Below are 71,197 nucleotides of genomic sequence, written 5' to 3'. Positions count from 1 at the left end.
AGCCCTCAACCACTTAACCGCCGGAAAAGTCTTTTTTGAAAAAATCCCTAAGGCCCGGGGTCACAATTTCAGCAAATATCTGACTTTTGGCAATTCACTCAAAAATGGTGCCAACCAGTTGGAAATGCTCTCCTGAAAGCTTTGGCGATGGAAACAGAAGTCTTTTTTCACAGGAAAATAAATCAGCCCTCGAAAACGTAACTGGCAGTAAAAAATTTTTTTTAAAAAAATCCCTAAGCCCCGGGGTCGCAATTTCAGCAAAAATCTGACTTTTGGCAATTCACTCAAAAATGATGCCAGAAGCTTGCTAATGCTCCCCTGAAAGCTTTGGCGATGGAAACAGAAGGCTTTTTATCACAGGACAAGAAATCAGCCCTCAACCACTTAACCAGCGGAATAGACTTTTTTGAAAAAATCCCTAAGCCCCGGAGTCACAATTTCAGCAAAAATCTGATGTTTGGCAATTCACTCAAAAATGATGCCAGAAGCTTGCTAATGATCCCCTGAAAGCTTTGGCGATGGAAACAGAAGGCTTTTTATCAAAGGAAAAGAAAGCAGCCCTCAACCACTTAACAGGCGGAAAAGACTTTTTTGAAAAAATACCTAAGCCCCGGAGTCACGATTTCAGCAAAAATCTGACTTTTGGCAATTTACTCAAAAATGGTTCCTTCCAGTTGGAAATACTCACCTGTAAGCTTTGGCGATGGAAACAGAAGGCTTTTTATCACAGGACAAGAAATCAGCCCTCAACCACTTAACTGGCGGGAAAGACTTTTTTGAAAAAATACCTAAGCCCCGGAGTCACAATTTCAGCAAAAATCTGACTTTTGGCAATTCATTCAAAAATGATGCCAGAAGCTTGCAAATGCTCCCCTGAAAGCTTTGGCGATAGAAACAGAAGGCTTTTTATCACAGGACAAGAAATCAGCCCTCAACCACTTAACTGGCGGGAAAGACTTTTTTGAAAAAATCCCTAAGCCCCGGAGTCACAATTTCAGCAAAAATCTGACATTTGGCAATTCACTCAAAGATGATGCCAGAAGATTGCAAATGATGCCCTGAAAGCTTTGGCGATGGAAACAGAAGGCTTTTTATCAAAGGAAAAGAAATAAGCCCTCAACCACTTAACCAGCGGAAAAGACTTTTTTGAAAAAATACCTAAGCCCCGGAGTCACAATTTCAGCAAAAATCTGACGTTTGGCAATTCACTCAAAAATGATACCAGAAGCTTGCAAATGATGCCCTGATAGCTTTGACAATGGAAACAGAAGAATTTTTATCACAGGAAAATAAATCAGCCCTCAAAAACTTAACTGGCAGAATATATTTTTTTGAAAAAATCCCTAAGCCCCGGGGTCACAATTTCAGCAAAAATCTGACTTTTGGCAATTCACTCAAAAATGATGCCAGAAGATTGCAAATGCTCCCCTGAAAGCTTTGGCGATGGAAACAGAAGGCTTTTTATCAAAGGAAAATAAATCAGCCCTCAACCACTTAACCGGCGGAAAAGACTTTTTTGAAAAAATCCCTAAGGCCCGGGGTCACAATTTCAGCAAATATCTGACTTTTGGCAATTCACTCAAAAATGGTGCCAACCAGTTGGAAATGCTCACCTGAAAGCTTTGGCGATGGAAACAGAAGTCTTTTTTCACAGGAAAATAAATCAGCCCTCGAAAACGTAACCGGCAGTAAATTTTTTTTTAAAAAAAAATCCCTAAGCCCCGGGGTCGCAATTTCAGCAAAAATCTGACTTTTGGCAATTCACTCAAAAATGATGCCAGAAGCTTGCTAATGCTCCCCTGAAAGCTTTGGCGATGGAAACAGAAGGCTTTTTATCACAGGACAAGAAATCAGCCCTCAACCACTTAACCGGCGGAAAATACTTTTTTGAAAAAATCCCTAAGCCCCGGAGTCACAATTTCAGCAAAAATCTGACTTTTGGCAATTCACTGAAAAATGCTGCCAACCGGTTGCAAATGCTCCCCTGAAAGCTTTGGTGATGGAAACAGAAGCCTTTTTATCACAGGAAAATAAATCAGCCCTCAACCACTTAACCGGCGGAAAAGACTTTTTTGAAAAAATCCCTAAGCCCCGGAGTCACAATTTCAGCAAAAATCTGACTTTTGGCAATTCACTCAAAAATGGTGCCAGAAGCTTGCTAATGCTCCCGAGAAAGCTTTGGCGATGGAAACAGAAGTCTTTTTATCACAGGACAAGAAATCAGCCCTCAACAACTTAACCTGTGGAAAAGACTTTTTTGAAAAAATCCCTAAGCCGGGGGGGGGGGTCACACTTTCTGCAAAAATCTGACTTTTGGCAATTCACTCAAAAATGGTGCCAGAAGTTTGCACATGATCCCCTGAAGGCTTTGACGATGGAAACAGAAGGCTTCTTATCACAGGACAAGAAATCAGCCCTCGAAAACTTAACCTGCGGAAAATATTTTTTTGAAAAAATCCCGAAGCCCCCGGGTCACAATTTCAGCAAAAATCTGACTTTTGGCAATTCACTCAAAAATGGTGCCAACCGGTTGCAAATGCTCACCTGAAAGCTTTGGCGATGGAAACAGAAGTCTTTTTATCACAGGAAAATAAATCAGCCCTCAAAAACTTAACCGGCGAAAAGACTTTTTTGAAAAAATCCCTAAGACAGGGGGCCACAATTTCAGCAAAAGTCTGACATTTGGCAATTCACTCAAAAATGATGCCAGATGATTGCAAATGACGTTCTCCGATTCACTCAGAAATGGTGCCAAACGGTTGCAAATGCACCCCTGGGAGGTTTGGCAGTCGAAACAGAAGGCTTTTTATCACAGGAAAAGAAATCAGCCCTCGACAGCTTAACCGGCAGAAAAATATTTTTTTGAAAAAATCCCTAAGCCCCGGGGTCACAATTTAATCAAAAATCTGGCATTCTGCAATTCACTCAAAAATGGTGCGAAACGGTTGCAAGTGCTAACCCTGAAAGATTTGGCGGTCGAAACAGAAGGTTTTTTATCACAGGAAAAGAAATCAGCCCTCGACAACTTAACTGGCACAAAAAAAAAATTTTCGAAAAAATCCCTAAGCCCCGGGGTCACAATTTCATCAAAAATCTGACGTTCTCCAATTCACTCAGAAATGGTTCCAAACAGTTGCAAATGCTGCCCTGGGAGGTTTGGCAGTTGAAACAGAAGGCTTTTTATCACAGGAAAAGAAATCAGCCCTCGACAGCTTAACCGGCAGAAAAATATTTTTTTGAAAAAATCCCTAAGCCCCGGGGTCACAATTTAATCAAAAATCTGGCATTCTGCAATTCACTCAAAAATGGTGCGAAACGGTTGCAAGTGCTAACCCTGAAAGGTTTGGCGGTCGAAACAGAAGGTTTTTTATCACAGGAAAAGAAATCAGCCCTCGACAACTTAACTGGCAGAAAAAGATTTTTTTGAAAAAATCCCCAAGCCCTGGGGTCACAATTTCATCAAAAATCTGACGTTCTCCAATTCACTCAGAAATGGTGCGAAACGGTTGCAAATGCTCCCCTGAGGGGTTTGGAAGTGGAAACAGAAGGCTTTTTATCACAGGAAAAGAAATCAGCCCTCGACAACTTAACCGGCAGAAAAAGATTTTTTCGTGGCGGTCAAAGCCTGCTTTTCATGGAGCACGTTCCTCCTGATCGGAGGAGCTCCGCCATTGCCGGAGGCGCCAACCCGGAAGTCTTGAACTTGTGAAAGCTGCTTTTAACCAGTTTCGGCTAGTTTGAACCGGTTTAGGCCAGTTTGTACTGGTACAAGCCGGTTGGATCTGGTTCAGACTGGTTGGAACCGATTTAGGCCAGTTTAAACCGGTCCAAGCTGGTTGGAACGGGTTTAGGCCAGTTTAAACCAGTCAAAGCCAGTTGGAACCGGTTGAAGCCAGTTGGAACCGGTTTAGGTTAGTCTGAACTGGTCAAAGCTGGTTAGGACCAGTCCAGATCAGTTGGAACTGCACCAGACCAGTTTGCACTGGTCTAAGCCGGTTGGACCTGGTCCAGAAAGTTGAAACCGGTTTACGTCATTTTGAACTGCTTTAGGCTAGTTTAAACCGGTAAAAGCCAGTTTGAACCGGATGAAGCCATTCTGAGCCGGTTTAGGCCAGTTTGAGCCAGTTTAGGCCAGTTTGAACCGGTTTAGGCTAGTTTGAAACGGTCAAAGCCGGTTGGAACCCGTTCAGAATGGTTGGAACAGGTTTAGGCCAGTTTGCACTGGTCCATACCGGTTGGACCCGGTCCAGACCAGTTGGAACTGGTTTAGGCCAGTTTGAACTGGTGCAAGCCAGTTGGAACCGGTTCAGATTGGTTGGAACCGGTTTAGGCCAGTTTGAACCGGTCAAAGCTGGTTGGAAACGGTTCAGACCGGTTTGAACCAGTTTAGGCTAGTTTGAACCGGTTTAGGCTAGTTTGAACCGGTCAAAGCCAGTTTGAACCGGTTTAGGCCAGTTTAAACCGGTCCAAGCCTGTTGGAACCGGTATAGGCTAGTTTAAACTGGTCAAAGCTGGTTGGAACCGGTTTAGGCCCGTTTGAACTGTTCCAAGCCGGTTGGAACTGGTGCATACCAGTTGAAACCAGTTTAAGCCAGTTTCAACTGGTCCAAGCCGGTTGGAACTGGTTCATACCAGTTGCAACCAGTTTAAGCCAGTTTGCACTGGTCCAAGGCAGGTGGGACCGGTCCAGATCAGTTGGAACTGGTCCAGACCAGTTTGCACTGGTCCAAGCCGGTTGGAACTGGTCAAAGCCAGTTTGAACCGGTTTAGGCCAGTTGGAAATGGTTGGAAACGGTTCAGACCGGTTTGAACCGGTTTAGGCCAGTTTGAACCTGTCCAAGCCTGTTGGAACCGGTTTATTCCAATTTGGTCCGCTTTAAGCCAGTTTGAACTGGTTTAGGCTAGTTTGAACCTGTTGAAGCTGGTTGGAACTGGTTTAGGGCAGTTTGAACCGGTCCAAGCTGGTTGGGACCAGTTCAGATCGGTTGGAACCGGTTTAGGCCAGTTCGAACTGATTCAAGCCGGTTGGAACCAGTTCAGACCGGTTGGAACTGGTTTAGTCCAGTTTGAACCGGTTCAAGCCAGTTGGAACCGGTTCAGACCGGTTTGAACCAGTTTAAGCCAGTTGGAACCGATTCAAGCCAGTTTGAACCGGTTAGGGCTATTTTGAACTGGTCTAGCTGGTTGGGACCGGTGCAGATCAGATGGAACTGGTCCAGACCAGTTTGCACTGGTCTATGCTGGTTGGAACCGGTCAAAGCCAGTTGGAACCAGTCTAGACCGGTTGGAACCAGTCTTGACCGGTTGGAACCAGTCTCGACCGGTTGGAACCAGTCCAAGCTGATTGGAACAAGTCTTGACTGGTAGGAACCGGTCCAAGTTGGTTGGAACTGGTCTAGATTGGTTTGAACTGGTTCAAGCTGGTTGGAACTGGTCCAGACTGGTTTGAACCAGTTGAAGCCAGTTTGAACCAGTTGAAGCTGGTTTGAACCACTCTGACTTGTGCTCTACCAGCTGAGCTATTTGTGCATGCAGTAGTAGTTGAGAAGAGATGCTTTATTAACAAGCAAACACCCTTAAAGGTGCAATGTACATCAACTGAACTTTACAGCATCTGACTGAATAAGCTAACTGAAAACCTTCCTCTGAAGGTGCTATTCGTCTTAAAGATGCAGAAACATATATTAGCAGGGTGTGTGTGATCAAAAGGGGCGCAGAATAAAAGAGAGGAGGATGTGGAAGAAGGAAGGGGTGCTTAGTAGCTGCAATATGTAGGAAGCGGAAGATGCAGGAGGTTACCATGGGAGATGTTTGTGTGGAGAAGTGTCTCCTGCCCATAGAAAAAAGGCAGATATCCAGAATTGTAGTCTAACTGTCATTGTGCTGGAATGCATCCCAAAACATGGAGTGTCAATGAAGACAGAAAATTTTTATTTCATTCCAGACTCTTTTTTTCAATTGGAAAAAAGGCTAGCTACCCCCCAGAACACATTTTCTTCTTTGGTGATCACTCATAGCTGAGTAAGATTGTCTTCCATAAACACGGTTTTAACAATGAGTCCGTAAGTGACTGTGGAGGCCAATTCTGGATCCACACGTCCTTCCACTGTGGGGACATACTGTATTTTTCGACCTATAGGACACACTTTTTCCCTTCCAAAAATGAAGGGGAAATGTGTGTGCGTCCTATGGGGCGAATGCAGGCTTTCACTGAAGCCTGGAGAGTGAGAGGGGTCGGTGCGCACCGACCCCTCTTGCTCTCCAGGCTTCAGGAAGCTATCCGCAAGCCTTGGGAGCCCGGCGGGAGTTCCTGCCGGGCTCGCAAGGCTTGCGGGCAGCAGGCCCCGTTCTGGGGGCTGGGGTCGGGGGAAGCTCGGGCTTCCCCCACCCCCAGCCCCACAAGCTCCAAGAACCCCCAGCCCCAAGGCTAAAAACGAAGCCAAGACAGCTAGTGGGATCCATCCCGCTCGCTGTCATGGCTTCTTTGCTCTTTGGGTCTCGGGGGGGGGATAATTTTTTTTCTTTATTCCCCCCCCCCCAAAAAAAGTGCGCCCTATGGGCCGGTGTGAAAAATACGGTAGGTTTCTGGGCAGGAGTTGATCATGGTGAGGGTTTGCTAAGCGTGCCTTCCTCTTGGCTCATCTCTCCCTTTAGTCCTGAGTTTGAGTGTCTTCAAAGCCCATGACACCTTTGGTGAAAGCCGTTCTCCAATTGGCACACTCGCTGGCCAGTGTTTCCCAGTTGTCGGTGTTTATCCTACATTTTTAAAGATTTGCCTTGAGAGAGTTTTTTAACCTCTTTGGTTGACCACCAGCATTATACTTTCCAGTTTTAAGTTTGGAATAGAGTAGTTGCTTTGGAAGATGATAACCAGGCATCCGCACAACATAACCAGTCCAACGAAGTTGATGTTGAAGAATCATTGCTTCAACACTGGTGATCCTTGCTTCTTCCAATACACTGGCATTAGTTTGCCTGTCTTCCCAAGTGGTGTGTAAAACTTTTCGGAGACACCATTGATGGAATCTTTCAAGGAGCTGGAGCTGGTGTTTATAAGCGGTCCATGTTTCACAAACATACAGTAAGGTTGGTAGTACAATAGCCTTGTAAACAAGCAAAGCATCTTAAAAATGACTGTACCAAGTCCAATTAAATCCTCATACTCATGTTGTAGCTCATTGAGGATGGAGGGTGCTGTGGTTGAGAAAGAATGAGTTAGCTCAGTCCTGCAAAAGAGCTCTGCATGGTTATACCTTGTGATTTAGACCTTATCTTGCAACCCCCCCAAGACCTGCAGGTATTGGGCAGTATACACAGTTAAATAGTAGTAGTTGAAGTCAAATGGGCCTTAGAAAGCACTGCTAATAACAAGGCCAGTGGAAGTGATGGTATTCCAGCTGAACTATTTAAAATTTTAAAAGATGATGCTGTTAAGGTGCTACACTCAAATATGCCAGCAAGTTTGGAAAACTCAGCAGTGGCCAGAGGATTGGAGAAGATCAGTCTACATCCCAATCCCAAAGAAGGGCAGTGCCAAATAATGCTCCAACTACCGCACAATTGCACTCATTTCACACGCTAGCAAGGTTATGCTTAAAATTCTACAAGGAAGGCTTAAGCAGTATGTGGACCGAGAACTCCCAGAAGTGCAAGCTGGATTTCGAAGGGGCAGAGGAACCAGAGACCAAATTGCAAACATGCGCTGGATTATGGAGAAAGCTAGAGAGTTCCAGAAAGACATCTACTTCTGCTTCATTGACTATGCAAAAGCCTTTGACTGTGTCGACCACAGCAAACTATGGCAAGTTCTTAAAGAAATGGGAGTGCCGCCTGGCGTGCTCTGGTCCATGGGGTCACGAAGAGTCGGACACAACTAAACGACTAAACAACAATAACAAAGTAGTAATAGTAGTAGTAGCCGTAGTAGTAATAATAATAATAATAATAATAATAATAATAATAATAATAATAATAATAATATCTATCATCGCAAGGAGGGGTGGCTGCAGTCCAGTGTTATAATTCTGCCTCCTGGCAAAGGCAGTTGGGAAATGCAGCTGGGAGCTGTGAAGTTTATTGCAGAAGCAGAGCACATGGAGTTGTGATTCATTGTTTCCACACTCATGGCGGTAGAGGGAGGAGAGAGCAGTGAGACTCTTGTGGGTGGGTGGATCTGATCACCAAAATAGCCTGAAGATAAGTTGTTGGTCAGACCTCCCCTGGTGCTGCTTCTGCAAACAAATGGGCTCTCTTCCCCTGTGTTTCCCTGGAAAACAAACACACCCTGTGCCACTTGAGCCACGGGGTTGTCAAACAGCATTTCAAAAGGTCGCAGTAAAAGTTGTTACTAGCTTGGATTTGGAAAAACAGCCATCTGACAAATTCCTGAAATGCTGGTTCGTCAGTGGCTATGAACCATGACAGACGGAGGTGATGCTTGCAGACCAGTTTATCCAAAACGCCAGTTGCTGTGGAGCGGGCAAAGGCAGTGGCGTGCAGTCAGTGGACTAGGGGGACTAGGCTAGTCCCCTCAATGTTCCCCATAAATTAGAGTATCACGGCATTAACACTGCAAGAGGATCTTGCTTCTCCCCTAGGCATAGGCTTGGGTTCAAACAGAAATCAACCATCGTGCTCTGATCCTCTCTCCAGCTTGCTGCCTTGACCAGCCCATAACGTTTTGTCCTCTAAGTCACATCACAGCCAACTCTCCCCTCTAAACTCTGTCTTTTGTCCTTCTAACTAACTCAGAGCTGGAGGAGGGGCCCCACCTATTTGTCATCCGGTACAGAACCCCTTTCCTTGGCTTTCTTAATGGTCCACTACCTGTCCTTTGTGCTGTTAATGGCCCATCTCCCAGACTATTTCCTGACCATGGGAAACTGGGTCCAGGACAGGGATTAGGAGTCTGGCATCCAGTTCAACGCCCCAAGCCTTGCTTAAATTCTAACACCTACTGGACCCAGGAATTTAGGGGAGTCTGGCACCCACAAACTCACAACAATATGTTATTAGATACAGTGGTACCTCGGGTTAAGAACTTAATTCGTTCTGGAGGTCCGTTCTTAACCTGAAACTGTTCTTAACCTGAGGTACCACTTTACCTAATGGGGCCTCCCACTGCCGCTGCACTGCCACAGAGTGATTTCTGTTCTCATCCTGAAGCAAAGTTCTTAACCCGAGGTACTATTTCTGGGTTAGTGGAGTCTGTAACCTGAAGCGTCTGTGACCCGAGGTACCACTGTACAATTCTAAAACCTAATTCACACCTAGCAGCAACAGCTTAAACAAGTGTGTGAATGCAGAAAATTGGCAGCAGGGCATCTAAAATACAAAAACAGGGCAACTGTACAACAGTCTTCCCTTTATGCAAAAGCAGCTCTTAACTCCAGCCTGATCAGAAAATGGAGCTTTCATTTCCTCTCTCAGTCTCCCACTCTGGGAGATTTTCACTTTCCTGCTTTTGGGGGGATGCCATGACTATTAACATGGTATAAGACTGCTTTAAATGTATGATATGCATGTGATCTAAGTTTTCTGGAAGCACTATTTATTTGGCGAGCATCTTTTGGCTGACGATGACCAGAATGAATGGTCTGCATTTTGTTTTGATTCAGAGTCGTGTGTTTTTTTCTACAACATTCTAGGCCCTTTACTAGCTAGACTGATCAATAGAGATACAGATATGTAAGTGTTGTGATTATCGGTTCCTATTTGTTGCCCACCCCAAGGACAGGATCAGCTAAATCGTGTAAACAGCTATGTTTTCTGTTTTATTTTGCCTGGCGCTTCCTTCATTTCTGTAGGAATTCCATGAGAATGAGTCAACATCCTTTCGCCTGAAGCGGCATGGAAATTCAGGACAGATGGAAATTCCTGACGGCTGGAAGGAAGTTGTTAGCTCTGCCTCCAACTTGGGTTTGTGGAATTGAAGTAGGCAAAAGAGTAAATCTAGACTGAAGGAAAAGGCTTGAGTGAAAGATGATCTTAATTTTAAATAAATAAAAAACTTCAACACATATTGGGGATGACAGTAGGCCAGGGAAGCCTGCTGCTGGTCTCCTACCACCCTGGTTCCTGAAGAAGATATTTATTCCCCCTTGTAGACGAGGTAGATCGTCATTCACTGCTTCTTCCCTGGTGGGGCATGGGGGGGCGCCATTTTTGTGATTTGCCTCAGGTGCCCAAATATATGGAGCTAGCCCTGTTTGGAAGGGCCCTGCAGACCAAGTGGATGAACTAGAAGGGGCAACCTGTCTCCTCCCTTCTCTACAGGCTCTGATGGTGATGCAGATTTCACCGCCATTGCTGACCAAGTAATTAAAATGAAGCAGTACAATGCTTGGGGAATGGGAAGAGGCAAGGAAAAGGGGTTGATTTTTCTGATCCTTAGAATGACTAAGAAAAGGGTCCAAGTTCCTGAGTAGGTTGGCTAAGATTTATAAAAGAATCAGATACGTGTTGGAAGTGTAAAGAAGCAGAGGGAACATTCATCCACACGCGGTGGACACGTAAAAAGGTAAAAGGGTATTGGGAAATGATTTGTAATGAATTGAAAAAGATGTTTATAACTACTTTCCCCAAAAAACCAGAGTCCTTTTTGTTGGGGATAACCCAAACTGAAATGCCTAGGTGTCAGAAAAGGTTATTTATGTATTCCATTCTGAAGGAAATCAGCCCTGTATGCTCACTGGAAGGACAGATCGTGAAGCTGAGGCTCCAATACTTTGGCCACCTCATGAGAAGAGAATACTCCCTGGAAAAGACCCTGATGTTGGGAAAGAGAGAACACAAGGAGAAGGGGATGACAGAGGACAAGATGGTTGGACAGTGTTCTCGAAGCTGCCAGCATGAGTTTGATCAAACTGCGGGAGGCAGTGGAAGACAGAAGTGCCTGGCGTGCTCTGGTCCATGGGGTCACGAAGAGTCAGACACGACTAAATGACTAAACAACAACAACAACAAATGTATGCAACAACTGCGGCCCGTGTTTTGTTAGCCCCAAAATGGTAGGTGAGTGAGGTCCCAACTAAAGAGGATTGGCAACTTAAATTGACAGAATATGCAGAACTTGCAGATTTAACATAAGAGAGCAAGAAGAGCCCACATTTAAAGAAGACTGAAAACATTTGTTGAATATATGGAAAATAATTGTTTAGAGCTGAAAATGTTAGCAGCATTAAGATAAATTCAACAAAGTAAATAATAGTTGATGGATGTAAAAGTGGAAAACAGATTTGAATGGTTATAGTAAAATATGCAGGGATGTATGATATGTAAAATGAACTATGGAAAGAGAAGCAGGGAAGTCACTGGATATTTTAAAATTTGTAAAATGTTTATTTGGAAATGTAAAATTGAATAAAAATATATATAAAAAAGAAAATGGTTCAAGTTCTTTCTGATTCATTTTGGAAACAACTCTGAGAATTTCTGAGTCAGTCTGGGGCAGGTGGCAGACACTCCCATCTCTAGTCCATAATGCGGCGTCCATAATATGGAGCGAGTTTGGCTCTTTCACAGACATTAGAGGAAAATCCAGCATGAAACAAGAGCAAGCCAGAGTGTATCCCCATGTCGGAGATTGCTATATAAATAGAAGTGGGGGCATGACTCTCTGCATCTAAATCAAACTCAGCATGCCACATTGGTGGCAGGTTGTTGTTTAGTCGTTTAGTCGTGTCCGACTCTTTGTGACCCCATGAACCAGAGCACGCCAGGCACTTCTGTCTTCCACTGCCTCCCGCAGTTTGGTCAAACTCATGCTGGTAGCTTCGAGAATACTGTCCAACCATCTTGTCCTCTGTCGTCCCCTTCTCCTTGTGGCCTCCATCTTTCCCAACATCAGGGTCTTTTCCAGGGAGTATTCTCTTCTCATGAGGTGGCCAAAGTATTGGAGCCTCAGCTTCAGGATCTGTCCTTCCAGTGAGCACTCAGGGCTGATTTCCTTAAGAATGGATAGGTTTGATCTTCTTGCAGTCCATGGGACTCTCAAGAGTCTCCTCCAGCACCATAATTCAAAAGCATCAATTCTTCGGCGATCAGCCTTCTTTATGGTCCAGCTCTCACTTCCATACATCACTACTGGGAAAACCATAGCTTTAACTATATGGACCTTTGTTGGCAAGGTGATGTCTCTGCTTTTTAAGATGCTGTCTAGGTTTGTCATCGCTTTTCTCCCAAGAAGTAGGCATCTTTTAATTTCGTGACTGCTATCACTCGGTGGCGGGTAGATTTGACTAAACATTTCTCAAGTCAAAATGACTGTGGCTCTTAATTTCAAATGACAGATTTCAAACAGCAACTTTGAGGTGCATTTGCTGGAAGGTTGAGACAAACACATAATAAGAAAATTCTTAATAGCCGGTGCCTGTCTGCTAGCAAAAAACACAATGGCCTGACATTTAAGGGTGAAAGGATTACCTTCCAGGAAAAAAAATATTAGTTTGTTTAGCATTCTGCATTTTTATACTCCAGCCCAGTGCTCCCCCCCCCAAAAAAAAATATGTTTAGGGGTACTCTCATTTTGACTCAAGAAAATCACCATTTTATAGTTCAGATTGGGAAAAATAAATACAATAAGTGGACAAAAGTACAAAGATTCACAAAATGTTTAGGGGTGTACAGACCGCCTGCGTCTCCCCAGAAAAAAAATCTCTGTTCCAGCCACATTTCTTAAAGGAAGAAAGAAACAAAACCGCAGCCCTTCACAATGTGCGACTGCAACAAACAGGTGTTTGCTAACTCTACAGGTAGAGTGATCAGGGAGCTGCAATAGCTGTAGCCCCTTTTGAGTGTATGCTTACTGGCGTCCCAGGCTGGCAGCACATCATAGGCTCTTGGCAGAGGCGAAAGAAGCTTCTCCGCTGTGAGTCAGCTAGGGGAGTTTTTCGACACACATTCGCAATTTGTCCTTGCCACGTGGGGGCAGTATTGTGAAGCTGCTCAGACTCAGAAAATAAAATATTAAAGTCGGATGTGAGAAATAAGGACGTGAATTTCACAGCGTGCTTGCATTTTACTATGGACAGGTCTTTCTGTAAGCGATTAATATCTTCATACCATTTTACAGTGCCCATTAACAGAAAAAAGAGAGAAACACTCATGCAATCTGGAACAGTTAAAACAGCATCAGCATAAAAAGCAGTCGCAGAAAACAACCACCGTTCAAACCACTTATAGGCACTGAAATGAAAAAGCTTGTGAGACAACAGAAATGTGTGTGTTTTTAAAAAAATATTTTTTTGGTTTTTCAAATTACAGTTTTACGATCACATATCCAACATACAATATGAAAACAAGATTCAAATGAATCTCCTAGACTTCCCTCCTCCCCTTTCTTCCTGCATCGTTTATACTAATTGAGATCTTTTACATCTCCATTATATCCAAAATTCACCATTAAACTACAAGTGTTATTCCAATCCTACTAAGAATTTTAACTGTTTACAATGGTTTTTAAGATAAATTTTAAATTTTCCTCATTTTTTATTAAGATTTTGGTCTTCCTGATTTCTGATTCTTCTGGTCATTTTTTGCCATTTTGGCATAATCCATCAACTTAATCTTCCACTCTTCTCTACTCGGGACTTTATCTTCTTTCCATCTCTGGGCCAATAACATCCGTGCAACTGTGGTCACCTACATAAATAGTCTTTTCTGCTCTGTTGGGATTTTGGCACCTAGAATTCCTAAAAGAAAGGCTTCAGGGGTGTGTGTGTTTTTGGAAAATGTTATTTTAGACATTTTTTTCAGTTCATTATATATCATTTCCCAAAATTCTTTTAATACCTTACATGTCCACCACATATGATAGAAGGTGCCATCGAGACAACAGAAATGTTTTCACCTGGTTTTAAAGAGGCCACAATGAAGGTGCCAGGTAAATCTTTGTATGAAAGGCATTGCACCAACTAGGGTGCCACCACAGGAAAGACCTTCTACCTAGACAATAAAGAGGAACCAAACTATATAACATGTTTTGTGCATGTTTGCTCTGAAGTAAGTCTTACTAGGTTTAATAGGTAAGTGGGTTGGGATTGCAGCTTTGAAAATACACCCCTCCCACTGATATATAAGTGGCAGGAAGTGATTATTTAGTCTTCCTTCATTTACAAGCGGTCCCTACAGCCCCTTTAAAGACAGAGATCCTTCTCCCTAGAAAGAGGCAATGACAAAAGTAGTTTCACCCCAGTGCTAAAGTCCACATCTTCTGCAAACAGAGTCTTGGATCGAGTCAGATTGCCTTGAAGGAAGCAAAACGCTGAGACGGTTTTCACTTATGGCTGAAGAACCGCCTTTCTCTGTGCTGCAGGGGGAAATGGTGGAAATGAAGAAAGAGGAAAAGGTTGAGAAGAAAGAGAAGAAAAAGAAAGGACATAAACGGTCGCATAAAGAGAAGCACAAATGTGAGTACAATCGTGGCCACATTAAGAAGAGAGCTCCATCCTCATGGTTCAGGCTTGACTCAGGGTGATGAGGCGGCAGCCAGGCGTTTATTTGGACCCTAAGACTGGGAGGGACTGGCCTCCCCACCGCTCTGTGGGGAGCAGAAAGCCAGGTGGAAATTCTTGTTTAGCACACTCTCTTGACTCTTCCAGTTTAAAGGAGAGTCTTCCTAGGAATCACCATGATCCTCAAAATGGTAGTGCTGCTATAAATCTCCTCGTATCTCTTATAGATCAGAAATGAACTAATTAGGGTTGTATGACGATTACCTGTAAACAATGTGCAAGTAGCCTGCAGGGGAAGGTGTACGGAGGTTAGTCTGTAATTAGGGTGCAATTTTGGCTATAAGATTCTAAGGCCTGCTCTTGGATATATTCAATATTCAATTGCAAACAATCCCCCCATGTAGTCTTAGAATACTGATTGTGATTTGTCTTCTTGTGTCTCTCATAATAACCAGAGGGAATAGCACCAGTGCTTCTTTTAAAGCAAAAGTATTTGGCATGTGTGCCTGTTACTAGGGCTGTTGTAACTGGCCGGCTGGATCTTACCTGGATTCTATCCATGTTACTTTTTATTTTTTTTGTCTGGATCTGGACCATTTTCAAACAATCTAGAACCAAAGATAGGAGACAAAAATGTCTTTCTGATCATGCCTGCTCCTACCTTTCATTGTTCTAGCTCCATGTTAGATGCTGTCCCTAAAGATAAAAAAAGTTTGAGTGACACACCCATTGACTGAAGAAAGGGCTTGCTGGTTATTTTGAATCCAGTTGTTTGTCTTCCTGGTGGAAGAGTGATTACTATCCATAGGGGATAGTGGGGAAATCCCTAATTTTATTGTAGAAGAAGAAGAAGAGTTTGGATTTGATATCCCGCCTTTCACTCCCTTTAAGGAGTCTCAAAGCGGCTAACATTCTCCTTTCCCTTCCTCCCCCACAACAAACACTCTGTGAGGTGAGTGGGGCTGAGAGACTTCAAAGAAGTGTGACTGGCCCAAGGTCACCCAGCAGCTGAATGTGGAGGAGCGGAGACGTGAACCCGGTTCCCCAGATTACGAGACTACCGCTCCTAACCACTACACCACACTGGCTGTAAGAATGTAGTATTGCATGCACTCCTAAACAAAAGGCAGTTTTCATTCTCTTTCATACTTTATAATGTACTTTTACTGTGTGCAAATATTAAAGATTGATTGGAGGGGGTTGGGCTAAGAAACACAAATTTTGCACACCTTAGCTCCTTGCCCCAGAACACAGGCAAAGGGTGCTTTCTTCCCCAGTATGAACAATGCTGTAACCCACCCTGGGACCAAACAAACAAAGAATGAGAAATTTGGGATAGTTCTGTTCTTACTAGGTACCTCATTTGCTAGTTCCCCCTTTCCAGTGCCCTGGCGTATTCATACGAGTCGGCACCTGGGGTGCTCAAAGCAACAATACTGTGGGAAACCCTGCTCTGTTGCAGATTTGGTAGACTTGAACTATGCTTCAGAACTTGTCTAATTTCACAACATCCCCCGTATTAAAAATTGGTTGCCAGCCAGGATCTCTGAATCTTTCTCTTGCCCTGGCAAAATCTTGAAGCAGGCTATCATTTTACTCTAAGCTCCACTCGTGCGTGCCGGGGGTGGTTTGCAGGCTAAATTCTAATTATTTTGGCGAGCTCTTGCTCTGGCCTATTCTCATTCTTCCCCTCTCCCCCTATTCTGTAAGCACTTAGCTCTTATCTGCAATGGCCTGTGTTCTGCCTTCTAAAGTAAGGGTATTAGCAAAGAGAGTGTATGGGCCTAGGCAGGATTTTTGTTGGGGAAGGCAGGCCTCAGTTAGCTATGTATTATTATTTATTTTTATTGGTTTAGGCTGCCTCCCCCCCCCCCTTGGCTACACCCATGGCTGCAGCAGCTTCTTTTGTTAAAACTTGAGGATCTTGCTTTTATTCTCACAACCGATATGGTTGTACTTATCGCAGAATAGTTACGGCTGAAGTCGCAACATCTACAACCTAGATAAGAGGGAGAGGAGTGAAGCGGTTCGCTGGCAACTTGTTTAGATAACCACGAAAGAATTAACTGAGTCACAACCAGGCTTTGTTCGCAAGAGCAAAAAAACTGGGGGTGGTGAAGTTGGAAAAACATAGTTGCCCTGCTATATGTGATACCATGGCAATGGTTCAAAATGAATTCCAGCGGTTGTGATTTGGGAAGTGGCAGTTGTACAGTCCCGTTGTGCTTTAGTGTCCATGCAAACTCGACAGAAGTGAGATTCATGCAGGTGAATTCAGTGGGGGGTTTTTCTGGGGGGACGCAGGGGTATGCGCACCCCTAGATTTTGTGAATCTAAGTTTGGCTTCACTGAAGGGCAGTATTTCAATATGAGTCGGAAAATGAGAGTACCCCTTAACATTTTTTTGGGGGGGTGGTGGAAAGCATTGAGTGAATTAATTGTCTAAACCACTGAGCCTCTTGGGCTTGCCGATCAGAAGGTTGGCGGTTCGAATCCCTGTGACAGGGTGAGCTCCCATTGCTCTGTCCCAGCTCCTGCCAACCTAGCAATTCGAAAGCATGCCAATGCAAGTAAATAGGTACCGCTGCGACGGGAAGGTAAACGGTGTTTCCGTGCGCTCTGGTTTCCATCACGGTGTCCCATTGCACCAGAAGCAGTTTAGTCATGCTGGCCACATGACCCGGAAAGCTGTCTGTGGACAAGCGCCGTCTCCCTCGACCTGAAAGCAAGATGAGCGCCACAACCCATGGGCACCTTTGACTGGACTTAACCATCCAGGGGTCCTTTACCTTTTTTAACCTTACCATATTGTATTGAACACGCCGACCATTTGTTTGGAAACGTGGGATATAAATTATTCTGACAAATAAATGCTAAGATAAAAACGTATCTATTTTTTTTACAAACTACTTCTAGGGGCATGGGGGGCATGTAAAGCCTTGGGTATAGCAACTTTATTGCAGAAGTACGCAACACTAAATATTTTATTTCAGAACTGGAAGGGGGAAATGGAGGATGGCCTGTACATAAGAGACAGTCCACAGTTAATATGCTATGCCTCAATACAACATGACTATCCTCTCCTTTTCACATAAACATTGGGTGGAATTTGATCCAGCTAATAATAATAATAATAATAATAATAATAATAATAATAATAATAATAATAATAATAATAATAATAATTTTTATTTATACCCTTCCCTGCCCAGCCAAGGCCGGGCTCAGGGCAGCTTACAAGCAATAATAAAAACAAGTTGAATGATTACAACTTAAAAACAACATTAAAATACAACATTAAAATAATGAAACATTAAAATGTACTCTCATCGCAGGAGGAGAAGGAAAAGAAAAAAGAAAGTCTTTATTAGCTTTTGGTTGCTAAGTTGTTCCCCTTGGAAACTGTGTTTTAAGTACTGTATTTGTTCAGATTTGGACAGTGGCTATTCTTAACAATTTTGCCTATTTTTAAGCTATCCTTTGCGATGTGGCTTAACCAAATAATGATATGCACCAAAAGGCAGATAATGTGGGCAAAATTGCTTCATTGTTTGCTTTGGACAGGTACCAGGAAAAAAAGGAACCAATCCCAGAAGCATATGGTTACAGTGTGGTTAGGGCTGCAAAATCCCATAGCATCGTTGAGAAAAGTGGGATTTGCTTCTGAGAATCAGTGTGTAGCAGGCTGCTGCTGAGCTAAGAATCCAGAAATCCATTTTCAAACTCTTCTCTGCTGTGCACTGATTAGGTGATCTTAGGCAAACAATTTCCTAATTCCTGGATCCAGCATGGATTCAATTGTTGGACTAACTAGGACAGCCTGGGAACAGCCCACTAAGGCGGAATCTACACACATATAAAAAACGCTGTGAAAATGCTATTTTAAAAAAAACGTTTTGAAAAATACTCGCCTCAAATGGAAAGAAGCAGAAGTCCCAGCAAAGGAAGAATGGATACAAAAACTTATGGAATATGCAGAAATGGCAAAACTTAACAGAAGAATAAGAAATCAAGAGGAAAAAGGTAAAAGGCGGATCTACACGGATCCTCATGAATTCATATGATTTTTTCATTCAAATTAAATAAAACCACCATGATATTGTAGACCATGTCTTACTCTGTAGAAAGCATCAAAAAAATCACGCATCCACTGTTTCGGGGGGGGGGCGCAGGGGCGCAAAAACATGGTTAAAAAACACGGATCCTCATGGATCCTCATGATTTTTCCACTAGATCAGCCCAAAGTCACCATCAGATCAAAGATCATGGCCATGGGCACAGCATCCACCACAAAAATCACAGATCCACGGCTTCCTGGCGAAACCGTGGCCCAAAAACGTGGTTTTCAAGAACAGATCTTCATGGATCCACACGCTTTCTGCATCGGGCCAACCCAAACTCACCGTCAAATCACATATCATAGTAAGGGGCACAGCCTTCACCACAAAAAACTCGGATCCACACCTGCCTGGCCACGCCCTGGCCCAAAAACGTGGTTCCGAAGCACGAATCCTCATGAATCCTCATGATTTTTGCACTAGATCAGCCCAAAGTCACCATCAGATCAAACATCATGGCCATGGGCACAGCATGCAACACAAAAATCACAGATCCACGACTTCCTGGCGAAACCGTGGCCCAAAAACGTGGTTTTCAAGAACGGATCTTCATGGATCCTCACGCTTTTTGCATCGGGCCACCCCAAACTCACCATCAAATCACACATCATGTCCAGGGGCACAGCCTGCACCACAAAAATCACGGATCCACGGCTTCCTGACCATACCGTGGCCCAAAAACGTGGTTTTGAAGCACGGATCCTCATGGATCCTCACGCTTTTTGCATTGGGCCAGCCCAAACTCACTGTCAAATCACACATCATGTCCAGGGATACAACTTGCACCAAAGAAATCTAGGATCCACAGCTTCCTGTTCATACCACTGCCCAAAAACGTGGTTCCGAAGCACGGATCCTCATGGATCCTCACGCTTTTTGCATTGGGCCACCCCAAACTCACCATCAAATCACACATCATGTCCAGGGGCACTGCCTGCACCACAAAAAACTCGGATCCACGGCTTCCTGGCCACTCCATGGCCCAAAAACGTGGTTCCGAAGCACGGATCCTCATGGATCCTCACGCTTTTTGCATTGGGCCACCCCAAACTCACCGTCAAATCACACATCATTCCCAGGGGCACAGCCTGCACCACAAAAAACTCAGATCCACGCCTGCCTGGCCACTCCATGGCCCAAAAACGTGGTTTTAAAGCACGGATCCTCATGGATCCTCACTCTTTTTGCATTGGGCCAACCCAAACTCACTGTCAAATCACACATCATGTCCAGGGGCACTGCCTGCACCACAAAAAACTCGGATCCACGGCTTCCTGGCCACTCCAATGCCCAAAAACGTGGTTTTGAAGCACGGATCCTCATGGATCCTCACGCTTTTTGCTTTGGGCCAACCCAAACTCGCTGTCAAATCACACATCATGTCCAGAGGCACAGCCTGCACCACAGAAAACTCGGATCCACGGCTTCCTGGTCACTCCATGGCCCAAAAACGTGGTTTTGAAGCACGGATCCTCATGGATCCTCACGCTTTTTGCATTGGGCCAACCCAAACTCACTGTCAAATCACACATCATTCCCAGGGGCATAGCTTACACCACATAAAACTCGGATCCACGGCTTCCTGGCCACTCCATGGCCCAAAACTTGGTTCCGAAGCACGGATCCTCATGGATCCTCACGCTTTTTGCATTGGGCCACCCCAAACTCACTGTCAAATCACACATCATTCCCAGGGATACAACTTGCACCAAAGAAATCTAGGATCCACAGCTTCCTGTTCATACCACTGCCCAAAAACGTGGTTTTGAAGCACGGATCCTCATGGATCCTCACACTTTTCGCATTGGGCCAACCCAAACACACCGTTAAATCACACATCATGTCCAGGGGCACAGCCTGCACCACAAAAATCATGGATCCATGGCTTCCTGGTCATACTGTGGCCCAAAAATGTGGTTTTGAAGCACGGATCCTCATGGATCCTCACGCTTTTTGCACTAGATCAGCCCAAATTCACCGTCAAATCACACATCATGGCCAGGGATACAACTTGCACCACAAAAAAATAGGATCCACGGCTTCCTGGCCATACCGTGGCCCAAAAACATGGTTTTGAAGCACGGATCCTCATGGGTCCTAATGCTTTTTGCATTGGGCCAAACCAAACCCACTGTCAAATCACATATCATACCAAGGGGCACAGCCTACACCACAAAAAACTCGGATCCACGCCTGCCTGGCCCTACCGTGGCCCAAAAACGTGGTTCCGAAGCATGGATCCTCAAGGATCCTGTTGATTTTTGCACAAGACCAGCCCCAAATCACCATCAGATCAAGCATCATGGCCAGGGGCACAGAATCCACCACAAAAATCACGGATCCACGGCTTCCTGGCCATACCGTGGCCCAAAAACATGGTTTTGAAGCACGGATCCTCATGGGTCCTAATGCTTTTTGCATTGGGCCAAACCAAACCCACTGTCAAATCACATATCATACCAAGGGGCACAGCCTACACCACAAAAAACTCGGATCCACGCCTGCCTGGCCCTACCGTGGCCCAAAAACGTGGTTCCGAAGCATGGATCCTCAAGGATCCTGTTGATTTTTGCACAAGACCAGCCCCAAATCACCATCAGATCAAGCATCATGGCCAGGGGCACAGAATCCACCACAAAAATCACGGATCCACGGCTTCCTGGTCATACCGTGGCCCAAAAACATGGTTTTGAACCATGGATCCTCATGGATCCTCATGCTTTTTGCACTAGATCAGCCCAAATTCACCGTCAAATCACACATCATGGCCAGGGGCACAGCCTGCACCACAAAAACCGAGATCCACGGCTTCCTGGCAACACCATGGCCCAAAAACGTGGTTTTGAAGCACGGATCCTCATGGATCCTCATGCTTTTTGCATTGGGCCAACCCAAACTCACTGTCAAATCACATATCATACCAAGGGGCACAGCCTGCACAACAAAAAACTCGGATCCACGGCTTCCTGGCAACACCGTGGACCAAAAACATGGTTTTGAAGCACGGATCCTCATTGATTCTCACGCTTTTTGCACTAGATCAGCCCAAACTCACTGTCAAATCACATATCATACCAAGGGGCACAGCCTGCACAACAAAAAACTCGGATCCACGGCTTCCTGGCAACACCGTGGACCAAAAACATGGTTTTGAAGCACGGATCCTCATTGATTCTCACGCTTTTTGCACTAGATCAGCCCAAACTCACCATCAAATCACACATCATGGCCAGGGGCACAACCTGCACCACAAAAGTCACGGATCCATGGCTTCCTGGCGACACCGTAGCCCAAAAATGTAGTTTTGAAGCACGGATCCTTGTGGATCCTCACACTTTTTGCACTGGGCCACCCCTAAATCACTGTCAAATCACACTTCATGCCATGGGACACAGCTTGCACCACAAAAAACTCGGATCCACGGGTTCCTGGCCATACAGTGGCCCAAAAATGTGATTTCAAAGCATGGATCCTTATGGATCCTCACGCATTTTCCATTGGCCAACCCAAACTCACCGTCAAATCACACATCATGGCCATGGGCACAGCCTGCACCACAAAAAACACGGATCCACAGCTTCCTGGCCACTCCATGGCTCAAAAACGTGGTTTTGAAGCACGGATCCTCATGGATCATCACACTTTTTGCATTGGGGAACCCCAAATTCACCCTTTATTCAAATATCTTGTACATAACCACAGATCTGACCACAAACATCATGGATCTACTGCCAGATGCTACCGTGGATATATTGGCCAATTTTTAGGTGGGTGTGCTGGGATGGAGGAAACGGAGTCGGCTGAATCTCTATCCATTAAAGATGGGCGTCCAATGGCTGGGCCAGAATAATTTCAGTTTGGTTTGCCAGCTCCCAGCTCTTAATGGGGCGGAATAGTCACCTGTAGCCGCTATCAGGAGTCCCGGTGTGATCCTGGATGCTTCTGTCTCTATGGAGGCATTGGTCACAAATGTAGCCAAACTGGAATTTTTGAATCTATGTCAGGTTAGGAGATTGGTACCGTACCTGTCCCTTTCCAACCTAGCCATGGTGATCCATGCAGTAGTCACCTGCAGACTAGACTACTTTAACTTGCTGTACACCTGAGCCAGGGAGTGCAGGGTATAAATGTGATAGAGAGAGAGAGAGTGAGAGTGAGAGAGATAGATATGCAGGGCTACCCTTGAGACTGCTCCAGAAACTCCAAATGGTCTAAAATGCAGATGCATGAGTTCTTACTTGGACTTTGTGGGGAGCCCACATTCAGTTGGTTGTTCATCAGCTGGATTGGCTCCAGGTGGAGTATCGAATCAGGTTCAATGTTTTGGTGCTAATCTTTAAAGCCCTAAACAGTCTGTGACCTTTCTTATCTGTGGGAATTATCTTCCAATACACCCCCCATGAGTGTGACGCTCATCTAACAGCAACCTACTGGTGGTCCCTGGCCCAAAACATATCCAGCTGTCCTCAACCAGAGCCAGAGCCTTTTTGGTGGAACGCTTTGTCTAATGAGAACCAGGGCTCGGTGCAATCTATCTCAGTTCTCTCACTTGTCATGGTGAGTGGGCTTGCACATTCCTATGACCCTTGTGAGTGAAGCCATTGGGAATCTCGTACTCCCAGCAGGGTCACCCAAGGTGGTAAGGTCAAAGAAAATTAAATATGCTCAGAGTCCTGTAGTGATTTCATGCTCTTTATTGCAGCTTGTAAAACAGTGATTGAATTCCCCCCCCCCAAACCTCAGGCTTTTATATACATTATTTACACAATGAGTCCCGTCTGACTAGCTGATTCTGCTTCCCTCCTGGAGCCTGAATGGTCTTTTCCTGCAAGCCAATCAGTTCTTGCATTCTAGGATCCTACTTGCCTATTGTTCTAGGATCCAAGCTTAGTACATAACAGGGAAGGAGTTAGACAAAGAATGATCCAAGAAGTCCTCAACGGCAGAACAGGCGGGTGATAACAAGCAGTGTGTTACAATGGCTCTGAAGGCGGATGAAGGCTGCAGCAGATAGGATCCACCAGTTTGTCGTGACTACTCATGCCATCAGAACAGAGCCCTACTGCGAAGACTGTGCGTTGGTCAGCGTGCACTAATCTACACACATAAAACAAATTCACGCACAGGCATCTTCCAAAAACCCAACCCAACCCCCCCAAACCCTCCCCCCATGGCCATCACTAAATGGCTACTGTGGCAGGAATGTGAAGCCCCTAGTCATGAACCGACACATGGGCGGTCAGTCGTTCTGACTCAAGGAATGAGGCCATTGAGCAGCTCAGCAGCTGTATCCATGACTGAGCAGCCCTTTTTAGGATCCACTATGCTCACCCCGAAAAGGGGAAGGGGCTGGAAACGGTGCCCTAAACATAGTATGCCTCCCTTTTTCCCTGACTGGATTACCACGCCCAGGTGGAATCTCTTTTCCTATAGTTTGAATCCATTATTCTGCATCCTAGTCTCTAGAACAGCAGAAAACAAGCTTGCTCCCTCTTCAACATGACATCCCTTCAAATATTTAAACATGGCTATCATGTCACTCCTTAATCTTCTCTTCTCTAGATTAAACAAATCCAGCTCCCTAAGTCTCTCCTCATAGGGCTTGGATTCCAGACCTTTTACATTTTGGTCACCCTCCTCTGGACATGCTCCAACTTGACAATATCCTTCTTCAACTGGACACAGTATTTCAGGTGTGGTCTGACCAACCAACCAGAATAGTGTGGTAGCATTCCTTCACTTGATCTAGACACTATACTCCTATTGATGTAGCCCAGAATTGCATTGGCATTCTTAGCTGCCACATCACACTGTTGACTCATATTCAGCTTGTGGTCGACTAAGACTCCCAGATCCCTTTCACAGGTACTGTTGTCAAGCCAAGTGTCCCCCACCTGTGCATTTCATTTTTTCTATCCAGGTGCAGTACCTTACATTTCTCCCTTTTGAACTCCATATTGTTGGTTTTGGCCCAGCTCTCTAGGCTATTCGGGTCATTTTGAATTCTGACCCTGTCCTCTGGTGTATTAGCAACCCCTCCCAGTTTGCAGTCATTTGCAAATTTGATTAGCACACCCTCTATTCCATCATCCAAATCATTTATAAAAATATTGAATAGCACCAGGCCCAGGACAGAACCTTGTGGAACCCCAGTAGTCATTTTTTTCCAGGATGAAGGTGGGCCACTGATGAGCACTCTTTGGGTTCAGCCCATCAACCAATTACAAATCCACCTAACAGTAGCTTTGTCTAGCCCACATTTTACTTGTTGTTTTGCAATAATATCATGGGGGACCTTTTCAAAGGCCTTACTGAAGTCAAGGTAAGCTGGTACAAGGGAAAGCAGGATTGTAATTACCGTAAAAATTACTGATTACTTTGGATCAGCAGTCTCAACCTAACCCGATATGTGGGGAGAGCCACGTGTTCCTTTGGAAGGCAAGTGGAATACAGTGTGATATACTGACAGCTGTTTTAAAAGATGTAACTGTAACTTAAAATCCAGTATCAGGGGAAAAAACAAAAATAGATGGTCCCTGTGTGGATAGTCATGTTTGCATGATGGGGCCACCTCCAGTGACCATGTGGCCTGATATAAGAGGGTTCTAAAATCAGTCCTGAAAGTAGACTGATTGAGAATGACACACGCATAGCTTTTGCTCTGCCATTAACAAGGTGAGCTGAAGCAAATTCTTGCCTCCCTTTGGGCTTAGCAATATTTCCTACAGCATTCTTGTTGAAGGGCATTGGAGAGTTAGGTGAGGGTCACTTTTCTGTTTTTCCATCAAGCCCCCAGACAAGAATGCTACAGCATCAGCCCCAAACACTCAGTCTCATAACAAAAAATACTCAACGGAGTTAGGGCTGAGGGTAGGGGAAGTACAATCATGATCTTTCCAGTCTTCTAGAAGCTGACCCTTTTGGTCATTTTGGTCATGGAGCCAAATATCTGTTTCCAAGTTTAAAGAGTCTAAACAAGTAAAGAACAAGCTTGCCCTTTACATGCAAAAGCCCTGAAATTCAGCCCATTGGGCAATGATAGGCTGGGAGGAGGGAGGTAAGGACTAGCACCTTCTCTGACCTCCACCTCCAACAGCTACACCTGAAAGTTTCATGATGGGGTTCGATTTGAGAAGCTGAATGTTTATAAAGGCACTTAGCCAGTTTCTGCCACGGAAATTCTGAACAGAAACACTCTGCAGGTTCAGCCCCCAAAAGAAACTGCTCTATGGTCTCTGTGTTGGGAAATGAGAACAGATCTTGCTCATCACCAACCTTCCCTCCACAAATCAGTATCACTATGAGGCTGAACTGAACAGCTTGCTCCAGAGTTTTAAGAGATACGTTTCTGTGGTGTAGTAGTTAAGAGCGGTGGACTCTAATCTGGTGAGCTGGGTTCGCTTCCCCGCTCCTCCACATGCAGCTGCTGGGTGACCTTGGGCCAGTCACACTTCTCTCTGAACTCTCTCAGCCCCACCTACCTCACAAGGTGTCTGTTGTGGGGGTGGAAGGGAAAGGAGATTTTTAACCACTTTGAGACTCCTTCAAGTAGAGAAAAGCAGGATATAAAAACTACCTCCATAAATAAGAATTCTATGGAAAAGGACCATCCCTGCCATGATGATGAAAACTATATGTTTGGATTTTGCTGTATTATACCAACCTGTGGAATATGACAGTTCGCAGTTTCAAAATCTATTTGGCCACAGTGGATTGACAGTCTGGACACACAAAAACCTCTGGAAGATCTTTTGAATCAATGCCTATGCGAAAGCAGTGGTACCAGTCCTTGCAGTTTCCTTCACAGGAAGCCATAGTTAGGTCACCACTGGGCCTCCTGCACCCTTCCTTCAAGAAACATAGTGACCAGCAGCCTTCAAACAAGGATATCTGAGCAATAGGTTAGTGTATCCTTCCATCCCTCTGGGCATGATCGAGACACAGTAATGTAACTCTCGTTCAAGATTTGTCTCTTCTTGGGAGGAACAGCATCAATTTCCACTTGAAAATATTTGTCTTGTCCTTCAAAATAGGTTTTCCCACAGTACTGTATTATTTCTTTTGCAATCCAGGGTCTAATGGCAGCCATATCCTTTTGTATGAACTGTAATTGGGCAGCAGAAGCAATCAGATGGGCAATGGTACATGTGAAAGGACCGTAGTCACTGGAATTACGGTACCTTGCCTGGGTATATCAGTTGGTGCAAAAAATGATCAGCCGCAAAACTATAGGGATATTTTGAATCCATCTCATACATACATGCTAAGAAGGATATTATTGCATCAATCACAGAGTGGTTCAATCCATGTTTGGAATCTAGATAGAGCATGGTCTTCCTTTTAAAAATGATTACTATCAGTTTCCAGTGGACTTCTCTGTCATTTACTGGAATAATCAAAACATCTTTCTTTAGCACTCCAAATCTCAAACAGTTCTTCAGAGCTTGCACTGGCAATCTTTGACATATCTGCATGAAGTGGCAAGTACGGTAAGTGGAAAAATTGTTCCATTGTGACCTAGCTCTTTGGCCATGATCACCCTGGAGGCAAGAAAGGCATCTATTATGCGATCATTTATCCAGTTTGATCCTTTCAGTGTGTTTATGTCATAGTCATACACACAGATGTTGCCAACTGAACCAAAGTCCCATGGTTTGTAGACTGAGTGTGGGGAAGGTACAGTTGTGCAATGGGGGAACTGATGTACAAATCAGTGATTTGTCCAAACACTTCTCACTTTGTGTTGAGAATATGGGGCTGCTATAATCAATATCGGTCACTGTCAAATCCTCTTTCCCACCTTTTGGAGTGGAGGTCATCTGAGGCTGAGTGCTTTCCAGGTGTCTCATAGTCAGTTGGTGATCTTAAGGAGTCAAACCCCTCAGCAGCCTGCACTGAATCAGCTGCTGGAGCTACTGTTATCTTTTCCTGCAGTCTGGGGAACTTTCTTCCCGATCTACTCTTCTGTCTTTTATTTCACTTCAACTGTGTGAGCTGCAACTGGCAAGGCTTCCCTGGTTCTGGTGGCATGCCGATAGATTTTGTGGCAGCTATAATATGGTAACAAGTCCTGGCTGATGGGTGCGCACACAATGTCCTGTACGGACTGTGCATGCATGGCAGCCCGTATGGACGCCGTGCGTGTGGCAGCCCGTATGGTCGCCAGGAGAGCGGCTGCCCATACAGCCTGTACGACCGCCATGAGAGGAGCTGCCTGTACGGACGCTACGCGAGCAGCAGCCTGTACAGTCGCCGCGAGAGCAGCTGCCCGTATGAGCCATACGGTCGCTGCGAGAGGGGCTGCCTGTACAGTTGCCGCAAGAGCGGCAGCCAGTACAGCGACCTTACTGTCACTCTCCCCCCAGCATGGCACCCTGGGGCACCATCACCCCGCTGCCCCTTCATATGCCCCTGTAGTCAATCAAATGTACTATGAACAATCTGAAGTCATGCTGGGCACAATTCACCACGAATCCTGTTCTTTTTCTAAAAACACGTGGTGGACTCCAGGAAAGCTGTCAGCAGGCAACATGATTCCCATGGGCACCACGTTGGAAACCCCCTATTTCAAAGTTTGCACTGACAAAATCAGTTCTCAAAAAAACTTGCAGTTAAACCTCCATTTATAATTACTACCCCTGCAAAGCAACCAACTTTTGTCCCAAAACCATTTGTAGCTGAATTGACGCAAGACAGGTGATTGTTTTTCATGGTTACTTTGGTGGTCTCCATCTAGTTGGTTTGATAATTTACATTCACAGGTAAGATCATCACAATCTCTGCCTTGGACATTCTTGAGGTTTAGCAGTGTCAAAAATTTCCAGGTGCAGTTCTTCACAGTGGAAGCTATGAATATGAATGTCATTTTATTTCAATGTTCTTGCTAATGCAGAACCATTTCAGATAGCGTTTGTATTTCGGTCATTCCATGGACATTGGTGTGATCTTACAATATAATTTGGTGGAGTCCATTTAACAATCATGCCGATCCATGAGGATTAAAGTATTTAATATAGTGTTTGTTCCTTGGCTGTGCTCTGTGGTTTTTGTGGTTCGTTCTGTGGTCATATACATCATGTGTGATTTGATAGTGATTTCAGGGTGACCAAACATAAAAAAACCTAAGGATCCATGGGGATCTGTGCTTCATGAGAATCTTTTTACAGCATGGCAGTGCCCCAAAGTGATCTGGCCATGAGCAGCATAGGTGGTTGGGTAATGAATATGGGGCGACCCAGAAAACTGTGGAGCCGTAAATTTTAAAAATATATATATATTCAATTTTATAAGGATAAGGAAGTACAGAAAGGGAAACGGGGGAGGGGATAGATAGATAGATAGATAGATAGATAGATAGATAGATAGATTAGAAATTTAAAAGACCTATAAAGATTATCAAATCCTACAAAGTACTACTACTACTACTACTACTACTACTACTACTACTACTACTACAAATATATTTGTACCCTGCCCATCTGGCTGGGTTTCCCCAGCCACTCTGGGTGGCTTCCCAAAAAATGAAATAAAAATACATTAAAAAGTCACACATTAAAAACGTCCCTAAACAGGGCTGTCGTCAGATGTCTTCTAAATGTCAGGTAGTTGTTTATCTCTTTGACATCTAATGGGAGGACATTCCACAGGGCGGGCGCCACAACCAAGAAGGCCCTCTGCCTGGTTCCTTGTCACTTTGCTTCTCACAGTGAGGGAACCACCAGAAGGCCCTTGGTGCTGGACATCAGTGTCTGGGCAGAATGATGGGCGTGGAGATGCTCCTTCAGGTATACTGCATCGAGGCCGTTTAGGGCTTTAAAGGTCAGCACCAACACTTTGAATTGTGCTCAGAAATGTACTGGGAGCCAATGTAAGTCTTTCAGGACATGTGTTATATGGTCTTGGTGGCCACTCCCAGTCACCAGACTAGCTGCTGCGTTCTGGATTAGTTGTAGTTTCTGGGTCACCTTCAAAGGTATCCCCACGTAGAGGACATTGCAGTAGTCCAAGCGGAAGATAACAAGAGCATGCACCACTCTAGTGAGGCAGTCTCTGGGCAGGTAGGGTCTCAGCCTGCGTACCAGATGGAGCTGGTAGACAGCTGCCCTGGATACAGAATTGACCTGCGCCTCCATGGACAGCTGTGAGTCCAAAATGACTCCCAGGCTGTGCACCTGGCCCTTCAGGGGCACAGTTACCCCATTCTGGACCAGGGAGTCCTTCACACCAGCCCACCCCCTGTCCCCCAAGAACAGAACTTCATTATTGTCAGGATTCAACCTCAATCCACTAGCTGCCATCCATCCTCCAACCGCCTCCAAGCACTCACACAGGACCTTCACCACCTTCACTGGTTCTGAGTTGAAAGAGAGGTAGAGTTGGGTATCATCCGCATATTGATGGACACCAAGCCCAAACCCCCTGATGATCTCTCCCAGCAGCTTCCTGTAGATGTTAAAAAGCATGGAGGGGAGGACGGAACCCCGAGGCACCCCACAAGTAAGTCTGAACACTCATCCCCCACCACAACTTTCTGGACACAGCCCAGGAGGAAGGAGCAGAACCACTGTATAACAGTGCCCTCAGCTCCCAGCTCCTCTAGACGGTCCAGAAGGATGTTATGATCGATTGTCGCGACCAAGGCAGTTTCAGTCCCATGAGGAGACCTGAATCCCAATTGGAAGGGATCCAAATGGTCTGCATCCTCCAGGCGTGCCTGGAGTTGTTCAGCAACCACCCGCTCAATCACCTTGCCCAAGAATGGAAGATTTGAGGCTGGGCGATAGTTGGCCATACTGGCCGGGTCTGAAGATGTTTTTTTAAGAAGCGGTTTAATGACCGCCTCTTTCAGCTGGTCTGGGAATGCCCCCTCACAGAGGGAAGCATTCACCACCCCGCAGAGCCCATTGCCCAGCCCTTCCCGGCTTGCTTTTATTAGCCAGGATGGGCAAGGATCAAGGAGACAGGTGGTTGGTTTCACGCATCCAAGCAGCCTGTCCACATTCTCGGGGGTAACGGATTGAAATTGATTCCATGCAACTTGACCAGACAGGGCTCTAGCACTCTCTCGCCCCGACCCTGCTCCCACAGTGGTGTCTACCTCCTTCCGTATATGAGCAACTTTATCTGCATAAAAATTTGAAAAATCGTTGCAGGAGGTCTTGGGGTCTTTACAAGGCCCCGGTGGTAAAGGTGGTTCCATTAAATTGCAAACCACCTGAATAGAATAGATTCTTTATTGTCATTACACAAGTGCAACATTGTACAAAGTGCAATGAAATTGGATGCCATCCCTTAAAACATCAAAAGCAAAACAACAACAACAGCCAAACAAACCACATTCCAGCCACACCCACACCACACCCATCAAACTCCCAGGTCACACTATCGAGTTACAGCATTCAAAAAGGCCACAGCTCTTGGATAGAAACTGTTTTTCAGTCTATTTGTCTTTGACTTGATGTTTCTATATCTCCTGCCAGAAGGCAGTAGTGCAAACAGACCGTGTCCCGGGTGAGATGAATCCTGCAGGATGTTATTTGCTTTCCTAAGACAACGGGAACCATACAGTTCTTCCAAAGATGGGAGAGGATGACCAATAATCCTTTGGGCTGTGGTTATGACCTTCTGGAGCACCTTCCTCTCCCTAGCTGTACAACTGGAGAACCAAGCACAAATACAGTATGTAAGAATGCTCTCTATGGAGCCTCGGTAGAAGCACACCAGCAGTCTCTCACTCAGATTGTTCTTCTTTAAAAGTCTGAGGAAATAAATTCTCTGCTGGGCCTTCTTCACCAGAGCAGTGGTATGTGCGCTCCAAGTCATGCCCTGATCGATAGCTACTCCCAAAAACCTGAATTCCGCCACCCTCTCCACCCGTTCCCCGTTGATATACAAGGGCTGAAAGAGTCTCCTGCTACTATTTTCTGTAGATGCTATAGAGGCGGTGAAGAAAGTCTTCTTCGCCATTGCTATCGCCACTTGGTAGGCTCGACATTGAGCTCTAACCTGTGTCCGGTCCAATTCAGAATGAGTTTTCTGCCACTGGCACTCGAGCCGTCTCAGCGATTGTTTCCTCACCCGCAGCTCCAAAGAAAACCACGGGGCTGTCAGGGCTCCATGCAGTCGGAGAGGGCGCTTCGGAGCCAGACAGTCGATAGCCCTGGTCAACTCCACATTCCAGCGGGCCACCAGGGAATCAGCTGAAAGGCCATCAACATGGGATAAAGCATGCCCTACCACTCTCTGGAAACCATTTGGATTCATTAAGTGGCGGGGGCAGACCATCCGCATTGGTCCCACCTCCCTGCAGAGGAGAAGGGTCACGGAGAAGTCCAGTTGCACCAGGAAGTGATCTGACCATGGCACTTCTTTGGTTTCACTTTTACCTAGTGTCATATCACCCATGTCACTATTGGTGAACACTAGGTCTAAGGCATGTCCGTGACTATGAGTTGGGCCAAACTTATTCAGGGACAGCCCCATGGAGGCCATGCTTTCCACGAAGTCCCAAGCAGCCCCTTGTAAGGTCATGTTGGCATGGATGTTAAAATCCCCTAGGACAACCAAACTAGGTATCTCCAGGAGAACATCTGCCACGACCTGAAGCAGCTCGGGCAGGGAATCCTTGGTGCAGCAGGGAGGTCAGTACACCAAAAGGAATCCTGTACTGCCCCTATTGCCCAGCTCCCAGAACATGCACTCAGAGAACTGGGTCTTTCATATGCGCAGAAGCGCCAAATTGCACCAGTGCCTGTGCAGACGTGGCGCTTCAGGATGCGAATGCTGTGGGTTGCGGACGTGCCTCAGTCACGGGTTATGTCTGCAACCCGAGGTTCCACTGTACCAATTTTGTTTTAGGGCTTAATTTGCAGTAAATTTTATTCCTTTATTCATAATTGTTCTCACTGTTCTACTGTGAACTGCTCTTAAAATTTTTGCATCCATTTTGTCATATAAGGTTTTGCTTGTTCGGGCTTGGTGTCATATTTGAGTAATAGTTTATAAATTTTACCCAGAAGGTAGAACTCTGTTATGATGGACTCAGATTCTATCTTTTCACTGATTTTCACTGCATGTTTGCCATACAGTCTTTCTTGAATCTGGATATTAGTTGACAGTATGTAAGCAGTTTCATATTTTTTCTCCTCTTTAATACTTTGGCATGTATTTGATCTGTTCTTGAAGATGAACCATATCTTGGTACAATATATACCGTATTTTTCACTCTATAGGATGCACCGAACCATAGGAGGGGGAGAACAAGGGGGAAAAAAATCTCCCCCTCTCCGCTCAGCGCCCCTTCAGCGAAGCGGGATGAGAAACGGAGCCCCTTCCATTTCTCCTCCAGCTTCACTGAAGGGGCGCTGCACAGAGAGGAAACATTGTGCAGTGCCTCTCCAGAGAAGCAAAGCCTGGAGAGCAAGAGGGATCGGTGTGCACCGACCCCTCTCGTTCTCCAGGCTTCAGGCGGCTTACCACAAGCCTTCGGAGATCAGCAGGAACTTGCGCTGTGCTCCAAAGGCTTCAGGCGGCTATCCCTGAAGCCTGGACAGCGAGAGGGGTTGGTGCGCACCGACCCCTCTCGCTCTCCAGGCTTCAGCGAAAGCAACGCGTAGCCTCTGGAGCGTGGAGGGAGCGCTCCCTCTGCGCTTCGGAGGCTTCGTGTTGCTATCGCTGAAGCCAAGGAGCCTGCATTCACTCCATAGGACGCACACACATTTCCCCTTAATTTTTGGAGGGTAAAAAGTTGTCCTATAGAGCGAAAAATACGGTAGTCATATATTCTCCTATCGGCTCTAATAATAATATTGCAGTGGTGACATTAACAGTGCAGGTAAGGGGATTTTTGTGATTTTTGTAGTGCAACTCATGATTTGTGAGTTGTGCCCGTGGCTATGATGTGTGATTTGATGGTGAGGTTGGGGAGCCCCAATGCGAAAAGAGTGAGGATCCTTGAGGATCCGTGCTTCAAAACTACCTTTTTGGGCCATGGCGCGCCAGGAAGCCGTGGATCCATAATTTTTATGGTGCAGGCTGTGCTCCTGGCTATGACGTGTGATTTGACAGTGAGTTTGGGTTGTCCCAATTCAAAAAGCGTGAGGATCTATGAGGATCCGTGCTTCAAAACCACATTTTTGGGCCATGGAGTGGCCAGGAAGCAGTGGATCCAAGTTTTTTGTGGTGCAGGCTGTGCCCCTGGGAATGATGTGTGATTTGACGGTGAGTTTGGGGTGGCCCAATGCAAAAAGCGTGAGGATCCATGAGGATCCGTGCTTCGGAACCACGTTTTTGGGCCATGGAGTGGCCAGGAAGCCATGGATCCGAGTTTTTTGTGGTGCAGGCTGTGCCCCTGGACATGATGTGTGATTTGACAGTGAGTTTGGGTTGGCCCAATGCAAAAAGCGTGAGGATCCATGAGGATCCGTGCTTCGGAACCACGTTTTTGGGCCATGGAGTGGCCAGGAAGCCGTGGATCCGAGTTTTCTGTGGTGCAGGCGCTGCCTCTGGACATGATGTGTGATTTGACGGTGAGTTTGGGTTGGCCCAATGCAAAAAGCGTGAGGATCCGTGAGGATCCGTGCTTCAAAACCACGTTTTTGGGCCATGGTATGGTCAGGAAGCCATGGATCCGAGTTTTTTGTGGTGCAGGCTGTGCCCCTGGACATGATGTGTGATTTGACGGTGATTTTGGGTTGGCCCAATGCAAAAAGAGTGAGGATCCATGAGGATCCGTGCTTTAAAACCACGTTTTTGGGCCATGGAGTGGCCAGGAAGCCGTGGATCCGAGTTTTTTGTGGTGCAGGCTGTGCCCCTGGACATGATGTGTGATTTGACAGTGATTTTGGGTTGGCCCAATGCAAAAAGAGTGAGGATCCATGAGGATCCGTGCTTTAAAACCACGTTTTTGGGCCATGGAGTGGCCAGGAAGCCGTGGATCCGAGTTTTTTGTGGTGCAGGCTGTGCCCCTGGACATGATGTGTGATTTGACGGTGAGTTTGGGGTGGCCCAATGCAAAAAGCGTGAGGATCCATGAGGATCCGTGCTTCGGAACCACGTTTTTGGGCCTTGGAGTGGCCAGAAAGCCGTGGATCCGAGTTTTCTGTGGTGCAGGCGCTGCCCCTGGACATGATGTGTGATTTGACGGTGAGTTTGGGTTGGCCAAATGCAAAAAGCATGAGGACCCATGAGGATCCGTGCTTCAAAACCACGTTTTTGGGCAGTGGTATGAACAGGAAGCTGTGGATCCTAGATTTCTTTGGTGCAAGTTGTATCCCTGGGAATGATGTGTGATTTGACAGTGAGTTTGGGCTGGCCCAATGCAAAAAGCGTGAGGATCCATGAGGATCCGTGCTTCAAAACCACGTTTTTGGGCCACGGTATGGCCAGGAAGCCGTGGATCTGTGATTTTTGTGGTGCAGGCTGTGCCTCTGGACATGATGTGTGATTTGACGGTGAGTTTGGGGTGGCCCGATGCAAAAAGCGTGAGGATCCATGAGGATCCGTGCTTCAAAACCACGTTTTTGGGCCACGGTATGGTCAGGAAGCCGTGGATCCGTGATTTTTGTGGTGCAGGCTGTGCCTCTGGACATGATGTGTGATTTGACGGTGAGTTTGGGGTGGCCCGATGCAAAAAGCGTGAGGATCCATGAGGATCCGTGCTTCAAAACCACGTTTTTGGGCCACGGTATGGTCAGGAAGCCATGGATCCGAGTTTTCTGTGGTGCAGGCGCTGCCCCTGGACATGATGTGTGATTTGACGGTGAGTTTGGGTTGGCCAAATGCAAAAAGCATGAGGACCCATGAGGATCCGTGCTTCAAAACCACGTTTTTGGGCAGTGGTATGAACAGGAAGCTGTGGATCCTAGATTTCTTTGGTGCAAGTTGTATCCCTGGGAATGATGTGTGATTTGACAGTGAGTTTGGGCTGGCCCAATGCAAAAAGCGTGAGGATCCATGAGGATCCGTGCTTCAAAACCACGTTTTTGGGCCACGGTATGGCCAGGAAGCCGTGGATCTGTGATTTTTGTGGTGCAGGCTGTGCCTCTGGACATGATGTGTGATTTGACGGTGAGTTTGGGGTGGCCCGATGCAAAAAGCGCGAGGATCCATGAGGATCCGTGCTTCAAAACCACGTTTTTGGGCCACGGTATGGTCAGGAAGCCGTGGATCCGTGATTTTTGTGGTGCAGGCTGTGCCTCTGGACATGATGTGTGATTTGACGGTGAGTTTGGGGTGGCCCGATGCAAAAAGCGTGAGGATCCATGAGGATCCGTGCTTCAAAACCACGTTTTTGGGCCACGGTATGGTCAGGAAGCCGTGGATCCGTGATTTTTGTGGTGCAGGCTGTGCCCCTGGACATGATGTGTGATTTGATGGTGAGTTTGGGGTGGCCCGATGCAAAAAGCGTGAGGATCCATGAAGATCCGTTCTTGAAAACCACGTTTTTGGGCCACGGTTTCGCCAGGAAGCCGTGGATCCGTGATTTTTGTGGTGGATGCTGTGCCCATGGCCATGATGTTTGATCTGATGGTGACTTTGGGTTGATCTAGTGCAAAAATCATAAGGATTCATGAGGATCCGTGCTTCGGAACCACGTTTTTGGGCCAGGGCGTGGTCAGGCAGGCGTGGATCTGAGTTTTTTGTGGTGTAGGTTGTGCCCCTGGCTATGATGTGTGATTTGACAGTGAGTTTGGGTTGGTCCAATGCAGAAAGTGTGAGGATCCATGAGGATCTGTTCTTGAAAACCACTTTTTTGGGCCATGGTATGGCCAGGAAGCCGTGGATCCGTGATTTCTGTGGTGGATGTTGTGCCCCTGGACATGATGTGTAATTTGAAAGTGAGGTGGGGCTGATCTAGTGCAAAAATCATGATGATTCATGAGGATCCGTGTTTTTTAACCATGTTTTTGCGCCATTGCGGCACCACGAAACAGTGGATGCGTGATTTTTTTGGTTCCTCCTACAGACTAAGATGTGGTCTACAGTAGCATGGTGTTTTTATTTTGTTTCAATATAAAAATCATATGAATTCATGAGGATCCGTGCCTCGGATCCATGTTTTTATGGTACTGCAGCGCGGCAAAGTGTTGGATCCACGTTTTTTATAGTCCAGTTTGTAGGCGTGCCTTCTAGGTGTGATTTGACACTGCATTTGTTGGAATTATTTTTAAAAAAGTGGAGGATCCATGAGGATCCGTGTAGATCCGCCTTTTATGCAGACCCAAATCAAGACAACAAACTTTTTTTATAAAAGAATGGAAATGATTTATTGAATATTTACAGATAAATTGTAAACAGATAAGAACATTGGCAAGATCATTACAATAACCTGCAGTTTTATAAGAGTATATATTTAAAGCAGATGACTAAATGAGCAAATTAATTTGAATATGCAAAGAAATAAAAAAAAATTAAGTGACTGCAGAAAGAGGGGGATGGAAGTCAAGTTTCGAAATGTTAAAATGATGGCAAAATCAGGGTATACATCTGAGAAACATAAATTATATATAGAGAGAACCAAATAATCTATATGTTGCATTATATGCAATTGCATTTACCATATATCTCCCCTCAGCCAGCAGACCATGAGGTGTTTCGTCTCACAGCCCCTTCCAACATTTCTGTGATTTTATATTTATAGAATATATCGTAAAAAAAAATATTTTGTGTGTTTGTTTATAGATCTCTCCTTATCTATATCTAAACATATGTATATATTAAAAACCGGGAATACTTTTTTTTCACTGCAACAAATGCTATATTCAGACACACAACCCACTGTGTCTGGATACAGCATTTGTTGCAGTGAAAAAAACGGAATTGCTAGTAGAATAAACTTAAGCGCTTCTATTCTTGTTCGGAAGGCGCGGTTCAGGCTCCAATTCCGCGCATGCTCAGCTCAAAAGCAACTCCGCCCTGAGCTCCCCGCGGCTTCTTGCCCGACAAAGCGCAGGCGCGGCCTCCCAGCACCATCGAAACCCGCGATTCTCGTTCGCTCGCACTGCGCATGTCTGCTCGGCTGCCCCGTCGCAGCCCGCCCCTCTTCTCCTCCCTCCGGAGCCCCGCCCCTCCCTCCTCGAGCCGAGGACCCTGCCGGCCCGCGGCATCTCCTCGGCAGGGCTGTCTACTCCAGTGCCTGCGTGGGCCGCGAGACTCCCCGCGCCCGTCCCCGCTCTCTCTGCATCCCTCCCTCTGCATTTTTCGGTCAAGTGTCTCCTCGGCGCTCGCTTGCTCGCCGCCGGCCCGTCTCCGTAAGCGTCCCCGGGGCCGCTCCAACTTAGGCGCTCGCCTAGGGCAGCCCGTCTGTCGTTGCGCGCCCGAGTCGCGGAGGGGGTCCTTGCGCGCAGGCGGGCGGCGAGCGCGAGGTGTCTCCTTCACTTCGCCCTCCAGCGCGGCCTTCACGCGGGTAGAAGAGGGAGGGGCGACGGAGGCGCGCGCGGGTCTCTCTGGGTCTCGGAAAGAAGCACGTCCCTTTCCCCCCCGACTGGGCAGGTAAGGGCCGTGGCGGGGTTACCATGACAACGCGGGGTGGGGGGTTCCTTTTGCCCGGGGGTGATGGCGCGGGAGAGGAAAGGAGTTGAAAAGGAAGCATCTCTCCCCTCTCTCGTTTCCCCGCAACAACAGCCCGGCGAGGTTGGCTCGGCCTCAAATCCCTCCTGCGGGGCTTAATAGGGAATTTATTCTGTTCGGGGTGTTTCTCCACGCGCTCTTTGCGCCAAGGTTTTCCGTGGGTGGGTGGGGGGATCCCGAGTGGGGTGTTCCCCCCCCCGTCCCCCCTTTCCCTTCCTCCTCCCTTTCCCCCTTGTGAGGTATTTGGCGCAGGCCCTACTATCCCCAGTTTCCTGTTGGTGCTTTCCTCTTCGCTTGCTTTTTCAATCAATCAATCAATCAATCAATCAATTCATTTTGTTTGTATGCCGCCTTTCCGAAGTTTAAACTATCCTCAAGGCGGCTTACAACGTATATAAGAAAAGCACATAACTACAAACATAAAAGCAATTGTAAATAATAAACAAAACTTCAAAAAGTACACAACCAAATCTAACAGTTTCCACATAATTCCAAAATAAAGATACGAACAACATGTCACTTGCTTTATTGTTTGGGGGTCAAGTACCCTTGGCGTCTAGTTAAGTTGAGCATCAAGGTGGCTCCCTCTCCCTTTCCTCTGCAGTTTCTGGATGGCTCACCCTTGCAAGTTTTTGGCTTGGCTCCCGTTTGCAAACTGTCCCCTTTGCAAAAAAGGAGCTGGCATTCTCCTATACTCCCCTTTTCGATCCTAGTTTTCGGGTTCAGATCTGCTTCTTCCTTTATTTGTAGCTTTGTGACGTTTGCAAAGAGGAGAGGAGGATGTGCTTTTCTGGTGGGCTGTACTTAGGCTGCCGATGCAGGGAAGGGGTCAGGACTTGCTCCCTAAGATGGCCGCAAGGAAGAATTCACATTGCAGTAGCAGGGGAAAAGTTATTTTATCTTCTCTCTCACCACCACCACCCCTCCTTTATCCCCAATAGCTGCCACACCCAAAGTCGTCTCCTTTATGTGGGACAGAGGCAGCCTCCATGAGTAAAGGGACACTTCCGTTCAGAAGGGAAACTGCAGAAATTTTCTGTTATCTTTGTGTGCAGCATCCCTCCCCAAAGTCATGACATGAGAGTTATCTGAATACCACGAGAGTTCTTAATTCTAAAATCTGTGTAATTTATTTTTAATGTAATTTTCCATTTTATAGATTCTCTAAATTGGACTAGATAGCTATGTCTTTTAATCCAGCATGTCAGCGTCCAAGACGTAAGTAGGGAGATGAAGTAAGGATGTTGAAGTAACCTAACTAACAGATTTATAAGTTACAGTAAGAGTGAGCTTTGACGATGAGACTAATACCTAACTCACCATATAATCCACAGTCAGAAAAAGTCAAAATAAGTATTTGGAATCTAGGTGGCTAAGCTGCTTAAATATGTGTTTAAATGAAATATTTCTACTGTCTGTTATGGGTGTGTCTGCCTGGACTGCTTAATATGTTAATATGTTGGGAGTTGCAGATATTTGCAAAGCCTTGGGGATGTGCTTTGTGATAAGGGTGTGGAGGTGTTTGAAATAATAACTTGAGGGAAAGGTGCAGCATAATTATGTAATCTTCATAAGTTGTGGTTTAATCATCATACATTGGGCTGCTCTTAGCAAGGGTTTTGCAAATATTTTCTCTCCTTGATCGTCTGTCCCTAGGGCTCAGTACATAACTGGAATTAGGAAGTGCAATTACTTGCTAAAATTCATTATTAAGAAATTGTTACATGGTTGGCAACTTATTCTTAATGGTATTGACTTGGAATTCCCCCCCATTGGTTTCAATGGGACTTAAACACTTAACTGTTCAAATTGGCAGGCCTTGTGCTTTTTCTTTGCAAATGTATGTTCTGATAAAATTGTCAACATTTTTTGAAATTGGGAGAAAGTGATATTTAGAATGCCTATTAAAACTTTGCCTCGTGCTCTACCGACTGAGCTACCCAGAAGTGCCCCATTGAGAGTGCAGGGTAGTGGACCTTGCCTATCCCCCAAAGTGAGTTGCTTCAGCTACCACCAGCTGAATTGGCAGCTGAGGGGAGGTGAAGAAATGGGTGGTCTGCGGCGGGGGTTCAATTGCTGATCCTACTGGATAGGAAAGGAGAAGTTGGCTTTCATTGAGCCCATGCTATCCCAGTTGACAAAACTAGATAGTACAAACCCACACAACTGCATTTCTCTAATATGCAAGTGAAACATAATTACTATTGCATTCTTGTCATATTTTTATACCCAGCACAGCAGAGAGATGGAAACACAGGCCTTTGTTGTAGGATAAACATTTCTTTATACATTAGTACATGAAAAAATGTACTAATGTTATCCTTCATGCCTCAAATGTGCACTAATACATTTTGACTTGGAAATATTACATATTGATGTTTGGTTCAAACCACTCATTGAATTCTAACTTTCTCCCAAAATGAAAGATGCAGAAATCTGAAACCGAAGCTCTTCACAACATTATATCTGCCTGTCAATATTTTGAACATATTAATAACAAATGCTGTTAACCAAGTTTTAACAAGTATTTTGTTCAGTGATATGCAAGTTAAATGTGGTGTCTGATTCATGGTACACGTTTTGCCGATTGGAAAGTTGGCGGTTCGAATCCGTGCATTGTGGCAAGCTGCTGTTGCTCTGTCCCAGCTTCTGCCAACCTAGCAGTTCTAAAGCACACCAGTGTGAGTAAATAGGTACCGCTGTGGCGGGAAGGTAAACAGTGTTTCCGTGTGCTCTGACTTCCATCACAGTCCTCCATGCGCCAGTAGCGGTTTAGTCATGCTGGCCACATGAGCCGGAAAGCTGTCTGTGGACAAACACCGGCTCCCTCGGCCTGAAGGGAGATGAGCACCGCAACCCCAGAGTCGCCTTTGACTGGACTTAACCGTTCAGGGGTCCTTTACCTTTTTTACACGTTACATGCAGTTTGTATTCTATGGGGTGTGCGTGTGTCTGTCCTCAGTTGTCACAGGATTCTCCATATTCTGCATGAGCAAAGCTGTATTACAGATTTAAACAGATTTGTGGCAGAACAGTTTAATAAGTAAAGAGGATATTGGGTTTTACTTCCACTATGTGAATAGATTTGCAGCTGTTACTGAGTGGCTCCTGGCATTATTGGATGTGAACATCTGCTTTGTAGGACTTTCATGCATGGAATGGGGGAGGAGGCATTTTGTAAAATGCATCAACAATTGTCTGCATGTTATAATGTATTTTAAATATTGGTATATATTTGAAATATTCGCCCTTGCTGTTGTAAAAGTGCACCTGGATTCCCCCTTAAAATCATCTAGAGGTACGTTAGTCTGTCATCTTAACTTTGCAATTCCTTTTAGTACAGTACTGCATTGCCAGACTAAATATATCGCCTTTTGTCAAATTACTTTAAAAAAATATGATGCAGCAGTACTGGCTAACCACCTCATTATGAATTGTTATTTGACTTCACAGCAGACAGAACTAATTACTGCTTACGTTTTGTTCTTGCAGTACTAACATTCCCGTTATTTTGTCTCCCTAGCTCCAATGGCTATCCCGCCACCATATGCGGACCTTGGCAAGTCTGCCAGAGACGTCTTCAACAAAGGATTTGGTATGAAAACATTTGTAAAGAATATAGTATTGTTTGGAGGCGGACACAACATTTACTGCTGCTCTCAGCAAACCCAAACTATGCTACATAGTTGCTGTCTTCCACCTTTCCCCCACTTTATTGGGCAAATTATTGCTAGAAGTGGAATGTTTATCACCAGAATGTTTGGTGTGTCATTAGACATAACTGTAACTTGCTGCTGAATATTTTCACTGTTTAGTTTCTCTTTGGACATATAAAGATTGGCACTTCCTAGTACAGTGGAGCCTACTGTATCGGGAGACTAGTAAAAGTATTAAATATACTTCTTAGGGAACACTTGGAAGGTAGCTCAGATCAAAAGTTTCTTACGATAGGCCTTAGCACTACGATTTTCAAACAGGCGTAGATGTCACAAAGGGAATTTACTATGGTTATAGCAAAGTGAGAACTCACCCGTCTACCCTGGGTGCTGTTCTTTTTTCCTGACAGGAGCAAGAGGTGGGAGTTGAATTAACAAAATTCCCCCCTACTAGTGCTGGTAGCTGATTCCAGCGAGGGAAACCTTAGTTTTCAAACTGTGGGATGGTTCTTCCTTGGGGGTTGCAGGGCACCAGGAGCAGGGTGGGAGTTTATGAGGTTATTGGGAGGGATAAGGTCCTGAGGCAGTTAAAAATTTCACTCACCAGCAGCTGAGAACCTGATGGGTTGAATGCCCCTGAACAGAAAGCACTGATTGATGCATTTTTGCGTTTGTGGAAATAAACAATGTACTGGGAAAAGGGGTATTCTGAAAGAGCTGCTGCTTTTTTCCTTGTGTTAATTTGTGTATCGTTTTATAACGGTGTCAAAGATTCTGCTCTGTTTCTCTTCTAATGTCAGCGCAGAATTGCATGTTCACTGACATTAGAAGAAACACTTAAAACCACTTTGAGGTTGCTGGTTTTACTTTATTTTGTTATAATCAAGCTGTACAGTAAGTTTTATTAACCAAATGAATGAATGAACCATTTGAAACAGTTAGGGATTCCCCAAAGAATCCTGGGTACAGTAGGATAATCCCAGTCTTCTCAAGGAGCTACAGTTCCCAGCGGGGCTTAACTATAGTCCCCTTCCCATAGAACTCTGTGTATACTTCCTCAGAAGAGGAATGGGGACTCCTATCAGCTCTTAGCACACTTAACTATTTAAAGTGCTATGATACTGCTTTAAATGTATAATGCAAATGGGGCATACCCCCCCCCCCAGGGCAAAGCAGCTTGCTAGGAGAGAGCCTTGCTGGGGGAATGCAAGGAGAATTGATTTCTTGTTTCTGGGTTCTAAATTGAGCAGTGACTGCTTTCATGAAACCATTTACATATTCATATTCCATACTAACTACTGTGGGGTGCATCTAAGTAAATATCTCCCAGGTAAATATTGGGTTCTGCTCTGCTGAGCTTTGGCAAAGAACAAAATGATTTCATTCCGCATTGCCAAAACTTCAAGGGGACATGGAAGCCATAAATGGATTTTTAGATTGCTTTTGGTCTAGCAAAGGTCTGTTGAGTTTTCTTTGGTCCAACAGTGAATCTTTCAGAAGGGTGTGGGGTGAGATAGATGCAGTCCCTGGCTCCCTAAGGTAGGCAAAGACGCTTTAGAGTTGGTTAGGAACCCATCGGAAAGTAGCATGTCCTGGGCCTCCTCTGTAAAATGCTTTTGCTCCCACTAAAAGCTTGGTGTGAATTCTTTTGGGGGTGGGTCCTTGTTCTAATATTTCAGTTTTTAAAAGCCTTTCCCCCATCTGTTCTGGGAACTAGCATGTGCAGTATATGCAAGAAATGAACTTTTTTCTTGATGTTGCTAGAGAAATTGATTAGATCCATGTAGATGGTCATTTCAGTTGTAGAATGCTTTACTATCACTGTAGTTAAATAAAAGCAATGCTTTAGTGAAAGAGCCCTTGCTCATTCATCAGAGATGTAGATGTCCTAAGATCAGAATTTTGTTACAGTTACAGCGATGCAACCAGGAAGAGAGCAGCGTAATGTTTTCTTATGACTCTGCCTGGAATTGTATTCAAGCTTGGCTATAGTGTTAACTGCTTGAAACACTGGTATGTTGTATAAAAGGGCAGTAGTAATTTCAGTTCTGTCTGTCAAGGTTTTGGTCTGGTGAAATTGGATGTGAAAACGAAATCTGCAAGTGGCGTGGTAAGTGCATTTTGGTGTAATATTAAACAGTAGCTCATAACCTCTGAAATGTGGTGGGGAGGGCTCCAGACCCTTCTCAGCCTTCCCACACTCCCTTTCTCCCCTCCCCAGGCAGCAGCAGCAGCAGCAGCAGTAGTAGTAGTAGTAGTAGTAGTAGTAGTAGTAGTAGTAATCTGCCCTTCATCACATGGTGCCAAGTTGACAAGAATATTAAAATCATTGAAAACATCTTAACAAGCAAAAGGCCATGGGGTAAACTTGTCTCCATGAGGCATTATTATTATTTACCCTCCCTTCATCTTAAGGTCCCAGGGAAGGTCTCAGCAATTTAAAATGCAACATTAAAAACAGTTCAAAACAAATTCAATTCCAAATTATTATGTTGCATGCTTTCCCCCCATAAGATTTCAAGCACATAGAAATGAAGGAGAAAGTGATTTTATTTCCTTTCCTTTCCTCTTTCTCTTTTCTTTTAAGGGAATCTTTCTAGTCTGATTGCAAACTAAGTTGACCTTGTTTAACATGCAGTGTTCTGATGTGACAGCTGAATGGGGAATCTGCCATGGACTCATTTCTCTTCCTTCCTTTGCAATCTCCTTTCCCTCCTCACCCTTTTCTCATCTGTAATAATCATTGTTTGTTCTGAAGTCCAAGCTGGGCAAACTAATGCTAATCTCAAAGCTATAGTTTCAGATGGGTTTGCAAGCCACAATTTCAATATTAACAGTATTAGCATAGATGCTCAATTTGGATCCCTGTAATGAAGGAGGGAGCATTTTTTTCTGATCTTCCAAATCATGGTTTGTACGATTGCCTGAACTGAGAAATTACATTTCTTTTTGGTCATTGTGTGATTCCTTTTAAAGTACAGGTTAATAATACCTCAGGCCCCATAATTAAGTAGCTTGATCACCAGGGTCTTTCAGGCATAACGTGTTAAACAAGAATGACCAGGTTTGTGTACTTTGTCCTCACCCTTCCTCTTCCCTGTATTCATAATAAAATTTGGAACTTGTGGAGCTTTCTTCAAATTTTGCCTAAAGAAGTAACACATAGTTTGCTACAGACCAGTTTGTCATAAATGGACCAGGAGTTTCTGGTTGCTCTGAGTGTTGTTTGAGGTTTTTCTAACACAAGTTGCAGTGACACTTTGAGCATAATCACAATTGTAGCAGAGATATACAGATTGTCCGATTCTTCAGAATTTCAGTAAGTCATTGTCAATGGCATTGAAACTCAAAGGTCCGTCCAATTAGTTACGTCAGAAACTTACAGAAAGCTGCAGGGTTTTTTGGTAAAACAAGTTCTTATTTTTATCTGTAAGCTGCCTTGAGTCCTCTCAAGAAAAAAGAATGGATATTATAATAGTCGTAGTAGTAATTGCTCCTCTCTGTATTCCCCTTCGGTTTGTTAAACCTTTTCTTCCCACCTGCATTGTCCTGCTAGGAGTTCGCAACAGCTGGTTCATCAAACACAGACACAGGAAAAGTGAATGGGAGCTTGGAGACAAAATACAAGTGGTCTGAGTATGGTGTCACTTTCACAGAAAAATGGAACACGGATAACACTCTGGGAACAGAAATGGCAATTGAAGATCAGGTAATTGAATTTCGATTTGCTGAAAAGTTAAGTGGAAGTCACTTTTTACATCTGCTAATTCATAACTTTTTTCCCCCTCTCTAAACTAGCTTGCCAAAGGTTTGAAGTTGACATTTGACACAACTTTCTCACCAAACACCGGGTAAGTTCTTTCCCTCTTAAGTCTTGGCACGTTCCACGTAGATTACACTGAAAGTGAGAGATGGGTTAATGAATGCTACTGAAGAAGACTTCAGTGGCTGGACACATACTGTGGTCTTTAAAAACAAAAAAACACAAATATACAAAATGAATTCACACCACACATAATACTTATTTTAATATGTCTTAATTTTATAATGCATCTCAGGCAGATACATGGTGCCTCATGCCCATGGTTCAAGGAATAATTCTATAAAATCTCAGTGAATTCAAGCAGATGATCCCAAAAACATGTGACAGAGAAAAACCAGCCAAACGTACAGTAATGGCTATTCATCTGACCTGGCAAAAGACACTTTTCTGTCTCCAAATGCCAGTTATAACCAGAGCAGACAGTGTGAAGCTGTTTTTTAGTTCTTGGTGTCACAGAATCCAGACTTTTCATAAAATGTAGTAGCAGATATTGTTATCAACTAGATAGTGGTAAGTGGGGAAAGCCTCCATTGACTTGTGTTTGAACTGCCTTGATTCCTAAATTCTGAATAAAACAACTTAAACTGCTGAATCGGTTTATCTACACTGCAAGGGCAGGAGTTATTGATTCTTTTAGGCTTGGCTTCTGCCTGACTCATGGGGAAGAATGATAGGTAAATATTTGTATACTTGAGTGGCATATAATAAACTTACTGATTTCCCTTTACCCCATGATATGCTTCTAGTTATGTCATTTGAGAAAATGTGGAACCACTTAACACCAAGTGAGGCCATAGGTCAAACTACCAGCAGCTCCCCATGATTTTCCTGCCCTACCTAGAGGTGCCAGGAATTTGATACTGAACAAGTTTCCTACTGTAGAGTTGAGTTACTAATTTCAAGTAAAGTCATTCTACAAACTCTCTTGCCCCTTAAACATACAGATCTCCTTCTTGTAGCCACAGGTCGGCTCTGTGGCTCTTGATCTAGTGAATACTCACATTTTGGACTACGTGGACATCTTTAATTTATCTGCTTAAGATGAGAATCAGTATAACTTGTGCATTCTAGGGGAAGAGCGGGTTTTTTTCTTACATATTTCTTTTTCCAGGAAGAAAAGTGGCAAAATCAAATCTGCTTATAAGCGTGAATGTATAAACCTCGGTTGTGATGTTGACTTTGATTTTGCTGGACCTGCCATCCATGGTACAGTTGTCTTGGGTTATGAGGGCTGGCTTGCCGGCTACCAAATGACCTTTGATAGTGCCAAATCCAAGTTGACAAGGAATAACTTCTCTGTGGGATACAAGACTGGAGACTTCCAGTTGCACACCAATGTGTAAGTATCAGAAGCTAACACGATTGCAGTTAATGAAGGTATCCAGAAATCTTGAAAACTAGGGGAAATAATTTCATTGTTGCAGCTGTAGTAGCACTGAATATGCCTACATTCTGAGTAGATTTTTTGTTGGGCGATTAATTATCAAAATAAATTTTGAAGGTCTAGAATAGCAGAAGTACTTTTAAAGCATTATTCTAAAGTATATTGGTTGTTTTAAAAAAGTTCATGCATGCATTTTTAAAAAAAAACGGGCTACCTTCCCAACTCCAGTGAGTAGTTTTATTTCACACAACTTCAACTGGATATGATCTAGTACAAATTGGTATGAGAACTTGCAGTTTCTCATTGATAAATACTGCATTAGAGTGTGTTGGAGTTTTCAACTTCCTATTTCCAAAATGAGGGATGCTAAAAAAATTTTGTAACATGGCTTATAAATTCAAAATATATTTTGGTTAAATTAATATAATTTAGTTTTGCTAGGTAAGTAAAATGTGTAAAATTGCATAAAAATCATTGCCAAGTACTTGCAGTTATGTTATATATTAATAGTGTTTAGTTAAGCCGATCAGAAGGTTGGCGGTTCAAATCCCCGCAACAACCTGTTGCTCTGTCCCAGCTCCTGCCAACCTAGCAGTTTAAAAGCACGTCAGAGTGCAATTAGATAAATAGGTACCACTCCGGCGGGAAGGTAAATGGTATTTCCATGCGCTCTGGCACTCGTCACTGTGTCCCATTGCGCCAGAAGCAGTTTAGTCATTCTGGCCACATGGCCTGGAAAGCTGTCTGTGGACAAATGCCGGCTCCCTCAGCCTGAAAGCAAGATGAACGTTGCAACCCCATAGTTACCTTTGAGTGGACTTAACCATCCAGGGGTCCTTTACCTTTTTTACCTTTTAGTTCAGTTGGCAGTTAGTGCATAGATCAATCGGGCCTGGAACGCTAATGTACTACAGGGTATTTGGTGAGGTGGAGGAGAACTGAATATTCATGAACAGAGCAAAAAAATCTGTTGTGGCTTACCATCGTTGTAGCCTTTTGCTTACCAGCAGTGTCTTAAGCCACTTCTCACAGCACTTTCATAAACATAACAACTGCAAAGGACAAACTTGACGAAATCTATTATTCTTGCCAGTGTGACTTCAGGGTCACAAGTTACTATCATGCCTTTCAGAGGGAAATGAAAGACTGCCTAAATGTTTGCATTTTGTATTATGTTTGCACTTTCTGTAGAGTGAGCCAGGGTTTTTATCTCCCACCACCACCCTCAAATGCAGTCACTTCCTATGTCACGGGGAACCCTCAATGCTCTTCTTCATCTGAAGCTTTTCTTTATTTTATCATTTGAATAAAAAAAACCATTTCAAAACTATTTTTCAGCAACGATGGGTCGGAGTTCGGTGGCTCAATTTACCAAAAAGTCAGCGACAACCTTGAGACTGCTGTAAACCTTAACTGGGCAGCGGGCAGCAATAGCACTCGTTTTGGAATTGCAGCAAAGTACCTGTTGGATCCTACCGCTTCTATTTCCGTAAGTCGAACTATAGAAAAAAATGTCATAGTTATCTTGGTCCACAAAACTATACACAGGAAACTTCTATATCCCTTACCACGAGAAGTCCCCCTCCCCATCATAGCTTGAATGAGCATGTCCCAACTGGCCTTTGTTCATGCCTGAGTTTACCTTTGTGAGCTGCCTAACTCCAACTTTGGCATGGACAACTTTTCTTAATGGCTTCGTAGTCTGAATGAAACAGTGTAGTAGCACCATATTCTCCAAGTGAGAACTAGCCCGGCAAAATGATTAAGAACATAACCGAAGCCGCCTTGTGCAAGGACAGATAATTTGTCTACCTCAGTATCATTCACATTGATGGGCAGCATCTATTTGAGTTTCTGAGGGGGCAGGGTCATTCCCACCCCTGTTTCGTAAGTTTACACATATGAATTGCTTTGTGTGTAGCAGAAAAAGCTGTGTACAGTCGTACCTCGGCTCCTGAACGCCTTGGGAGTCAAATGTTCTGACTCCCGAACGATCGAAAACCAGAAATGAATGTTATAGTTTTCAAACGTTCTTTTGGACTCCCAACATCCAACGGAGCTTCCGTAGCTTCCGACTGGCTGCAGGAGCTTCCTGCAGCCAATCAGAAGCTGCGCTTTGGAAGTCGAATGTTTCAGAAGTCGAACGGACTTCCAGAATGGATTCTGTTCAACTTCCAAGGTATGACTGTATTTTCTAAGAATTCTGGTAAGGTTCACTCATGAATGGAAATGAGGTCTAATTACATAGCAGGGACTTGATTGCATTGGGGTAAGGTTTCCCACAGCTGTGCTTTGAGCTGTAAATTTAACTGTAGGTGTGCCATTATCTTTTACCCCCATCAGTAAAATTAGGAATAAACGACCTGAAGGAAACGGTTGTAAAGTTAAGATAAAACAGTATAAAGCCTCCTACTGCATGTTTAAAGTGCTTTACAGATATTTGATGGAGATTATAACAGTCCAATATTGTAGTGAGTAGAACTGCTTCTGAGGCTTTTGCCTGGTATGGCGGTAATGGGTTCCTTTGACCTGTGGCCTCATTCTTTGCTACGACTCACGTGCATAGATGGCAGTATATAAATACTAACCCATCTCTGATTTTCATTGTGCATGACAAGATAGGAAGCTGTGTCATAGTAGAAACAGGCTTTAAAGCAAAGCGAAGGGAAGAAAACCCAAGTTTCATAGATCTCCTGGTTGGAACAGTCCTGAGTACTAATGATTATCTTCTGCCTACAAATTCTGGGAGCCCTTGGTAGCCAACAAAAAATGTATGGTTGTCAGGACATGCTCCTACTCCCGTGCGTCATGTCCCTGGTCTCATGATAACATCACTGGAATGCAGGAGAAGGTCAGGGACAAGCAGAAGTGTGACTCTGTCACCCAGCTCTGAGCTAGAGAAGGGCTGCAGAAACATGCTGCCTCTCTCTTCCTCTGTACCTGCTGGACAGCGGAAGTTTTAACCACTTGGCAGAAACAGAGACAATGCAACACGACTTCTTCATTCTCCTCTGGAGAGGGGCAGCAGGGGTGTTTGTCTGCTGCGACTGGGCCGTTGCAACTCCAGCAGCCCAGTTGTGTACAAAGACAAGGCTCTGTGCTCTTGTGGTCTCACTCCAGCTTGGTGCCAGAGTGAGGAAGCGGAGTTGCATTCATCATTACTTGCACACGGAAATTGCATTGCTAAAGCCAATTTGTGAGCTTTTGGGGCTGGTACTCATCTTGCCCACCTCGCTCATCCTTTAGGAGGAAGCCCCGGGTTTGGTGTTGCCATGGCGAGGGGATGAGAGAGAGATTATTTGAAGCCTGGTCATCATAAGTTGAAAAAGCAGTTTGAAGAAAGCTTATCCTAGATTACACTCCGGTTGCGAGTGCTGCCTTCTTGCTCTAGTTGGGCACTATATTCTTTGGAGCAGGGCAAAGGGATGTTAAAATTAGGGCACAACATATTGTGACACACAAAGGATTGATAAAAATGTCATCTTGCTTCTCGTTGTTTTGCAGGCAAAAGTGAACAACTCTAGTCTAGTTGGAGTTGGGTACACCCAGACCCTGAGGCCAGGTAAATAATTTTGATAAGAATGTAAGAGATATTGAAGCTTTTGATTAATATGTAGGTTAATGGTGGCTGGAGTCTGTTGTTAACATGTTCTTGGAAGTTGGTAGTTCTCCATTCAAGGTTCGAAAGAGACTTAATATATAACGATGAGAAAACACTCTCCAAAATGTATAAAATCTTATTAGACTGGTCAGTGAAGGACAAGGAGGTAAAATCAGCCATGGTAAAATGGGCAAGAGATCTAGATCATAACATACAACTCTCAGAATGGCAAAAATTAAGTTCACAGCATGTGTTATTCTATTAAGGAAAATTACATGAAGGCTATCTATCGTTGGTATATAACACCAAGGCAGTGGAATCAATGTACCATGTCTGTTGGACTTGTAAAAGAATGAGGGAATTTTGGGATTCAGTCTATAACGAGTTGAAAAAGATCTTCAAAATTTCATTTCCCAAAAACCCTGAGGCATTTCTTTTAGGGATTATCGGGAGGGAGATTCCTAGAAATTTAAAGAAATTATGTATGCCACCACGGCAGCGAGAGTTTTGATTGCACAGAATTGGAAAAGTGAGATGATACCATCAAAAAAAGATTGGCTGATTAAACTAATGGAATGCACCAAGATGGATAAACTGACAGGACAGATAAGGGATCAAGTGAAACAAAAATTTAATAAAGACTGGAATATATTTAAACAATACCTGAAAGACCACTGCAGAGAATTAAATTTTTTGACTGGTTTAGATTAACTCTTGTAATGAGAATCATCAAAAAGTAGTGAAAAAAATGGTTACCAATAAACTAGATTTATTTTGATATGCATTCAACCAAGAACTCTTAAAGGACCCAAGTAAGAAGGGGAGGGAAGTCAGAAGTAATTAGAATATTAATGTGTTGAATGAGTAAGACTATATCTTTGTTTTTCTTTATTATGATTTAGAAACACATGCACATTAACAGGAAACTGAAACTTTATACAGTACTGTGATTTTACGTTAAGAAAGCATTTCTGTTAAAAACAATAAAGATGAATTGCAAAAAAAAAAGTTGGCAGTTCTCAGAGTAGCAGAACTTGCCTCTTCAAAAAGGATTTAGTTTGAAACATTCCTTTTTAAGTGTCTCTGCAACTTAACTGGTACGTAGGCACCTTTGTGCGAAGCATGATGCTTCTAATCCCACTGGCGTCGGCATCCATGTGTGTTTCAATATAATTTACCACCTTTGAGCACTGAAAAATGTTAGCAGCAACTGATGTGTCCAGTGGACCTTGCTTTCTCTAAAACCCTTTGGTTCTATTGATCTGCAGGTGTGAAGCTCACTCTGTCTGCCCTAATCGATGGGAAGAACATCAATGCTGGTGGACACAAACTTGGTCTTGGCCTAGAATTGGAGGCTTAAGAGGTGTGAAGAAAGCTGCCGCAGGAAATGGGATATCAGAAGAATATGGCCTTAAAAATGTATTTCCAGTGTGACCGGGGGGCTTTTTTTCCTACTCAGACGGATGGCCTAGAACAAGAGCTGTATTCAGAGTATTTAGGCAGTTACTTGTTAGCTGGTTTTTAGTTAAATTGGTTACCTATCTAGTTCTCAATTCTGCATTAGTGCAGTCACTACATAATACATTATTTAAATGTATTTAACTGTTGAATGCGCTACCCACAAATAATGAAATAGACTTTATGAAAACCTGTACACATGTGTGCATGTTATGTTTCTTTTAACACGTGATAATAGCCATTGAAATAACAGAATGGATCAGTGGATGTTCTGAAAAGTAAGGTCAACGGTTTTGTTAAAATCACCTTAACTAGAAATACTTTTGGTATCCCAAGGCAATTCGAAAATTATGAATAAAACAAATACACACACATACTTGTGCCTCCAGATATGTTGAAGTTATTGATAGGGAGGGCTGAGGTCCGCCTTAATTTTGCTTTAAAAAAAGCTGCCTGTTGTTCCAGGTGCCCTTTCTCTTCGGCGTTCTGGAGCATTTGCTATGACTCCAGTTTGCCGAAGCAGTTAAATGTCCAATCTGGGGATTTCTTGAGTTTGGCCATGGCTTAGCGAGATCTTTTGAGTGGAGTACTACTCTTGGGGCAGTCTTTTAGTGCTGCCACAGAGCCTAGGACTTGCCGATCAGAAGGTTGGCGGTTTGAATCCGCTCAACGGGGTGAGCTCCCGTTGCTTGGTCCCTGCTCCTGCCAACCTAGCAGTTCGAAAGCACGTCAGAGTGCAAGTAGATAAATAGGTACCACTCCGGTGGGAAGGTAAACGGCATTTCCGTGTGCTGCTCTGGTTCGCCAGAAGCGGCTTAGTCATGCTGGCCACGACCCGGAAGCTGTATGCCGGCTCCCTTGGCCAATAAAGCGAGATGAGCGCCGCAACCCCAGAGTCGGCCACGACTGGTCAGGGGTCCCTTTACCTTTAAGGAATCATAGAATTGTAGAGTTGGAAGGGACCTCGAGGGTCATCCAAGCCGCTGAAATGCAGGAATCATGCCTTCAGCTGTCCATGGGTGGGCTCGAACCACCAACCTTCTGGTTAGCAGCCGTGTGCATGGACCTGTTGAACCACCCAAGGGCTGCTTCTCTTCTTGCCTATTAACAAAATATGCCAGCAATATGAAATGGAAGCGGCTTTGGGAGGAAGAGGTACAGAGATTGCCCCCTCGCTTGCCCTCCTTAGGTGCTGTGCCCCTCAACATGGAGATTGGAAGAGTGGAGATGTATTAGCTCTGTCCCTGCCCCCCTCTACATGTTGGAGGGCAAACGTCTGCCGTGGGGAGTCTGCTCTACTTGCATAGGCTCCCCACAAAATTTAGAAACCCCAAGACAATGAAAGTGCCAGAGCTAGCGTGCTTGCCTGCACCCTGCCTCATACAGTCCTAATTACATGAGGGAAAGACATTCCTGAATAGTGTTTCATAGCTGCATTGGGTACAAACATTTATTTTGACACATTGTAGAATGCGCCCATGCTTGGTTCATGCGTGAAACTTCTCGGTGCCTGTTGGCTTCGGGAGCTATTGGTTGCAGTGTCTGGGTTTTTTTAAAGCACCTCCATCAATTGCTTTCTCCCAGATGTTGAGCATAGCTTGCTACACATCCTTGCCCTGTATTACCCCTAAATGGTGGATCTACAAGAGATAGTAAAAGGTCTGTTCCTCTGCGTGTTTTTTTTTAAATGGTTATTTATTAAATTTGTGTACTGCTCTTCATCCATAGATCTCGGGGCGGTTCACAACATAAAAATAAGAGGTAAAAAAAAATACAAGAAAAACAAACCAATAGCCCCCCCTACCTCCCACAAACACATTTAAAAGGATATTGGATGTTAACCAGGCAAAGGCCTGGTTGAAGAGGAACCTTTTTGCCTAGTGCCTAAAGGTGTATAATGAAGGCACCAGCCAAACCTCCCTGGGGAAAGCATTCCACAGATGGAGCCACTGCAGAACAGGCCCATTCTCATATTGCTACTCTCCAGACCTGGAGGGGCAATGGATGCCCCCTTCCTGATTTAGATCATTGGGATTATTGAAAAGGGGCAAATGGGGCTTGTCAACCTGGGAAGGCAGCCCATCTGGGAGAAGGAGCATTCTGATCCTAAAGCTCCACTGCCTTGCAGATATCTTCGGGAGAAGAAAAGGATAAGGAGTTAAGCCCTACACAGATCTGGAGTGGAGTCGCTAAAGTGGTTGGATGCTTCCTTGTCTGCCTCCTGGCAACACCTGCAACCCAGCTGGTGCCAAACTTACTGCTCTGCTTTCCTTTGGACCATGTCAGCGAGGCCGAGGGGGTGGGTCTTGTGGTCTGGGCAGCCCAGGACCTCCATAGACACAGTGGCGTAGCGTGGGGGGTGCAGGAGGGGCCGGCCACACCGGGCGCAACATCTGGGGGTTAGGGTTAGGGGGCACAAATTACTTGCCTTGCCCCGGGTGCTGACAACCCACGCTACGCCACTGCATAGACACTACCCAGGCTTGTGCCCCGGGGAGGTCACTTCATTGATTTGACTTCACCCCCGGAGGTTCACTGTATTGTTTCCTGAGACAGATGGATGCAAAGCAATCATTTAAAAAGCCCCAATCTTGCTCAACAGGACATTGGAGACTTACTAATATTGAAATATGTGGGATCTAGAAAAGGTTTTCTACAGGACTGGACTCGCCTAGCCTTCAAGATTACAGGGACTGTTCTTTCCATCCAGGAAGCATTTACTGTCTCCTTTACCCAGCAGTTGGCGGATGGTGCTGTGGGTTAAACCACAGAGCCTAGGACTTGCCGATCAGAAGGTCGCCGGTTCAAATCCCCGCAACGGGGTGAGCTCCCGTTGCTCGGTCCCTGCTCCTGCTAACCTAGCAGTTCGAAAGCACGTCAAAGTGCAAGTAGATAAATAGGTACCGCTCCGGCGGGAAGGTAAAGGGTGTTTCCGTGCACTGCTCTGGTTCGCCAGAAGCAGCTTCGTCATGCTGGCCACATGACCTGGAAGCTGTACGTCGGCTCCCTCGGCCAATAAAGCGAGATGAGTACCGCAACCCCAGAGTGGACCTAATGGTCAGGGGTCCCTTTAGCTTTACCCAGCAGTTGAGCCCCCTTTGTTCTGGTGGCTCTATTTAGCTCAGCAAGGCAAAGCTCGAGTGTGCAAATGATATGCAGACTTCGGGTCTTCCAAGTAACTTACCAATGTCCTTGGGCTGCCATAACCCCAAGCAAATGTGGCAATGAGGAGACTGCAAGGACGTTCATAGCACAGCAAGTAATGTGACACCCAAGTTAAAGCTGAGATACGAGCGAGATTATCTGCAAAGTGATTCGCAAGTGGGTCACAAAGGTTTACCAAGTGTTTCTCATGTGTAAATTAAAGTCTGTAGAGATGGAGAGAGAAATTGATTTAGAACATCCTGGAGTCAGTGCTTGGGAAGTTCATTTTAGAAAGGAATTAGTTGCAGTTCACATGCACCCCCTCCAGAAGAGAACTAACTCTGTTTCCAGTTCGATTTGCAGCTCATTATGTAATTGATTCACGTGGTCCTTGGCTTCCGCTCCCCTCCAGCCTTCAGAATTTTACAAGCTGCTCTGCTGGAGTATAAAATAGACATAAGAAACCATCAAAACACACAGTGTAATGTGAACAACTGTTTCATTTATTTCCCCCAACAATTAGGACCTTCAAACTTAACACAGCAGCATTACTTTTTAGTGGCCACAAACCCAGAATTAAGTGTGACGAAGCTCCTATGCATATACAAATGATTGAAATGCAATTAAATTGAATTAAAATTGCCCCAAGCCCCACTGCAAAAGGAACTTCATTTGCTTTTCAGTTCCCCCAAAAATTATAAGGAATGGCTTTCAGGTGCCATTCAGTGCCATTTTTGAATCTGTTTATAGTGAATTAATTTGTCTGATTTAGTTCATGCCAAGCACTGATCAGAGCTAGAACCGAGTGGCTGAAAAAACAAGCAAAATAAGGTTGAGCTAATAAGTTGGAGTAACTTGGGAGAAAGGTTTAAGCAACTTTCCGTCTCCAGAGTTTCATGCAAATAGCCTTGAATGGGAGACAGGGCATGTGAACTTTGACCTCTCTGGAGTGAGGAACTGTGTGCACATGGGATGCAACTTGCATATTGCCAAAATAAGGGGAAACAGCCACCAAAAAAAGAGGATTCAGATTCACATATAGTCTTCATATGTTACCATACATATATGTGTGCAAATATATAGACTCGATTGCTATAATTTAAACAGAAATACAATACGGAAAAGCTGCTCTGGTAATCTGTGTCTGCCTCCTCAGTTCTGCTGCCCAGATACAAACTATGGATGGGCAGCTTCAAACCACCAGCAACACTCCTCTTTGGGGGGGGTTTCTTAATCTTTAAATTGGACTTGGACAGGACAGCCCTTCAGATTAGGTCTGGCCCATCCATGAGGCAGACGCCTCGGGTGGCGAAATCCCCGGGATGGCTTTCCATCCCTCCTGCTAGAAAAGAGAGGTGAAGTGCTGGCGGCTTCCAGCGAGATCTCTCAAACGGGATCTCGCTGGAACTTGGGAATTGCTGCCACACTGCCCCGATCCGCAAGGCTTCAGGGAGGCAAGGCCTCTTCCCTCTTCACCTCCAATGGCCAAACGTATCATGCCGTCCCTGCTTTGGATAGAAGACTGTCTTCTGTCAAGTATGGTAAAAGATAAAGGTAAAGTCCAGTCAAAGGCGAATATGGGGTACAGCGCTCATCTCGCATTCGGGCCGAGGGAGCCGGCATTTGTCTACAGACAGCTTTCTGGGTCATGTGGCCAGCATGACTAAACCACTTCTGGTGCAACGGGACACTGTGACGGAAACCAGAGCGCACGAAAACACCGTTTACCTTCCCGCCGCAGCAGTACCTACTTGCACAGGCGTGCTTTCGAACTGCTAGGTTGGCAGGAGCTGGGACAGAGCAACAGGAGCTCACCCCGTTGCGGGGAGTCGAACCGCTGACCTAAATTGGCAAGCCCAAGAGGCTCAGTGGTTTAGACCACAGTGCCACCCACGTCCCATGCTGTCATGTAGGAGGCATAGCCAGCAGATGAGAGAGACACCTACAAGATGTTTCTCTCTCTGTGTGAGAGAGAGTCAGAGCCTTCTCCCGTTTCTAAACTCTACCATCTCAGCCCCGCAAGCTACTGGCGACTCTTCTTCAGCAGGCAAAAAGTTCCCTGCACATAGGGTTGCCATATTTCAAAAAAGTAAAATTCCTGACACCCACATAATTGTTGAACTTTCTTTCTGAGGAACAAACCCAAACTGTTGAGCATTTTTGGGGAAAACTCCACACCCCAAATAGTTGTTTTAAGCTTTCTGAGCTGTTTCCACTGCTTTTTCCATCGCGTTGCCTGCTGAAGAAGAGTCGCCAGTAGCTTGCAGGGCTGAGATGGTAGAGTTTAGAAATGGGAGAAGGCCAGTCTGATGTGGAGCAATTGCACCATCTGCTGGCAATCCAGAGCAAAACAAAACAAAACCAAACTACGGAGGAGAGATTTATGGAATGCTACTTAATGAATAGCTGGAGCCTAAACCCTAACCGCTGGTGGTCTGGCTAAATCTATAACTAAATCTATAACTATATAAATATATAGTTGCAGAGTCTCCAAGTGTCCCTATTTCCCAAGGACGTTCCTGATTTAGAGAAGCGGTTCCGGTTTCTGATTTGATCCAGGAATGTCCTGCTTTTCCTTAGGACGTCCCAATTTTCATGGGAGAAATTTTGGAGGTTACAGTAAGATGTCCCACTTTTCATCAGAGAAATGTTGGAGGGTTTGGAGTTGCAGTTTCACATGGTAAGCTTTCCTTTGACTTAATACTGTGTGTGTGTGTGTGTGTGTGTGTGTGAGAGAGAGAGAGAGAGAGAGAGAGAGAGAGAGAGAGAGAGAGAGAAGAAGAAGAAGAAGAAGTGTTTGGATTTGATATCCCGCCTTTCACTCCCTTTAAGGAGTCTCAAAGTGGCTAACATTCTCCTTTCCCTTCCTCCCCCACAACAAACACTCTGTGAGGTGAGTGGGGCTGAGAGACTTCAAAGAAGTGTGACTGGCCCAAGGTCACCCAGCAGCTGCATGTGGAGGAACAGAGACACGAACCCAGTTCACCAGATTACGAGTCCCCCGCTCTTAACCACTACACCACACTGGAGAGAGAGGTGGGGGGGTTGTATGTGAATGCTTAGTACAGGCTTCCTCATCAACCTTGGCCCTCCAGATGTTTTTGGCCTAGCTAGCAGGACCAGTGGTCAGGGATGATGGGAACTGTGGTCTCAAAACATCTGGAGGGCCGAGGTTGAGGAAGCCTGGCTTCGTACTTCCTCACCCCACAATCCTTGCATGTAGAAAACCAGCATGTCAGAAGGGAAGTTCACCCTTCTCCATGATGTGCTAGCTTTCTAAGTAAAGGAATATGTGGGGTTGGTTTTTTTAAATGATGCACTCAACACATAACCCTCTCACATTTCATTTCATCTTGTTTAATATATTTCCATGCTTCTTTTCACTCACATGTATCACAAAGCAGTTCGCAAGCGATAAATAACGATAACAGAACAGCACATCACAGTTACAACTTAAATCATATAGAAAAACGAACAAATTGCCAGTAGCAATTGCAAATCATCGGTAAAACAACCACCTTCGGCAAAACACCTGAAGGAGTGTCTCCACCCCCATCGTTCTGCCCAGACACTGAGGTCCAGCACTGTGGGCCTTCTGGCGGTTCCCTTGCTGTTACAGGGAACCAGGCAGAGGGCCTTCTCGGTAGTGGCACCTGCCCTGTGGAACGCCCTCCCACCAGATGTCAAGGAGATAAGTAATTCTATAACCTTTAGAATATATCCGAAGGCAGCCCTGTATAGGTTTTAAGGTTTAAGGTTTTGTGATTTTTTTATATATGTTGGAAGTCACCCAGAGTTGCTGGGGCAACCCAACCAGATAGGCAGTGTACAAATAAAAATACAAATAATGAATATATTATTTATATATATCCTGCCCATCCGGCTGGATTTCGCCAGTCACTCTGGGCAGCTTCCAACAAAAGATTAAAAATACATTAAAACATCAGTCATTAAAAACTTCCCTAAACAGGGCTGCCTTCAGATGTCTTCTAAAAGTCAGGTAGTTGTTTATCTCCTTGACATCTGATGGGAGGGCGTTCCACAGAGTGGGCACCACCACCGAGAAGGCCCTCTGCCTGGTTCTCTGTAACTTTGCTTCTTGCGGTGAGGGAACTGCCAGAAGGCCCTCGGCGCTAGACCTCAATGTCCGTGTTGAATGATGGGGAGGGAGACGCTCCTTCAGGTATGAGGCTGTTTAGGGCTTTAAAGGTCAGCACTAACACTTTGAATTGTGCTCGGAAATGTACTGGGAGCCAATGTAGGTCTTTCAAGACCGGTGTTATATGGTCTCGGTGGCCGCTCCCAGTCACCAGTCTAGCTGCCGCATTCTGGATTAGCTGTAGTTTCTGGGTCACCTTCAAAGGTAGCCCCACGTAGAACGCATTGCAGTAGTCCAAGCGGGAGATAACTAGAGCATGCCCCACTCTGGTGAGACAGTCTGCGGGCAGGTAGGGTCTTAGCCTGTGTACCAGATGGAGCTGGTAGACAGCTGCCCTGGATACAGAATCGACCTGCACCTCCATGGACAGCTGTGAGTCCAAAATGACTCCCAGGCTGCGCACCTGGTCCTTCAGGGGCACAGTTACCCCATTCAGGACCAGGGAATCCTCCACACCCGCCCGCCCCCTGTGCCCCAAGAACAGTACTTCTGTCTTGTCAGGATGCAACCCCAACCCATTAGCCACCATCCATCCTCCAACCGCCTCCAGGCACTCACACAGGACGTTTCACCACCTATTATCTATTATCACCGCCTATTATCTGCCTGATATAGGACAGTCCAGGTCAAGTTCTACTGGGCAATGCTGCTACCCATGCAACAAGCCCTGAGCCCCATGAGGACTCAAGAACAGCTGACATAGTTGGGTATGTTTAGTTAGGAGGATATAAAGTATGGGGTGGGAGGGGACATGTTGTGGGTCTTCAAATACCTGAAGGGTTGTCACCCAGAAGATGGAGCAGACAGTTGTTGAGAGTGGTTAGGAGGCTCCTATTCCCCTCACAGAGCTAGATTTCTCAGAGTTCCCCAGGGAGAGGGATTGACTGTTAAACCTCCATGGGAATTCTAGCTATGCAAGGGGAACAAAGGTCTCCTAGCAACTCTCAGCACCCTTAACAAACTACACTTCACAGGATTCTCGGGGGGGGGGGGGAGCCGTGATTATTTAAAGCAGCGCCATACTGCTTTCAGGGCATAGCACTGATGGGACCTAAGAGAGGAGCTGAAGCGAATTAGCCCCCAATACTGCTGTGGTGATGCATGAATAGGTCTAAAACCCCATCTGAAATGGGCTTAGCCCCCTGAGTTGTGGTAATAATAATAATAATAATTTATTATTTATATATACCCCGCCCATCTGGCTGGGCGGCTTCCAACAAAAGATTAAAAATACATCAAAACGTCAGTCATTAAAACTTCCCTAAACAGGGCTGCCTTTAGATGTCTTCTAAAAGTCAGGTAGTTGTTTATCTCCTTGACATCTGATGGGAGGGCTTTCCACAGAGTGGGCACCACCACCGAGAAGGCCCTCTGCCTGGTTCTCTGTAACTTTGCTTTTCGCAGTGAGGGAACTGCCAGAAGGCCCTCGGAGCTGGACCTCAATGTCCATGTTGAATGATGGGGAGGGAGACGCTCCTTCAGGTATACTGGGCCGAGGCTGTTTAGGGCTTTAATGGTCAGTGCCAACACTTTGAATTGTGCTCAGAACATACTGGTTGTCACGAGGTTTTCTCTGCACTTGGATGGGCTGCCTGTTTCCCAGCACTGCACCAGAAAAGTTGTTTCTCTCTCCCTGCCCTTCCCTACCCCAATGGTAGCTATCAGACTGCATTTCACGTGCTTGGTTTAGAATTGACAGCTGGACTTGTGAACTTGCAGTTCTGCATAGGCAGCTTATGCAGTTCATTTTCCTGGGATTTGCACCCCGCCCCTGAATTATTTTCTTCTTTGAAAGGAGGACGAGCACTGCAGCGTGACTCTTCCCACTTCTGACACCATGTGGCGTTCACAGAGAGCCAGGACGCCAGCTTGGGCTGAAACCCCAACCCAGCTTTAAGTTTCCTGGCCTCTTCTCTCCTTGCGCTGGCGTTTATGTGGCTCAGACCGCACAGCCTCCCTTCCCCTTCCAGGGAAATTGATTTAAAATTAGAGTGTCAGAATAAAGATTTGTAGAGATCCATGAATGACTGAATGCAGAAATACCTGCACATGTGCTCAGAATGGGGAAAGGCAGGTGAGAGACATAAGAATATTAAAAAAACAAACCACACCCTAGCTACATTTATGGGTGTGGATGGCAAGCAACGGAACAACAGGGAATACTGTGAAAAAACGGGAAGATGTGGAAATTGATACAGATGTGAGAAATGGCACTGCCAATTTTACCCCTCCCCTATGAAGCAAACCTTGTTCCATTCAACGTTTTTTGTATTAAAAGAGTCAAAGCGAACCCATTCCGTGGTAAGAGACTCTATTCCACTTAGTAGGAACATATAGCTCAGTTGGTAGATTGTGAAACTTTTAATCTCACGGTTGTGGGTTCGAGTCCCAAGCCAGGCAGAATATGGGGTTGGACTAGAAGACCCTTGGGCCCCTTCCAATTCTTTGACTCTTAAGTTTTTACAGTCTGGCCCCTGCTCCCCGCTCATGTCATGTCATTCATTTTTAAAAAATTGTTTCTATTAAATATTTTATCGGGTACAAAAATACAGAAAACTTCACAAATTTTCTTTCATTCGTTTCTTCTTTGCTGTATTATTTTATGGGTCAAAACCCCCACTACAGTATAAATGTTTGCAGCTGTTTGGCATTTATTTCCAAAACTGACAGCGAGGCCCGAACATGAATTATTTTTAGTAACTCTGGTGTGGTGCTATCAGTAAATGTTGTGAATATTCAGCTTCCCCCAGGAGCCTTAGCAGTGGAGGAGGTTGCTGTGTTTAGCGTGTCAATGAAAGGAAACTTAGAAGCCTTTAAAGAATGATTCATCGCCACCGCACCCCCTTTGCAGTAAAGCGCTAGTCAATCAATAGTCTTGCCGCTAACTCTGGGGAGGGTTTTTATTTTATTTTTTTAGTTGCCTTCATAAAATATTTTAATTATCTCAAAATCATAAAATATAAGTAGGCACAATTTGCTTGGAACTCAGGAGGGTAATATGAACGAGAGGAAGAGATAAATGTTTGCGTTCCACAAACTTAAATCAACCTCTATAATATGAAACCTAATGCAGAGCGAAACCAGTGAGTTATTGGCCATATTTAACTTCCCAATAATAGGAATAAATATTACAGCAGCCAGTTTATGTACTCGCTGTTATGGAAAAGAGAGAGAAATAAATACATTGTTCAGAACTGTGCATTAATCCCCCCCTTTGGCATGTTTCTCACCACCACAATTGTTCATTTATTCTTTCCAACTGTTTTACAACTGTGCATTCCTTGGCTGGATCTAGACGCATCAAAGAAGTGTTTCAGTCTAAAGCACTGTAAATTTAAACAGGGAAATCTGGTAGGGAAAAACGGGACTCCACGTTGCCATCTGGTGGCACACAACGTTATATCACACATACAATGCGCATAAATTGCTTTTTCTTTAGCAGTCTAGCTGAATCCCTTCTTTCTGAAGCCCAGCTTTATAGAAGTTACTCTTATTGTATTATTATATTAATGCAATAGATGACAGAGGCTGTGAGCACCTGCAAAGGGTCACTGTGTGACAGCCATGCTTGTGTGTCGATGGGGCCTTCCGATGGGGGCAACCCTCACATCAGCAGGGTTAAACTTGGTGAGAGAGGGGGACTTGGTGCTCACCTTCTCTGCCCCGGGGCAGACAAGCGGCAACACCATGCGCTGGAATGGCCCCCTCTTGCCCAAACGTGCCAGTTCCCTCTTCTATGCAAATGTTCAAGCTGCAAGAACGCTGTCCTCTCTTTTACTGGTTACCCTACAGCACTGACAGTGCTCACAGTGTGAGGCAGCTGCAGTGTGTTGCAAACTCTTCTCCCACCCTCGCTGCCCCAAATTTCCTGGGTTTCCTAAGTTAGCTTGCCATGGACCGTATTTTTCACTCCACAAGGCGCACCTAACCATACTTTGGGGGGGGGGGGCAGAGCCTGAATGCATCCCAGGCTCTGTTCAGCGCTCCCTTTCATGAGCCGCGTGGAGCGTGTGTGCAGCACTTGCGGGCTTCTCCCCTTCTCGGGGAAAAGCCCCCAAGAGCCCCACACACACTCTGCACAGCTCTTTAAAGGGAGCGTGGCTCTTGGGGGCTTTTGTGGGAGGTGGGGGGTGTCCCTTCCCCCACCTCCCGCAAAAGCCAGGGATAGCCGTGTGAAGCCTCCCCAGGGCAGCGGGATGAAGGCTCCCCACTGCCCTGCAGAGGCTTCGCGGCCTACCCCAGAGCTGCTCAGGTGCTTGTGGGGCTGGCGGGGAAGCTCGGGTCCCCCCCCCCCAGCCCCAAAAAGCAGCTCGGGGAGCAGCGGAAAGGCTGCACGCAGCCTTCCCGCTGCTCCCAGAGTTTGTGGGGCTGGCAGTGGGGGATGCCCGGGTCCCCCCCCAGCCCCAGGGAGCACACATTCGCTCCATAAGATGCACAGACATTTCCCCTTAGATTTTAAGAGGAAAAAAGTGCGTCTTATGGAGTGAAAAATACAGTACAGGGCATTGCTGCTGAGGCAACCAGGAAATGTACCTTTGTATTGGGATATTCATTTAAGTGCGAATGGAGTTCCTGGGCCCCACATTGCATCTGGTGGCAGGCACTGCCCAAATGAAGAGCAGGGCATTGAGGCAATTCTCTTAAAAAATAATTATTATACGAATTTTCATTTATAACAAACATTTCAACTCTAATTCTCACATTTCAAACTTGGACTTCCCTCCCTCTTTTTCTGTGCTTCCTTAGATTTATTTACATCTTTCCCCACTTATCCCAACCATCTCTACTTATTCCTTTATTCGTCTGTTTTCATAGATGTTTTTGAAACTGCAGGTTTCTACACTAATCCTGCCAATGTCCTAATCTGTTTGCAGTTTGTAGATATTCAACGAACCATTTCCATTCCTTAAGAAAATGCTTGCTGTCTTGATTTCTTATTCTTCTGACATGTTTTGCCATTTCTGCATGGTCCATTAATTTCTGTAGCCATTCTGTTGGGACTTCCTCTTGGGCATTGAAACAATTCAACTTTTCTACCAGGGTTGAGCTCTCTTTCTCCTGCTTCCAACACAGAAGGGGGACGGGGACGACACACCACTGTTTGCGAAGAGGCAGGGAAGAATGCACAAGAGAGTTCCATGTTTTTGCACCTCCAAAATCGGTTTTGCAGCATAGATCAAATTCCACACACACACACACACAAAAATACCTAGAGTAGGTAGGCATAAAGCCTTCATGATGGAGAAGTGTGATTATATTACTGGTGAAGAGTCGGCAGAAAACATATCCAAACATGCCTGCCACAGCTTTCCTGAAACTCCTCAGGCTGACTCACAACCATGATATCTGGAGTGGGTTGGTATGGAGAGCAGATTAAAATGTCGTTAGCATCAAAGAAAGAATCAAGGATTATTTAGTAGTCATGAATGCAAGGCAACCCGGGACAAGTTGCTCAAGGTTCACCCACGCTTTGAGGAAATGGGAGGCGGCGTAATATATTCTCGGTATTCAGTTCCACCCTGCTTCCTTCTTAACTTTTGCAGCAAGTTTACAGATGGTTCATCGATTGGTGGCCTAGCCGGGCATTGCGGGTCTTTCCTGATGGCAGCTATGGGATCAGTAAAGAGGCACCTTTCATGAACGTGCTCTCTCTGCGTCTTTAATGTAGAAGACAAGCAAGGATCATTGTAGGAGAGAAGTGTCCCCACACTGGTGGCGCTGTGGTCTAAACCACTGAGCCTCTTGGGCTTGCTGATCAGAAGGTCAGCAGTTTGAATCCCTGCGATGGAGTGAACTCCCGTTGCTCTGTCCCAGCTCCTGCCAACCTAGCAGTTCGAAAGCACACCAGTGCAAGTAGATAAATAGGTACAGCTGCGGCAAGAAGGTAAATAGCATTTCCATGCGCTCTGGCACTCATCACAGTGTCCTGTTGCGGCAGAAGCGGTTTAGTCATGCTGGCCACATGACCTGGAAAGCTGTCTGCAGACAAACGCTGGCTCCCTCAGCCTAAAAGCGAGATGAGTGCTGCAACGCCATGGTTGCCTTTGACTGGACTTAACCATCCAGGGGTCCTTTACTTTTACCTTTTATCCCAATGCTATCCATGGGTAAGGGTTCGTCTGCCGTGAGGCAGCCTGCCAAGCGCATGTTGGGGATCGCTGTGGGTCCTCAGCCATGGACAGCATTGGAGAGAAGCTAGTTCAGACACAACACTAAAGCAGAAAGCCTGGTTTGTTTCCTCTTCGGCGAGCCAGGAGGAGGAGGGCAGTGAAGGAGTGGTTTTCTTGTGAATGCAGTAAACCATGGTCAATCTTACGTATATAAAATCCACCACACAAAGAAAATAAAAAATGAGGTGCCAAAATCCCAAAGAAAAGACTATTTATGTATGCGACCCACAGCTGCACGGATGTCACCGGCCCAGAGATAGAAAGAAGATAAAGTCCCTACCAGAGAAGAATGGCAGATGAAGTTAATGGACTATGCTGAAATGGCTAAAATGACTGGAAGAGTTAGAAATCAGGAAGATCAAAATTTGAATAAGGAAAGGGGAAAATTTATGAACAGTTAAAATCGTTAGTAGGATTGGAATATCACTTGTAGTTTAAGGTTGATTCTGGATATAATGGAAGAGGTAAAGGGTTTGGATTAACATAAAATATGTGGAAGGAAATGAATAATAGGACCCACAAAGGGGAGGATGGAAGTCCAAGAGATTCCTTGGAATCTTGTTTTTATGATTTATGTTTGATATATCTCTGTAAAATTTTAAGTTGAAGAACCAAATAAATAATTTAAACAACAACATCATCATCATCATATTGGGGAGACTAGTCTAGAACCCCTTCCCAACATGAATTTCTCATTTAAGCAACTGGTGTCCTGGAAATACCTTGGGTATTTTGAAGCTTATTTTCATTGTATGATTTTGCATGTGAAAATAAGAGTTTTTGGTTTTCCCTCCATTGAGAACATGCAAAATACAGTTTTCCTGCGCCCTCCATGATTTTCAGCCATGACTGCAATAGAGAAAAGAAGGAACTTGTCTATGTCAGTTGCTGATTTCAAGTCTAGGCTATTTTATTGAGACAAGTTCAGAAATATACATCATTTTATCTTCAATGTTCCCATGATTAGAGGGCCCAGCCCATCAACAGCATCTGGGCTTCTCTTCTACAGCTTAAATGCCAACGTCACCCCATCGCCAATGGTGAGCATGCTAATATTCACTCGCGGATCACGGAAGATCTTCTCATTCAACTGATGGAGGTGCTGGCCATCTAGGTCATCTTTGGCTGGCTTAAGGACTCTCCCCGACCACAAAACCTATTAGAAAGGGTGGGGAGGGCAGGGGAGAGAAATTGTATACTTATTTTTACAAGAAAAACACAGCACAGCGCACCTTTTATATTTACATATATTTCATTCTGTTTTATCAATATTTATTTCCATATATGCCTAGGGCCTGACATTGGAGTCTGACCAATGTACCACCAGATTTGAAACAAACAGCCCATTTACCAAAATACTCCTTGAAAAGTGTAGTCTGCAGCTCTGAAAATCAGATTTAAGCCATCTAATGACGACGACGATATATTTATATCCCACCCATCAGACTGGGTTTCCCCAGCCACTCTGGGCGGCTCCCAACAGAATATTAAAACACGATAAAACATCAAACATTAAAAACTTCCCTGAACAGGGCTGCCATCAGATGTCTTCTAAAAGCCAGATAGTTGTTTATTTCCTTGACATCTGATGGGAGGGCGTTCCACAGGGCGGGCGCCACCACTGAGAAGGCCCTCTATATTTCAATCTTTGCTCATAAGTTGAGTCAAGCAGTCTTACTCCCAAACAAGGGACTGTACTTTAGTCTTTTCCCCCCAGTACAAATTGACTAATTAGTAACTGAGATTTTTTTAAGATACAAGAGATAATTCCCTTCCCAACAAAGTTCAAAATGCTTCCCCCCTTCTCCTCCTTTCCTTCCTGTTAGTAAAGGCATAATATGTGCCCTCTGTCCACCACCACCAGTATTTTCCCCATAAAACATACTCATGTGACTGAGGGCCTATCACTTTAAAGCTGTCACCCAAAAATAAAGGAGTGGCTTCTATGACTTCCCTTGATCTGGACGCTATGCATCAACAAAAGTCGAGTGTCCAGATCAAGGGAAGTCATAGTCCTGCTCTACTCTGCCACGCCTGGATCCAGGCCATACCTGGAATAATGTGTCCAGTTCTGGGCACCACAATGTAAGAATATTGACAAGCTGGAACGTGTGCAGAGGAAGGTGACCAAGGTGATGAAGGGTCTGGAAGAGAAGCCTTATGAGGAACGGTTGAAGGAATTAGGAATGTTCCAGCTTGGTGAAGAGGAAACTTAGAAAAGATATGACAGCCATCTCCAAATATCTAAAGGGCTGTTACATGGAAGATGGAACAAGCTAGCTTCCTTGTGCTCTGGAGGCTAGGGCCTGTAGCAATGGCTTAAAGTTACAAGAAAGGAGGTTTGGACTAAACACCAGGAAGAGCTTTCTGACATTAAGAGCTGTTTTGACAATTGAGCGGACTTCTACGAGGTTGTGGACTCTTCTTCCTTGGAGGTATCTAAGCAGAGGATGGAAGGCCCTCTGTCATGGATGTTTTAGCTGAGATTCCTGCATCACAGGGGGTTGGACTAGATGACCCTGGGTGCCCCTCTTCGAAAACTCTACAATTCAATGATTCTATAGTGTTCGTATAATCAAATTATCTGTTGGAATTCTTTGAAATGATTTAGTATTTGATTGTCAAACAGGCTCCACCAATACCTATGGCTCCAATGAATTTGTTAAGAACTTTTAATTTGCCACGAGACTTTCTTGAGGAAGCATGCTGTGCTTACATTATCAATTGCTATTATTCCTCCTTTTCTCACGAGCTGTAAGCATCTTTCATAGTAGTCGTTGTATCCATCTTTGTTAGCATCTATGAAAGCAAAGTCAAATGTCCCAGCTTCCCCATTTGCCAGAAGTTCATCTAGACATTAAAAAAAGGACTATTTCATTTCAAATAGGAAACATCTGTAGGACAGTTCAGTTTCAGTGAAATTAGCAGACTCCTCCCATTAGCATTGCCTAATGTACAATAGCGCTGTGCCATAATATTCATAGGAGTTTGATTTTGTGTAAGTTGACATTTCAGAGGTGAGGGGCCTACCAAAAAGCAAACCATCCTTTATGAAAAAAACAACACTTTTTAAGCCACTCTCCTGCCACACCACTAAACCGGTGAAGCCATTTTGTTATCTACTCTTTTCAACCAGTATGGCACGTCACAATTCAGCTGCACATTCTATAATTTCCAGGCATTATTGACATACCTAGTGTTTGGTTGGCTGGCTTTATCCTTAGGTCAATTTTGTGATCCACTCTTGCCTGAAGTGAGAGAGGGGTAAAAGGTTATTTCCTAGGAAAGGCATACAGTCGTACACTGGAAGTCGAACGGAATCCGTTCCAGAAGTCAGTTTAACTTCCAAAACGTTTGAAAACCAAATCGTGGCTTCTGATTGGCTGCAGGAAGCTCTTGCAGCCAATCAGAAGCCACGGAAGTCCCATCAGATGTTTGGGTTCCAAAAGAACATTCGCAAACTGGAACAATGACTTCCGGGTTTGTGACATTTGGGAGCCAAAACGTCTCGAGTTCCAGGGCATTCGGGATCCAAGGTATGACTGTACTGTAGGTGATTTTGAGAAGGGCCTGATAAAATCAATGTCTTTTCATATGTAATTTCTCCATTTCATTGGATATCATTTGCTCTGCTTGAAGGCCAAGGTTAAGAGGTCTTCATCTGGTCTGTGAATTGGAGTACTGGGAAGATTACGTGGAACATTAAACCACTCTCCACAAGAGTTATTAGCCCAAAGCAAGCTTTATGGGCCACCTGTATACCGTATTTTTCGCTCTATAAGACACACAAGACCATAAGATGCACCTAGTTTTTGGAGGAGGAAAATAAGAAAAAAAAATAATCTGAATCTCAGAAGCCAGAACAGCAAGAGGGATCGCTGCGCAGTGAAAGCAGCAATCCCTCTTTCTTTTTCTGGCTTCTGGGATAGCTGCGCAGCCTGCATTCGCTCCATAAGACGCACACACATTTCCCCTTACTTTTTAGGAGGGAAAAAGTGAGTCTTATAGAGCAAAAAATACTGTACATTGCTTGTGGCCTAAAAAACCCAACTTCTGCAAAGTTTCCTTTTTGCCACAACTGACCAGGTGGGTGGTTGTTTACAGAATACACTAAATCCCTGGATTTGGGAAATCAGAGTTGAGAGGAAAAACAGAGAGGTGGTGGAATTAAAAGCTGAGTGGTTCAGCTGTGGCTTAGCTGGAGGCTACAAACCATTACCTCCTGGATCCTTTCTCCGGCAAACTGCCAAAGTCACAAATTCTGAAATCCCTTTGTTTCAGGGCTGAACGTGAAAACACAGAGGACGCTGCCAAATGGAAGCCAGTTGGCTGATAGTTGATATAAGTCATATCTACATTTCCCCTTACAAAAAAATTTGTGGGGCATGACTGGGCAAGGAAATGGCGCACCCTTTTTTCTTTGCTTTTTAATTTCTACTTATTTAATTATTGGAGGAGGAGGAGGAGGAGGAAGAGGCCACTAACTCCTCTGATGAGATAAGCAGGTTTTTTTATTTCTTTGCCTGTTACAGGATGGGAATGCTCAGCTTTCAGAACACAAGAAAATCTACAAAAATAGCGCCACGTCAGAGGCAATGCCCTGTGGCAGATATTGCTGAACTACAAGTCCCAGCAGCCATGAGAATTGCCCTCATGGCTGAAGGTGCTGGAGTTTAACAACATCTGAGCGGCGCCAGCTCAGCCACTCCTGCCCTCTTAGGCACCCATGCCATGCAACCATATGCCGTGGATACACTTGGCAGTGGGTGAGAACCAGTTTCAGATAAAAAATATTGCGCTATGTACGTGCAGAAAAGGGGAGAAAGTCCTCATATTTCGAGAAAAGCATCAAGCATATATTTCAATCTCTTCATTGAAGTTAAGAGGGAGGATTTAAAACAGGATTTGACATCTGGCAAGATCGTGTCCAATGCCCTAAGATGGAATGCAACATTTGGACGCGGGTGGCGCTGTGGTCTAAACCACTGAGCCTCTTGGGCTAGCTGATCAGAAAGTCGGCGGTTCGAATCCCTGCAATGGAGTGAGCTCCTGTTGCTCTGTCCCAGTTCCTGCCAACTTAGCAATTTGAATGCATGTCAGTGCAAGTAGATAAATAGATACTGCTGCGGTGGGAAGATAAACGGCATTTCTGTGCGCTCTGGTTTCTGTCACAGTGTCCCGTTGCACCAGAAGCAGTTTAGTCATGCTGGCCACATGACCCGGAAAGCTGTCTATGGACAAATACTGGCTCCCTTGGCCTGAAAGCGAGATGAGCGCCACAACCCCATAGTCGCCTTTGAGTGGACTTAACCGTCCAGGGGTCCTTTACCTTTACTAGCTAGAGCAAAGATTTCAAAACAATGTGTCACAGCGGCATCACTTATGGAGCATAAAGATGCTTTGGCACTTGCAAAATGGTGACCGCAGACATTCTGTACTTTGTGGGACGCTAATGGTGCCAGCATCAGTTACTGGTAATGTAGCCATTATTGCTAGGGAGTGGCTGCAACATTATTTCCCAAGCAGTTACCTGAGTAAGTGCCAAACAACACATCTGCGGCTGTATTTCTACAGGGCCAATAGCAGATTGCTGGGGGGTGGGGAGGAGAAGATTTAGCTCTGTTGTTCACAACGTGGGGAACATGCCCCACAGGGGGGCAAT

General features: G+C 45.0%; 2 protein-coding genes and 2 long non-coding RNA genes across 7 annotated transcripts in view; 2 read left to right on the top strand and 2 right to left on the bottom strand.

Annotated features, from left to right (window-relative positions):
• Positions 1-14,266: 14,266 nt before the first annotated feature.
• VDAC2 (voltage dependent anion channel 2) lies at positions 14,267-52,438 on the top strand. Of its 3 annotated transcripts, XM_081191439.1 has the most exons (10): positions 37,905-38,062; positions 39,300-39,358; positions 41,664-41,735; positions 43,857-43,906; positions 45,353-45,505; positions 45,595-45,647; positions 46,731-46,958; positions 48,342-48,492; positions 50,508-50,565; positions 51,873-52,438. In XM_081191439.1, the coding sequence occupies exons 2-10, from the start codon at positions 39,325-39,327 to the stop codon at positions 51,962-51,964; spliced, it is 891 nt and encodes a 296-aa protein (XP_081047565.1). In that variant the 5' UTR covers positions 37,905-38,062; positions 39,300-39,324; the 3' UTR covers positions 51,965-52,438. The 3 variants fall into 3 exon arrangements, with proteins under 3 accessions (XP_081047564.1, XP_081047565.1, XP_081047566.1); XM_081191438.1 differs by lacking the exons at positions 37,905-38,062; positions 39,300-39,358 and adding an exon at positions 14,267-14,408; XM_081191440.1 differs by lacking the exon at positions 39,300-39,358.
• LOC308585647 lies at positions 44,329-60,286 on the bottom strand. 2 transcript variants are annotated; one of them, XR_014007550.1, is made up of 3 exons: positions 60,138-60,286; positions 55,247-55,644; positions 44,329-45,242 (listed from the first exon to the last, which is right to left on the bottom strand). It is a non-coding gene; the product is annotated as an uncharacterized lncRNA (long non-coding RNA). The 2 variants fall into 2 exon arrangements; XR_014007551.1 differs by lacking the exon at positions 44,329-45,242 and adding an exon at positions 54,588-54,609.
• Positions 60,287-66,424: 6,138 nt separating this feature from the next.
• The window catches only part of COMTD1 (catechol-O-methyltransferase domain containing 1), an 11,459-nt gene continuing 6,686 nt past the window's right edge, over positions 66,425-71,197 (bottom strand). The window contains exons 5-7 of the mRNA XM_081192214.1: positions 68,729-68,783; positions 68,252-68,385; positions 66,425-66,691 (exon numbers count right to left, since the gene is read on the bottom strand). Of these exons, the coding sequence (XP_081048340.1) occupies positions 66,539-66,691; positions 68,252-68,385; positions 68,729-68,783 (342 nt within the window). The 3' untranslated portion in view covers positions 66,425-66,538. The remainder of the gene's footprint in view (positions 66,692-68,251; positions 68,386-68,728; positions 68,784-71,197) is intronic.
• The window catches only part of LOC308586012, a 4,999-nt gene continuing 2,591 nt past the window's right edge, over positions 68,790-71,197 (top strand). Inside the window, exon 1 of the long non-coding RNA XR_014007716.1 lies at positions 68,790-69,071. This is a non-coding gene — a long non-coding RNA (uncharacterized lncRNA). The remainder of the gene's footprint in view (positions 69,072-71,197) is intronic.

Source organism: Podarcis bocagei (genome assembly GCF_964188305.1).
Source record: "Podarcis bocagei genome assembly, chromosome: 4".
Lineage (NCBI taxonomy): Eukaryota > Metazoa > Chordata > Lepidosauria > Squamata > Lacertidae > Podarcis > Podarcis bocagei.
This window is presented reverse-complemented; position numbering and strand designations above follow the sequence as displayed.

Excerpts from the sequence above, each read along its gene's own strand:
- VDAC2 (XM_081191438.1), top strand. The coding sequence starts at position 14,282 with ATGGCTGAAGAACCGCCTTTCTCTGTGCTGCAGGGGGAAATGGTGGAA. Across the intron at positions 14,409-41,663 it reads GCATAAAGAGAAGCACAAAT|CTCCAATGGCTATCCCGCCA; the intron begins GTGAGTACAATC and ends TTGTCTCCCTAG. Across the intron at positions 48,493-50,507 it reads ATCCTACCGCTTCTATTTCC|GCAAAAGTGAACAACTCTAG; the intron begins GTAAGTCGAACT and ends GTTGTTTTGCAG.